General features: G+C 33.4%; 5 protein-coding genes across 6 annotated transcripts; 1 reads left to right on the top strand and 4 right to left on the bottom strand.

Moving 5' to 3' along the window:
• Window positions 1-22232: 22232 nt before the first annotated feature.
• LOC145616744 (B3 domain-containing transcription factor ABI3-like) lies at window positions 22233-26718 on the bottom strand. 2 transcript variants are annotated; one of them, XM_081671484.1, is made up of 6 exons: window positions 24790-26718; window positions 24441-24533; window positions 24220-24320; window positions 24038-24090; window positions 23867-23943; window positions 22233-22824 (listed from the first exon to the last, which is right to left on the bottom strand). In XM_081671484.1, the coding sequence occupies exons 1-6, from the start codon at window positions 26716-26718 to the stop codon at window positions 22675-22677; spliced, it is 2403 nt and encodes an 800-aa protein (XP_081527610.1). In that variant the 3' UTR covers window positions 22233-22674. The 2 variants fall into 2 exon arrangements, with proteins under 2 accessions (XP_081527610.1, XP_081527613.1); XM_081671487.1 differs by having other exon boundaries at window positions 24038-24084; window positions 24790-26717.
• An 18126-nt stretch (window positions 26719-44844) lies between these two features.
• LOC145625360 (uncharacterized) lies at window positions 44845-48785 on the top strand. The gene is made up of 2 exons (XM_081678421.1): window positions 44845-45417; window positions 48054-48785. Exons 1-2 carry the CDS (start codon window positions 44845-44847, stop codon window positions 48783-48785), a joined length of 1305 nt encoding a protein of 434 aa, XP_081534547.1.
• Window positions 48786-51353: 2568 nt separating this feature from the next.
• LOC145616740 (uncharacterized) lies at window positions 51354-55450 on the bottom strand. The gene is made up of 2 exons (XM_081671483.1): window positions 52486-55450; window positions 51354-52371 (listed from the first exon to the last, which is right to left on the bottom strand). Exons 1-2 carry the CDS (start codon window positions 55448-55450, stop codon window positions 51857-51859), a joined length of 3480 nt encoding a protein of 1159 aa, XP_081527609.1. The 3' UTR covers window positions 51354-51856.
• A 6225-nt stretch (window positions 55451-61675) lies between these two features.
• LOC145616733 (EH domain-containing protein 1-like) lies at window positions 61676-64247 on the bottom strand. Its single transcript, XM_081671479.1, has 10 exons — window positions 64000-64247; window positions 63806-63922; window positions 63608-63710; window positions 63474-63514; window positions 63131-63259; window positions 62793-63035; window positions 62619-62698; window positions 62334-62409; window positions 62084-62224; window positions 61676-61986 (listed from the first exon to the last, which is right to left on the bottom strand). The coding sequence occupies exons 1-10, from the start codon at window positions 64000-64002 to the stop codon at window positions 61813-61815; spliced, it is 1107 nt and encodes a 368-aa protein (XP_081527605.1). The 5' UTR covers window positions 64003-64247; the 3' UTR covers window positions 61676-61812.
• A 1804-nt stretch (window positions 64248-66051) lies between these two features.
• On the bottom strand, window positions 66052-66618 carry LOC145625359 (uncharacterized). The gene has a single exon (XM_081678420.1). The coding sequence runs from the start codon at window positions 66616-66618 to the stop codon at window positions 66052-66054; it is 567 nt and encodes a 188-aa protein (XP_081534546.1).
• Between the last annotated feature and the right edge of the window lie 5471 nt (window positions 66619-72089).

Genomic DNA, 72089 nt, shown 5'->3' with positions numbered 1-72089 from the left:
TCCCCAAGGGTAACACAGCTACCTTCCAACTCCGTACCCGGCCGATTGGAAGGTTGGAATTACTTCAAGAACTGCTCAGATCTCTTTAGGGATGGCTTTGTGTTTATTGTGTTTTGGGTTTCACAATACTTTTTGTTTTTCTGTCTCTATAAAAAATAATAGCTCAAGGGTATTTATAGGTTATGAAAAGGAATCAAGAATAAGGAAACAAAACCCGGTTCCCGAAGCTTTGCAAGGTCTGCCCGGTCTGCCAGGGCGAGTCCGCCCTACCGGGTGCGACAAGCACAACTCAAAACTCCGATTTTAGGCTTTGCCCGGTCTGCCCGGGCAAGTCAGCCCTACCGGGCGCGCGGGGTAAAAATTGATACGGAGAAGTTCGAAGCTTTGCCCTGGCTGCCAGGGCAATGTCGCCCTGGCAGGGCAAGTGGGATACGAAAACTAAGGAGTTCACTATCTTGATGAGAAGCTTACTTCTAACCGCCCTACCCCCTAGGGCAAATCCGCCCTGCCAGGGCAAGAAGGATAAGAAGCTTATCACAAAACATAGCTTAATACAATCGACCAATTGAATCGTTCGACTTGAATTACTCCCAACAATCCCCCACAAATGCAATCGAACATGAGACCTAGAAATCTGAGCAGTAAATGAAAGAATAAGTGCATAAGTGAAATAACCCATAAGGATTGAACTAACACATTAGTGGAGTGGGGTGTATGTTCAACATTCTATAGAGTATAAATTGAACTCCTAAGACAATTGAAAGAACCCGACACCACACACTTTACCTTTAGAAGCTTGAAATAATTCCGCGTCCGCATGAAATGTCATACGAGGCCAACTTTCCCTTAGATTTCTAGTGAGTGTTGTTAGGAACTGTAGACACCCAAATGTGTCTCCCCAAAACCAAACCCAGTGATGAGTACCTTTCACGTCGAATCATAATCGAATGAAGCGAAAGTGTAGAAAATCTAGTGTTGCGGATAGTTTTAATTTCTTTTCTCTTCTCTCTGTTTTTGAAAACTAATTTTAAGAAAACAGCCAATCCAATTTGGTTGGTCCATGATATGGGTCCAATAGTAGTGTAGTTGGATGGGGCTTGACAAGTCCTTCCCAACGATATATTATAAGCCCAATTCCGATGAATATTGAGGAAGTTATGGCCAATTTACTGAACTGGGCCCGGTTTGAGCTTTATATGCGGCCCAATGATCTAGGGGAGGGCCTAATATGATTTATCATTCCTAATGCAATTAGGAATGATTTTAGTCTTCTAGATTCTTCTAGAAGGTTCTTTTCATTCCTAATTCAATTAGCATTGATAAATTGACTTTTGTTGACTTTTCAGAGTTTTAATTAAAATCAAAAAGCATTTTCGAGGAAAAGATGCGATTTTATCCTCCAGTACGGCAAACTTATCTGATTTTCAAAAACGCGTCAAAAACAGGTCTGGCGCCTGACTCCAGGCATTGGCGCCTGGAACCAGGGCTGGTGCCTGGCGCCAGCTCTGTTTTGCGTGCGCTAGCTCTGTTTTACGTGCGCCAAGTGCTCTGTTTTGATATTTTATCTTTTTGGCTGATTTTCTCTATAAATAACGTATTAAAAACTCCGTTTTGATTCACCAATTCTCACGAATTCTCACCTACAATCAGTTTTCATTCGCAATCATTAATTCTCTAATTCTCTCTTAATCATTCATCAATTCTTATTCTTTCTAATTCTCATCAACTCTCATCAAGAATTTCTTGATTTTCTCTCTCTGTCTAGCCTAGCTTTTTACAAACACTATTCCTCATACATTAGCACTAGAAACACCTAGCCATATTCGAAGTTGCCTTCGCCCTAGACGTGAAAGGTTTAATTTATGAGGGTTTGGTCCCAAATCTCTCTTTCAATTATTTTATTTAATTTTTGTTTTGTTTATTATTTTCCTTGAAGTTACTAACGTGTGTATTTTGTTATTAGAAAGAGGTACGAGGCATCAAAGTAAGTGCTTTAATGGTTTTAATTGATATTATGATGTAGAGATCATGTTTATATTGTTATTATGATATTCCTAGTATCATGTTTAGGGAAAAGGTTATAATATCAAATATGCTTAATATGATTGTTACGATGCTTCCTATATTCTTCCTAATATTAATGATTCCTAGTATCATGTTAGGGTTAAAGCTTTGATTTTTATTGTTTAGTGACATGCTAGGGTTTGTTATTAATCTTGTTAGTATCATGCCTAGGATCTTGCTATTATTATTATGCTTTAATATTAACATGAACATGATTATGATTATAATTTTTATGATTTATGATGATTATGAATATTATTATTATTATTATTATTTTGATGATGATTATTTTATTTATGATGATATTATTATTATTATTATTATTTTTATTATCATGATATTTATTTATTATTATGTTGCTTGATGTTATTTATTATTTATTGCTTGATCGCGCCTTTATGCATGTTTAAAGGGAATTGGTACTTGTAATCACGCTTAATAAGATAATTAATAATCTTGTTAGGGTTAATTTGATTATAATTTCAAGTGATCGCCAATAATAGATTTGTTTGTGCATTAATATTCAACCAACATAGATAAACAGGTTTAGGGTAATCCTATTGATTGCATGTTAATAAAAAAGCGCACATGAATACGATCAGAATAAAGTAGAGGCCTATTATTAGGGCAGGTTCAATCTCTTTTAGGTTGGATTTGTACCTTCATCCCCGAACCCTTATTTGGTTCTAGACCTTATGGAGTTGACGATCTCTTGGATCGTTAAGGGGTGTAACCTTCACCCTGTGAATGGTTTACAAGTTCCTAAAACTTGTTGGCGACTCTTTTTCTCTATCTTCTTCCCTTTTGGACGCCACCGTACTTTAGTGTATGATTACAGTGGGGTTCAAGCTAGGGGTTAACGCTTGAATTTATTCCCTACAGGAACCTACACAGATTCCATAGGAGGATGCCAACCCTGCTCACTCACATAGGTGCCCCATCTAGTCTATATGCCCCATAGACCACCCAAAAGGGATATGAAACATTAAGGACAACGTCCAACCTATCCATTGGTGTATCCATCAAGTCCGATTATTTGGACCACTTATAGAAGCTATAGATACATCAAAACACTGATGTTTGATCTCACAATCAAACATATAAGCAGATCTATCTAGGCTTCCTATAGTTCAACCCCTTCTCGGATGACTATAAGGCTAGATGCATTCAACATGAAGCTCAACTTCACAACGATGGCGAATCTATCAAGTTCTCTCATAGAACCACCCAATACGGGCTATAGATTCATCATGAACAATAACGTTCATCTCATAGATAAATATTGGCGGTACGTCTATCAAGTCCTTCACAATAGGACCACCCAATTCGGGCTATAGACATATTAAGAGCATAAGCTCATCCTCACAACTAATTGCCATGGGAATGACATACCACGAGGATTTTTAGTTCATTCCCTTCGACAAACTCTTACCAAGTCATACTTTATTCCTTATTTAAGGAATTGTATGGTTCTTCTCTAGCTTTACATACTCCAACCAGAGTACCATTTCCACAAGCCATGTCTTACTTTGTCACTAACTCCATAGTTCCTGACAACACACACAATGACACTTGTGAAAAATAATGTAGAGAACATGAGGATCAACTTACCCCCACAATGGTCCAACTTCCAGAGTTCATTTTGCAATAACTCATATTCTTGACACTTATCATCCCTAGCAATGATCCTTGCTTCCAACTGGATAGTGCATCACACTTTTGCTTTGCAAATAACTCAAAATAAACAACCCATAAACATGTAAAAATATACACTGATAGGGCAATCATATTTTTTGTTGTTTTACTTAACCTTTATCCCCTGCATTGCCCCAACTTTAACAACGATTGGACGATGTTGTCTACATAAATTAAGTGAACCAACAAATTTCTTTTTGCAAAGCTACATCATGTCAAGAATAATATGTTACATCAATGAACTTGCAAATCATTAGCATATTTAAATAAACATCAAGGCTAATCTATACCCAACAACTCTGGTTTCAATATGACCAATATATTAACCAAATCAAATTCTCTACATAGTGAGAATAAGCTCAACACATAACTTGTCCGATTTAATGATCTTACCATCTAGAATCACACCATTCAGCTCATCATCTCGTACTTTCATCTTGGCATAGATAAAAAAAAAAAAAAAAAAAAAAAATTAAGACCTTAAATCTCAATCAACCAGTACATGTGTAATCAACAACATATGATTAGACTAGCATCTGACTAACATCAATGCTCATCATAATAAACACACATGTAGTACATCTTTACATTCGCATGCCAAGAGTGAAATGCATTTGACATAGTTTGGGTACTTACATTTGACCCCCACATGACTTGTCTAGTCCACTCACCACATTAACCGCAAAAGTTAATTTAATATATGAAGGTTATACCTCATACCTTGAGTTGTCTCATATAATTGCATCACTAACAAACACCATGATTTCTAACCAATCATGTTAGGAAGCATACGCAACCTGACTGCAAAAATGACAAGCTCATAATACAAGTGAGTAATAAAATTGGGACAATACCAAACTTACATGTATATCGTGAAAACACAATATCTTACCCTCAATCCCTTCCAAGGTATACCAAAACCTTACAAGTTTCCTCGAAAGGCACTTACAACCGAAGGACATTCTATGGTAAGGTAAGAAATATAAATCTCAAGCATAAGACTCCACAAGAGCTTGATTTTATGTTCACATATTTCTTCTCTTCAAACTAGTTCAAGTAACATTTATCATGGTATGTTCATATGGTTTCGGATTCCTATCCACCATTACTGGAATACCAAGAAACAATCCATCTAAACCTTTCAAACATGAAAGTAGACACAAGGCGGAACTCAATTAGTTCATGCTTTAGCAATAATACTTACCTTAGTTGATCCACTCATCAACTACATTGTTCAGACCAAAGCTTAAGAAACAAAGGAAACACCCACATGATCAACAAGGTTAATACATGATATAAATCGTACTTGAGAAACTTCACATACATGATTCGTCATATCAAAGTCATCTAGACTTAAACAACTAACTCATAGTTCAACATACATTAAACTTGTGAACTAGAATAAGTAAAGCAGCAGAGATCTCATTACTTCCATAATTTCCAGTATGTTCTGCTTTAATTGATTTTCATATATCATTAGCATAACTCAATATAGACCACACATTAGGTCCTTTAAATCAATAACATAAAGGTTTATGCTAAAGAAACACACATTCCACATGAATGAATTAAGAAAAGATCACTCACATGAGTGAATAAATAAACAATATTAGATTCAGCATGTTTAGTAATCACAGCATCGCAGAGTCTCAAATATAAACTGCGAAGCACAATAAGGAACATCTCACTTTCCATAAACACCCCTACACAACAAGCATTTAGGTTATCCCATATATAACCAATCTGTTAATCAAGAAGGGGGCTAAAACACATTTTGTGAGACAAACCATTAGCCAACAAAGAGAGCTGAAAACAATAAAATTGCTACCTCCATATAAATTTCAATAACCAATCATTGAAACACTAGCAATTTAAATGGCCTCTCCAAACAATAGGATCATACCTTCAATTATTTCATTGTGGATTTCTTCTCTGAAAAACAACCTTGACCAACCTAACTATTTTAGGCTTTGGTCGAGGTAACACTTTTACTTCTACTGTATATAAACTTAGGAGATATAAACAATTGTCTCACTTAGACCACAAAAGAAGTTATGCTTCACGCAAACATCAACAAGTAGAATAGCAACGCATTTACAATTCTACTCAACCTCCAAGTCTAACAAATTAACTAAGTACTCAAGAATTAACTCATATAATTCAACTACCCTTTAAGTCACATACTTGTAGGGTTCACTCAAAATACTTAGTTAAATTAAACATCATAATATCCATTTGTCACTGGATTAGGAATAAGAATAACACTTAAAAATAATCAAGGGTCACACAAACAAGTCCTAATCAATCAATGCATCCAATCAATGGATAATATACAACATAATGAGCATAATAATTAATTAAGCACTCACAACAAAATCAAATATGGTGAGTCACACACATGAATAAGATATATACTTCCTCAACATACTCACTATGGTGAGTCATACTAAATTACTAACATACTCGTTAGTTTCAATTCTAACTTTATTCCCCACAAAGCACAACAAAGCATCACAAAGTACATGTTAAGCATAAGGGGCACATAAGAAAATACATATGTGAAGTTAGAATTTCATAACAACAAATTAAAGGGGAACTTCCCTGGCATGAGTGGCACGTTCGATTTTGTGAGCGTCCAAGCAAGGTTGCTTGTACCACCTTTGAAAGAAGGGTCTAAGGCTCGTTTTGCTATGCGATTGCACGATTCGATTCGCTGCCCTTCGATCAACGTTGCCGGCTAACATTCATATCAACCATAAACGACTCTCATAGCCGTCTCTAATTATTAAAACATTAACCACCAAGGTTAAATAGCAACTTTATCAACGCCAACAGCCACATGACGGTGCTTCACTTGGTATGATATACCACTCCCACTAAAATCTATTGATTCCACTATAAGAATCCCAATTCAAATTCCGATCATGGGATAAGTTAGGGCCTGTTCATATTTACTGAACTGAACTGATTGGAGCTGAAATGAACTTAACTGAATTGAACTGAAATGAGCTAAAATTAATATTTTATGAGAGAGGGACATTAGGAACTGAACTGAACTGAACTGATTGGAGCTGAATTGAACTGAACTGAACTAAACTGATTAGAGCTAAACTGAACTGAAATTAAGTAAATATGAACAGACCCTTAGTGCCTTGGAGTTGACTTTCCTAGAGAATTAATGGATTAGGACCCTTATTCCACTCAATTTGTTGCAGACTTCGTCGGCAAACAATAATATCACAAATCAAGGAGCATAATTACATGCAATATGCAAACCACATATTAAGAACAAATTCCATTTCTTAATTTAATCAATTATCGGCAAAAGACACTTCGTAGAATTGAAGTTTTGGGCTCTCCATCAACTCAACGAATTTAATACTCTAAATTCGACGCAAAACAAGAGTCATCTATTATACCCCGAACATTAATAACGCAAGTAGATTCAAGGCTACGACACAAATACGCTTCTAGATTGTTAGGAAATTATATGTTGTAAACATGAAAATAATAAAGAAATTAGGGCAAAAATACAATACTCCATTGTAGATCTCACAAAAGTTGTGACGCGTTTTACGGCTGCCCTAGAAGCGTATTTCGCCACCATCGGTACGAGGCTCTCAGTGAGGAATGCTCCCCAAGGGTAACACCGCTTCCTTCCAACTCCGTACCCCGATTGGAAGGTTGAAATTACTTCAAGAACTGCTCAGATCTCTTTAGGAATGGCTTTGTGTTTATTGTGTTTTGGGTTTCACAATACTTTTTGTTTTTCTGTCTCTATAAAAAATAATAGCTCAAGGGTATTTATAGGTTATGAAAAGGAATCAAGAATAAGGTAACAAAACCCGGTTCCCGAAGCTTTGCAAGGTCCACCCGGTCTGCCAGGGCGAGTCCGCCCTACCGGGTGCGACAAGCACAGCTCAAAACTCCGATTTTAGGCTTTGCCCGGTCTGCCCGGGCAAGTCAGCCCTACCGGGCGCGCGGGGTAAAAATTGATACGGAGAAGTTCGAAGCTTTGCCCTGGCTGCCAGGGCAATGTCGCCCTGGCAGGGCAAGTGGGATACGAAAACTAAGGAGTTCACTATCTTGATGAGAAGCTTACTTCTCACCGCCCTACCCCCCAGGGCAAATCCGCCCTGCCAGGGCAAGAAGGATAAGAAGCTTAATCACCAAACATAGCTTAATACAATCGACCGATTGAATCATTCGACTTGCATTACTCCTAACATTTTAGTCTATTGTGTATTTGCTTGATTATCGATCAACTATTGGTTAAATTTCCGTGTGTCATTATATATAATACTACATATAACATATTTATGATAAAATATTAGTGTAATCATTAATACCCCGTAATAAGTTTAAATCAGCTGGCACAAAAATGTTTCAACATTCAATAGTTTCTCGAAAAAATCTTGATTTAAAAATTATCTAAAAAAAACTAGCTAGTAAAAAAAAAAAAAAAAAAATCTTATTTTCATATTAAAAAGACGTACTATCAATCATTTATAAAAATGTAATTTTAGTAATTTCAATTGACACATTTCTTTTATCATATATATTTATAATGTATAAATTAATACAATTTTAGTATTATTTAGTTTGTACAGAATATGACCATAATAATTGTTATGTATAGTCTTCAATTTGTGAGTTATAGAGAGGAAATATTCTCCCACATGGAAAGATTGAGATTTGTTAGATGTCTTTATTACTTGACTGTGCTATGCATATTTGTTTTGGGCCCATTTGATTGGGCTTTGGTTATGGCTTTGTTGGTTGATGATTAGTAGTATATTTATCAAAATATTTACTAATTATAGACTAGCACTTAGGCACGTGCACGTTAAGTTAAAAGTTTTAATCTTATAGACTAGCACTTAGGCACGTGCACGTTAAGTTAAAAGTTTTAATCTTCTTCTTTTCTTTTTACGTTTCCACATAGAAAATCCTGGGGTAAATTGGCTTAATTGTTCCCAACAACATCATATAGGAGGGCTAATATTATCCTAAGGACGGAGTATAATTGTCCTATTATTATTTCCTAGGTGGGATTTGATTTAATTTATCATTTGATAGTTAGGGCCTATTCACTTCAACTAAATTTCAATTCAGTTTAGTTCAGTTCAACTCTAATAAATTCACTTTAACTCCTAATTTCCTTCTCTCATAAAATATTCATTTCAGCTCAATTCAGTTCAGTTCAATTCAGTAAATATGAACAGACCCTTAGTGTAATTGATGGACAATTGGATGTAACTCGTTGAAACTGTTTTTTTAATTAATCTTAATTTTAGTGAACTAAAATAGACATATTTTTCTGATTAAAAAAAAATATGACGTAGTTTAATTTTAAAATCTTGAGAGACGGATGGAGTGTGACACGATTTTCATTTTAAAGTTAGTGTAATTAACGGATGCACAATTGGATTTAACTTAACTAAAATGGATTTTTGATGTATATATACTTTGAATAACTATCTTAATTTTAAGGTTCTTGAGAGCTAGGTGGGATATGGCAAGATTTTTCGTTTTAAAAAATAACAGTTAGTGTAACTGATGGGCAATTGCCAATTGGATGTAACTTAACTAAAATGGGATCTTGATGTATCTTAATTACATATAAAAACAATTTAATTAGTATAAGATTTTGAAAACTAGCAAGGTGGGATGTGACAAGATATCTTTTTTTTTTTTTTTTTTTTTTTTTTTTTTACAATAATAGTTGGTGTTATTGGTGGATTTTTAAGGTATCTTAATTTTAATAAACTAAATATAATGTAGCTTGATTCTAAGGTGATTATCTCTACATTATTTTTAAATTAATGTAAGGCTTGTTCACATTTACTGAACTGAACTGAATTGATTGGAGCTGAACTGAACTGAAATTAAGTAAATGTGAACATGCCCGTAAAGCATTTACTTGTGTTCTTTTAAAATTTATACTCTACACTCCCTTTCATACATGAGAAACCTTTTAAATGCACTCACATGCAGGGGTGAGCATGGGACGGATACCCGTACCGTTAGTACTAACGGTTCGGATATTCGATAACCAAAATCCCTAAAAGTGATATCCATAACCCGAACCGATAAGTTTGGGTACCCGAATTTTCGGATCGGTTATCGGTTACCCAATAAGATTTCCAATAATGATAATTAAACTTAATTATGTAGTTATTATGATATAATTTACCACTAATTAACAACAATATCATATGATTTTGACCAAATTATTAATAATATTACTAATTATTGATATTATAAAGTAATTATAAAATAATTATAAAGTAAAGAGTTTAGATTTAAAAAATTAGATTTAAGTAGGAAAAAAAAAGCAAAAAAATGCTTATCGGAACGGATCGGTAACCGTTAATTTTAAAATGATACCCAATAACCATACCCGATAACAAATTATCGGAACGGGTACCGAACGGTTATGGTTATCGGATCGGGAACCCTAATTTTCGGAACGGTTACGGATCGATTTTTCGGATTTTCGGGTAGTTTTGCTCTGCCTTACTCACATGAAGTATTTCATGGGCTTAAGTGCACTTTCAACACTTACCTTCACATAGATCCATTCAATCAGGCCTAAAGTATACTAAATACATCATGAACTAGATTTTGATACCATGATAAGCTTCATTTGATTGTATTAAACATGATTTCAAAAGCAAACAATCCATCATCAACATCCACTTAGGGAGAGCCCAATGACTAGAGAATGCAATGCACTATAATGGAAATTGTTTGAATGATTATGTAAAGTGACTAACCTAAGAAAATTGTGATTGCCTCAAGTAGGGACTTGTTGACATTACATAAGAAGCTTAGAGAGCAAACAAGAAAGTTTGCGACCTATTCATATTCTAAGACACTTCAGTGTAAAGAAAACTATCCATGTGTGAGTTAAAATTACTTATTCCAAATACATAAATTGAGGAAAAGGGACCAACATGATATAAGATTGGTGGATTATATCAATAATACGAAGTTTAATTTTACACTTGAACTCTATTGACCTTATATGTAATCATTTTTTTTTTTTTTTAAATATGGGCTTCTGCTCGGCCCAATGAAAAAGAAATAAAATTAATTCTTAAAAACATATTTCCATATATACGTAAAACAAATAAAAAAAAAATGAAAAATGTTGTACATAACCCTTAGGGTTACATATAAGCATTTAATAGAGAGTGATGGATAGCTCAAGTGGTTAGAGCTTCCCTCCGATCGATTCTCACCCCTGCCCTTGTGGCTCTCTAAACACCAAAAAAACATATAAGCATTTAATACAAGTGTATTTAATGCTTATATAGAATTATCCAAAAAATAAATAAATAAATAAAATTACTTAATATTCGATATTTTTTCCTTGAAATATCTAAATACTACGAGTATATAAGAGTAACCTCAATCATGCATTATATTGATATTTGAACATACAAACTCTTAACTCTCAACTCTTAACTTTAAAGAAGCCCTCCTCAAAAAGTTGGTCATGGCTCAAAGTTCTACACTATTCGTTACGTTCTTTCTCGTTGCTTTATTCATCACCACAGGTAACGCATTTACTTCATTTTAGCTTAGACTATTTCTACTTCAAATTACTAATGGTTTTGTTATTTGATTTAGGTTGCTTTTAATATATACTCCAATATTTGCTTTCTAGTTTCAATATTTGCTTTGAATTGGCTGTCCAAAATGTTCAAGGGACTACTATGTTAAAATGAGCTTTAAGCTAATCCATGAAGCCATGAGTGTTCATTTATTTATATTAAAAAAATTACATTTAGATAAATTAAGGTTATTTCAGTTCAACTCGCTATTACAATGACTTGGCTGGATAAAGAGGATACACTTACAAAAATTGATTATTGTATTGTGCATTACGTGTTTTTTTTTCCTTTCCGAGTTGATATTAATAATAGATCTTTTATTGAAAGGGTTGCCATTGACTAGAGGGGGCGTCATAAAATCTTCGTATGTGTGCAACAACAAATGTTCCGGATGTACAGAAGAACGTCAAATGTGTTCAGCAAGTTGCGTTAAAGATGGTTATAAATTGGGAGGAAGATGTTTTGGTTATGAAATAGGTACGAAGGCAGATTGTTGCTGCAAAAAAAATGAATTATTCTAGTGTTTAACACAAGATGATATAATAATAATAACATCAGTTTTTTCAATCAGATGCATACTTATTGTAACAAGACACTTATCAAGATCAAAGTTATTGTGATTATCGTGTTAATGATGCGTTTTATCCTTAATATAACATTGACGGACTTATATATATACGTGCTCGGTTAGTAATGAACTCGTCTATTTTAAATATTAAGCGGTAAGTCATTTGTCTTTTACACACTTCGTACACATGGCCTTGGATTTGATTTGTCTCACACCCCACCTTTTCAACGGGCAACCTTGTATTCTTCTTCTAACCCAAACTCTTTTAAAATAGGACTGTCTCAAACGCTATAATTTTAGGTAAATCATACTCAAATGAGTTATTTTAATTTTCTCAAACACTAATTTCCTAAAAATTATAGCATTTGAGCAGATGAAAATGAATAAATTGAGTATGGTTTACCAAATTCAAACATTTACCAAATAAATCATTTACTATTTTGAAGATTAAAATTCTAATATGCTATCATAAAAATAAAGAAAATCGATTACGAAGTACTAAAAAATCTCATTTATTTTCTTTAAGGAAATCGGAGAAAAAAAGGTTTAACACTCCATCCCTACATTACGCAGTCGGGCCAAGCTTTGCTACAATTTTTACACTAGTCCCCTGTGTAGCTTCCTCTACCTGCACCCCCCCTCCCCACGGCGTCGTTTTGCTGCGTTTTTGACTTTGATGATTCTTTTTTTTTTTTTTTTTTTTTTCCTTTTTTTTCCTGCCATTTTTGGCTAGTTTTTAAATTTTCTTTTTTTTTTTTATTTCTTTTCTTTTTACTCAAGCTATGTATATATATATCATTTTAAACATTTATTTTCTCTCTCTTCAATTGATTTTGTTCTTATTTTTTCTCTCTCTTCAATTTTATTTCATCTAATTTCTGCGTTTTTCGTGATGGATGATTCTTCTACTGTTGATTTTGATCGAGATTGTGAAGTTGTTCTTCCATCTGGTGTTCCATTGGTTGATTCATTTGTTCATCAATGTGAGTAATTATGATCCTAATTTTATTTTTTTTATTTTTTTTTGTGTTTATGTTATGCTCTGTTTTATTACTTTATTTTTTATAATTTCTGGATTTGTTTGTATTTTGATGCTCTTTTATTCTGTAATTTATGAATGTTTCCTGTAATTTTGATTTTGTAATTGATTTCGATTTTGTAATTGATTTTGATATTGTAATTTATAATTTCTGCATGTTCATTGTGATTTTGATTATTCATCAACGAATTCTGATTTGTTTGTATTTTGATATTCAGTATTTCGCTAATAATTTTGATTTGTTTATCGATTTGATTTTTTGCATGTTAATAATCGGAGTATATTTTAGTACATTTTGTTTTGCTAGATCTTAATTTAATTTGTTTTTATGTTATAATGTGTTTTAATTTGTTCAATTTGTTAAACATTTTATAGGTTTTTTTATCAAATGTATTATTCTAAATAATCATTTTTATATTATCATTTGTTACTGAGTTACTGATATATTTTCATATTGTTCATTTTAAATTGATAAATGATCATTTGTGTACATTATCATTTTTAATTATATTAGATTTTAAATTTATTTATAGTTGATCATTTGTTGTTTTGTTATTGTACATTTTATTTTTTGATATTGATCATAATTTTATTTCTCATATTTATGTAGTGGGAAAAAAGATGGTATTGTATATCAAGAGGCAGAGAAGTCTGAATTATTGTATAAAGAATTTAAATCTGAAGACGAAGCTTATGAAATGTATAATGAGTACGCTTTTAGGAAGGGTTTTGGAGTTCGAGTTGGGAAGTGTAAGTGGAGAAGAGATGGCTCATTATTGAAGAAACGATTTCTTTGTGCTAATGAGGGTTATAAGGATGATAAGTGTAGGAATCGTAGGGCTTATGAGAAGCTTGATTGTCGAACTGGTTGTAATGCTTTTATACAGTTTTTTGTTGATCATGATGGTGTTTGGACATGTTCAAGACATGAAATGGTTCATAATCATGATATGATTCCTGTTGAAAAGAGGCATTTAATAAGGTCTCAAAGGAGTGTTAATGATGAACAACTTCGATTTATTTCTACATTGAAAATGAGTGGAGTAAAAGTTGCTGATTCTTTGAGGGCTTTAAAAAAGGAGGTTGGTGGGTCTCCTAACCTTACTTTTACGGCTTCGGATGTGTATAATGCATTATCATGTGATAAAGCTGCCAAACTTGATGGATGTGATAGCAATCAGTTGATTAAGTATTTTGCAAAGAGACTGATTTCAGCTTCTTCAACAATTCTAGGAAGTATCTTCCCTTTACCAAGTCCCAATTCCAATTCATTTTTGATTCTTTCAACAACCATCTCCCGTTTCCAAACAGAAATAATTGGAATTGTTCTTGGTGGCTTTTTCCCCAATCTCTGGACTCTATCAAAATAGAACAGCTACAAAAAAAATAAAATTATTAACTATCAGATTATATATGATCAAAATTATATATTATCAATTATAAAACATATTTGATCAATTACCAATAAATAAATGAATATTTTATTTGATCAATTATCAACATATATATTTGAACAATTATTATAACAAATTTGAACAATAATTAAAAAATGAACATTATTATTCATACCATTAGAAATTGTAGGGGTCCTTTGTAGAATCCCTTGCTTGACTGTTTTCTCCAATCAACATGGTTCTTCATCAGTGAATCAAAAACATATTGACACCAATTCAAGTTTTTAATATTTTCCTTGTGCATTGTTGAATAGACAAAACTTGTAATGGCATCGATTTTTTTGTATGCACTTTATCAATGCATTCACTGCCACCACCAAAAAGTTTGTAATGAAATCTTCATTGTCAGGTCTGTCTTTCTCAAACTTTTTGTCAATGTATTTTGCCACAATTTGGCTTACGGAAGGAATTTTTCCATTCCATTTTCCTCTCCACTTCTTCATAAAACCTTCAAACTCATCACTTGCTTTTTCTGATTTTGCTTCAACAATGGGTATTTCTCCCATTGGTAGACCATAAACTACTCTAACATCCTCCACTTCCACTTCAATCGAATGATTTTTTGGAAGTTCAAAAGTTTGACTGTTTTCTTCAAAACTGTTCAAAATCCAATAACAGAAACTTTGATCCAATTGAGGTAACTGGATTTCAAGCAGGGCTCCTAATCCAATCTCCTGTATCTCTAATTTCTGTTCTTTACTCATTTTCTTTATCCATTGCATCAACTTCACATGGCCCCCTCTTGTTGATGCTTTCTCTTCTTGAAACTGTTCTTCATCAATTTCTTCAACTTCATCTGCCTCAATTATTTCAGTTTTTGCTTTCTTTTTTTTCTTATCTTCACCTTCTGACTTATACACAACCAACTCTTGCACCTTCTTTTCAGCCTTTGGCTTCACCACCTTCTCCTCCTTCTTTGCTTTTTTCTTCTTTGGCTTAATTTCAACCTCCTCCTCCTCATCCTCCAATTCATCATCTTCCTCACTAACAGGTTCTTTTTCAGCTTTATAGACAGATTCTTCACTGTCATCACCACCGTCAGAAGGATCTTAAGATGGTTCATCATATGGCACTTCTTGAAATTTTTTTCTTTTTCCAACATTTTTTTTGGCAGCTGAAAATTGACATGAATATAAAAGTCATTATATATGATTAGCCATGTATTTAAATGAAATTTAATCAAATGACAAAATGAACAATATAGTTTTTATATATGATCATTCTATACATTGAAATTGAACTTTTACCACAAATCATTGTATACCTGCTTTTCTTTTGCCAGCAACCTTAGAAGTTTTCTGCAATTGTCCTGCAGGTCTCTTTTTTCCTCCTATATAATTTTAAAGTTTTATATATTACATACAAATATTAAATTAATTAAAACATAACAAACTTTTAATCAATTGAACATTTACCCTTTTTTCCTTGTTGTTCCACAACTTTCTCAGCAGGAGCACCAGCCATTTTTCTAATAGGTGGTTGAATATATTCAGCAGGAGCACCTGCCATTTTTCTAATAGGTGGTTGAACATATTCAGCAGGGGCACCTGCCATTTTTCTAATAGGTGGTTGAACATATTCAGCAGGGGCACCTGCCATTTGTTTTATTGGAGTAGGTGCTGGAGATTTCCTCGGAAAAATTCTTCTTTGCACACCTTCTTTTGTGGATACTTCAGCAGGTTCAGCAGTTTCTTCCTTTTGGCCTTCATTAGCAGATTCATCTAACAAAACATCTATTGTGTTTTTAAACTTTTTGTTAGTAAAGATAAATATTTTCTATTTAACATTAAATACAAAAGTATAATGTTAACCTTGGCTTCTTGTAACTCTTGTACTTGGCACTATAGGGGTTTTATTTTTGTTTTTTCTTGCTACTGTTTTGTATCTTGTTTTCCTTTGGCTTGATTGTTCACTCTTTTGAGATGATGGAGCTTGATCATCATTTACACGTGCACTATCCAAATCCTCAGATATTAGATAAGTCTCATCCTCAATTTCATAATAATCATCTGCCATTTCTGCTGCATGTTAAATGATCAAATGATAAATTTTAAATGATCATTTATGGAAAAGAATGTAAAATGTTTATTATTTACAATATAAATGAACATTTTACCTTTAGTTTCTTTTTGGGTTGCCTTTGGCATATCTTCCTTTTGCCCTGCTATACATATTTTATCATTGAAATAAATTAACTTTTTTTAACATTATATATTATGCAGATCAAAAATGAACTTTGTATGTAATAAATATGTACATTTTAAAATTTTACCTTTCAGATCTGTTGTCTTTTGAGAAGAATCTTTCACAGGTTTCTCTATAGGCATTTTCTCATTTTCTGGCCCTTTATTTCTTTCTCCTAGTATAAGAATTATATTAGGGAAATTTTAAATTTATGCAGATGAAAATGAACATTTTATTTAATAAATATGTACATTTTACATTTTTTACCTTTTTGCTCATCTGACTTTTGAAAAACATTTTCCACAGTATTCTTTTCAGTGTTTTTGTTTATTTCTTGCCTCTTTTCCTCTTGTGCTTCTAAGAGAATTATTTCAGTCAAAATTGAAATTGATTAATCTTGTTGAACATTACAATAATTTATCATATATATCAAAAATGAACATTTTATGAAATAAATATGTACATTTTAACCTTTTACCTTTCAACTCTTTCTTTTCAGGGCTTTTTTCTTTTTCAGGAATATTCTTCTTTACATAATCTTTTTTCTTCTGTTTTTCTTTACCTGCAAAATGAATATGGTTATTATAACTGATATATATATAAACATTAAACAAAATGTTCAATATATGTGAACATTTACCTTTGTTAAATTTCTTGTACAACTCTTCCCTTCTTTTGAGATTTTTCATGATTCTCAGTGTTGATTCATTGTACTTCCTGTAATTGTGAGATAGTGTTATGAAATTTTTTTATATAACATTATTTATTTTAATTTATTTAGTTATTCAAATTTGAACATACTTTGGGTTTTCTTCTATGTCTATATGTACTTGTTGCATCTTCTCCTTTAAAGTTGTTATTTTTGGCTTCTTTTGATCATCATTTTTGGTTTTTCTGATAATTTATTAAAAACATACATGAATATTTAATTTTGACTAATTAATTATAAAATGAACATTTAGTCTATAAAAAATGAACATAAAGTCTATATAAAATGAACATTTAATATGTCTTACTTTGGACCAGTATTTATCTTCTCTTTATTGCTTTTCCCCTCTGATTCAACTCCTTTTACCTTGCTGAAATCAATATTATGTAATACTTTTAATTAAAAAGTACATAAATGGTACACAAAATGGACATTTATCTATAATAAAATGAACATTTTTTAATTAATACCTTTGATCAACATTATCTTTGTCCTTTTCAGATGGAATTGTATCCTGTTTTTGCTCCACATTTTTGTCACTGAATATTGAATATATTTATTAGTTCTAATTTGTAGAAAAAAAAAATGAACAAGTATCATATGTAAAATGAACAATTTTTTATTAATACCTTTGATCAACATTATCTTTGTCCTTTTCAGATGGAATTGTATCCTGTTTTTGCTCCACATTTTTGTCACTGAATATTGAATATATTTATTAGTTCTAATTTGTAGAAAAAAAAATGAACAAGTATCATATGTAAAATGAACATTTTTTAATACAAAAGTTAGCATTAGCATACCATTGATTTCTACTCTCTTGTGCAGATTGATTTCCAATCTCATTTTGAGTAGGAGAGACATTCTCACTTTGTTCACTAAAAAAATTAGGATTATTTTATATAATATGACATTGAAGTATAAATAATTTATATTATGAAGTAGAGCACTAGTTATTTTGGTATAAAGTTTTTATACCTCATTTGTTGATTTGTCTCTGGTGGTCTTGATTTTGACATAATAAATTTCACTCGAACCTTTTTTTTTTCACTAAAATTTTAAGAATTCCCTAATAAGTTTGATATATATACACAATGTAGAATTATTGCATATAAAAATAACTATTTAATACATATAAACTTACTTGTTTAGAGTGTATCTTTGATAACTACTACCATATTCATTTTGTTCAATAACTTTCTTTAGAGTTAATGGTTCAGATTTTCCATCTCTGAATTGAAGCAAGTGTATCACTCTAAACGGTACATCACTACATTATAAATTAATTACATCGTATTAGTTTGAAGGCATACAACTGAAATGATTATTATCATATTTCTATATGTTCATGGAGTTTCAATTAAATGTGCATTTAAGCCCCAATGAATATTCAAAGAACAAATATAAATCAAACTATATCTATAAATGAACATTATGAGTATCAAATATGATCATATACGATTATATGATTATATAACTAAGATCATGATAACATTATTAATAATCAAATCCAAATAACATATTAAACAATTATAAAACCATATGATCAGATACAAATAGTATATTCAAAATGAACATAATATATTATGTAAATGATTATATACCTTGGCATTGGAGACATTTTTAGATCTGTACCACTTGACTTTTCAATATCTTTTAAAAGTTCAGGATCTACAATTGGACTTTTTTCGCGCTTTTTTTTCAATTTATCTACTCTTGACTGAAGAGGTATTTCATCATCATCTCTGTTTTGTTTAATTAATTGTTAAAATCGCACTATAATTGCAAGGAATTTAACAAAAATTATTGTTTACACATTAAATCGCAAGAAATTGAACTAAATTAGGGTTCATACGTTTCTTCGGTATTTTTCTCCGAATTACTCCCTTCTGAAGTGTTCTTCTGCAAAGTGTTCTTCTCTGAAATGTTCTTCTGCAAACTCACACTACAATCGCAATAAATTGAACATAAATTAGGTTTCATATTTAAAATCGTACTACAATTGCAAAAATAAATGAACAAGATTAACAACATTACTTACTCTTGTTCCGATTTTGCAGTTTCAACTTCAATAATCTTCTTTGAAGTCTCCTTTTGTGAAATTACACTTCAATCGCAAGAAATTGAACCAAAATTTAGGTTTATATCCAAAATCGTACTATAATTGCAAAAAAAATGAACAAAATTAACAAAATTACTTACTCTTTTGGTAAATCTTGTTCCGATTCTGTTTTATCACCTTGAATTTCAGACATTTGTACTAAATTTCAAGTAATTTTGAACAATTTTTTTGCTGTAAATGCTTCGTATTTTTTAGATTTTATGAGAGAGAAAATGGAAGAATGTTTGAGAGGAATGTTTTAGAGAGAGAAAATGCTGGGTTTCTTTTTTTTTTTAATATATATATAACGTGGGGTAGGGGCGGTTATTGGCGGTTAGTTTTTTACTGCGGTTATTGTGGGGTTAGTGGGGTTCCTGGGTTATGTTAAACGCAGCGTATAAGGGGGGGTGTAGGTAGTGGAAGCTACACTAGGGAGTAGGTGTTAAGGATACAAGCTTTGCCCCTAAGAATCGGCCCAATTTGATCCAAATCAAATTTTGAATCATCATGAGTGGTTTGAGTCAAATATTCAACAGTGACTATTGAATATTTGAATCAAAACCACTTATGACATGACCTAACTATTTATTTATTTATTTTAGTTTAGAAAATTTATCAATTACAACTGGTGAAAGCTCTCATTTTGTGACTTAAGAGTACAATTAGGTACTCAATTCTTCTAATTTTCACCTTTTAGGTACTCAATTTTTTTTGCTTTGCTTTTGGGTACTCAAAGTGATTTTCAGGTGAACTAACTCATCACTAACCATACCTAATTAAAAAATTAATATTTAAAAAAAAAAATTCTTAACTTTGACTCAGAAACTAGCCATTATTACTCTATTTTAAGGGGCATGAACTTGGCCAAAAAATGCCATGAAAACACCTGCAAAACACTAGCATCACTGTAGGGCAGATTCACCATGTTTTCTTAACCAAAATTCATCCAAAATGATTTTCCCTGATTCAATTTCAATAATAATAAAAAAAAAACAGCAACACAGAAGCTGTAGCAGTATACCAGCAACAAATATCATCAAAATAGGCTCATTCACCATGTCTATTTAGGCACAAATTCTTCAACAAGGTTTTCCCAATTTTTAAAAAAAAAAATCAAAACACTGCTAGGTTCTTCCCCTGCTACTGCTTCTTCAGTATACCAACCACAAAATCAGCCTCCTGCAAATTGGAAAAACAGAAACAGTAAGCTTCAAATCATGGACTGCTGCCACTGTAACAGAAGGGCTATGCAAAGGATATCAAGGTGTACCAAAACCTCCCCTGTTTTAGTGCGTAAAACTGATCAACAAATCAAACCTTAGAGCATAAATAATCAACATGCAATCAACATCCACCAACAACACAAGCTTAATACAACAACAAACAACAACACAACAACAAATTTAACACAAAAACACAAGAAATCGACATTTTGATTTCGATTAAAAAAAACCCAAAAAACGTAAAATCCTAAGTCGCAATTACCATCATCAATTGGGCAAAAAATTCAAAATTTATGTCAAATTAACAACAAAAACCATGAGTAAGTAAGCATACCTCAAAAAAATGGCGGCTTTCGCTGTCGTTTTCCCCATATTCGAATGTAGCTGCTCGTGTTCTTCGACTTATGCACAACGAATATTTCCAGAAATGGAAAGAATTAAGGGGCAAAAAGGGGGAATAAAGAATAAGAAAGGGGAAAAAGTAAAGGGTTGACCCGCGCATTTTTTTAATCGGGTGGGGCCCACTTTCATTTAACCAAGGTACTGAATTCATTAACCAAAGGTACTGAATTCTTAGGCTGAATTATTTTTTTGGCTGGAAATCTTAACTCAGTACCCAAAAGCAAAGCAAAAAAAATCTAGTACCTAAACAGTGAAAAAAAAGTAGAATTGAGTACCTGAATTTGTGCTTAACTCTCATTTTATATGTTACAACCATCAAAGTTTACTTTTGCAAATTTCAACAAAAAAAAGTCACCCATTGTATTTAAAACTACAACCGAAATTCGATTTTCGGCCACTTTCATCGAAACATGACATCGTTATTTCAATAAATAATTCTAGGGGTTATTTTAGCATCAATAAATGATTAGTGACGTTATATCCTAGCTAGTAAAAGTGACTAAAAATCAGACTTTGGTACTTTCAACAGTAGTAACTGACCGAGTAACAACTTTAAAAACCAGAGTAAGTAATACGAAGAATATCGTGAACTGGCGGAGTAGTAAAATGCAATATAAAAAAATTTGTCAATTACTACTTACTACCGTTAAAGTACCCATTTTGCTACCGTTAAAAATGAAACAACTTTAAAAATCAGAGCGAGTAATACGAAGTACTCCATATATATATCATTAACTAACCACATTCTTTACATACAAAGGAAAACTATGGATCATGAATTACCTCCGGCCATGCTCTAGTGAAAAGTAAGCAATCACCAAAATAAGATCAGAAGATAACCTTTACTTTCGTACCATGAAGATTATGAGCTCAAATCCTAACTTTCCATTCATCTTCCCCTATTAAATTAAGTTTTACAAATTACTGCAACCTTATATGATTAAATTCACTAATGCAACGATTACATGATCAACCCTATAGTTCTTCTCCTTGGTACAATGATCAATGGCACAAATGCGCAATTGTCGTCAACAGTTTAGAAAAATTCTTCAATTGAGGAAAAAAAAATGATATGGGAAGTCCCTTGGTATGATGGACTTGTAATTTGTAAACATAATATGCACAATCAACAGAAGTAATTCAACCAAATGTTCACAAAAAAATACGGAGTATCAAATTAGATTCACTTTATAACCGCATCTACATGTTTATTATCACACAAATACTACACAAATTACATTCAGTTTTTCATGCAACAGCAGCACAAAATCTACAATAGTAAACACATCACAATTCGAAGGCGGACATATTACAAAATATTACAAACTGCAACATACAAACGCCTCCAAAAACTGCCTAAAACCGTTGATTCTTACCTATAATCTCCTCCACATCAACGAGCACCAAACTAATTAAAGAGCGCGAAAACAGTTATGATTGCGATCATATTCCTTGACCCTTCTTATTTGGATGTGACATACCTATATGTAAGGTTTTTGCAACCACCACTCCACGAGTTTTTTATTGCCTTAATCACCACTCTCATAGGGGTAGAAATTGCAATGTTATGCTACTGAAAAAGAGTTTTATGAACAATAAATCGAACTAGGAAGTTAACTTTGAGTAACGGTTGGAGATGAGGACGGCCCATTTCCAGCTGGGGAGGAGGTTGGTTCAGTTTTCTGGGTCTTGTTTGACTTCTTGTTGGTTAGTTCAGGCTTCGCGCTTTGCTGTTGTGGTCGTACTTTCACTCCTCTGATCATCTGTAAATCACAATAGAAGATGTCAAGTACATACCCATTGCCCTAATGCCAATTAGCACTAAAGCATACCACAATTAGAGAATGGATCGGAATGTATAATTCAAGTGAAAAGAACATAAGACGACATTACATTTTTGTCAAAAATCTAATTCAAATTCTTGTATTAGACTGTGATGATGTGCAATTGTTTCACCAACATATATACTTTGAAGATTGCGACACACTCCTTTTACCAAACATACAAGGAAAAAATTATCTCAAATAAGTTCTAGAGGTCTTTTAGAAAATATTCTACACAACAAAAAATCATACTATCTTATAACTAAGGATTGCAAATAAAACTACAGCCAACAATCTATGATCAAATTAACTTGTGTGAGTAAACTAGAAATTAATAAACAGCATCCAATGACCAAAAAAATCAACTCATGACATGATTGATTAGATTAATGCATATTAAAGAGGGTAATCAAACAAATTAGAGTGGAAGATGAACTAGTTTCTCATCAAGGTCCAAGGCAAAAGGAGGTTCAAAACTAAGAATTAATAACACCAAGTTTTATCTAGTAAAAGCTATTTTTCTATATCGTAAGTGATATCAGAAATACGAGAACATTTTGATAATGCAATCAACTTTCACATTTATAAAAATTAAAGCAAAAAAATATGTACAAAAGTTTAGTTTTTCATTCTATAGGTAATTTTTGATGTACAATTAATTTGTGGAAATCAAAATCGAACCCAAGACATAAATTACTTGTTTACAAATAATAACCGGAAAATTTAATGTACTACCTATAATACAAGTATATGCAACTATTGAAGATATCAATAGAAGCTGTTCAGTTTTCTACTTTTAAGGTTGCAAGTGGTAAAGTTAAATCATATGGTGCAAGTTGCAGGAAGAAAGATAGACAATAATGAGAGATAAAGAGAAACACAAACAAAGATTTGCCACATTAAACATCTGAATAGATTACATAGTACTCCGTACTACGTATATACAAGTTGGTAGGAAGGACAAAGGAAAAGAGATACATACATATTTGCCACATTTTACATCTGAATAGATAACAATGAAGTCCCCTTCTTGTAGTCCATTCGATCTCACAAAATCCCCTGAAATATCCGATGAAATAAACACCGATCATTATTTTAAAAATTTCCAACAAGTAATATTGCTAACCATTATTGATCATATGTTGATACGTACCTGTGTTCTCAAGGAGATACATCCTGCTTTTGTTATTAGGCCAGAACCTGACGCTCCAAAAAGAAACACGAAAGACCAATTTTTTGTCAGATTTAACCATTCATCGAAGATAAGGATTACTTGAACAATGCTTTTATATTAACAAGACATATTTTAATTTGTTAAACATTATGTAATTATACCTGTAACGCATGTTCCACACACGCGAGGTACCAATATCTTCCATGGCGATAGGGATTCCATCCCTTGCCTCCAGTTCTGGCAAATGAGTCTCTGCTTCCTTCTGATTTAATTAAGAACAAACCAAATTATATTATGTAATTAATAAGATTATCGCTAATAAGTAAGAACAAAATTAAACACATATAATCAAGCGATATCATCACAAAATTATAACTAGTACCTTAGGCAAGACGATCCTCCCTAGATTACCAACATCACTTTGCTTCAATACTTTTTGTAGAAGAAATCTCAAATTCTTCTCTGTTTTCCATCCCTATTGTTAAAAATTAACTCATTAATAAAAATAATACGAGTATAAATTAAATTAAATTAAATTAAATCAATGTTCATTTCCCATGAAAATAACGTTAATTACAGCCCTAGGGAAAACAATAATCAACAATAATAAAACAACAATACTTGTAATATTCCATACAACCCAAATTGCACCGCAAGAAATTTAATCAATCCAATCACAATTCTAAAAATAAAACAAGAATAAATAAAAAATAAAACCTAAATTCACTCACCTGTTTTTTCTCAATCCCAACTTGCTTCTGATAGCCGTTGGCAGCCCTCTCCATGGGGGGCTGCGGCGGCATCATCTGCCCAACCATAGGACCGGGGTGGTTCACTTGTTGCGGTGCCACGACTTGTGGAGGAGGTGGAGGTGGCCAGTACACCCAATTCCCATGTGGTGCAACAACACCACAATTTCCATTCCCTACAACAGCTGCTGCATGCTGCTGTTCAGCCATTTGACTCATCATCATTTGTTGATTAACAACATTTCCATTATTATTACCATTATTCTGATGTTGATGATGATTATTATGATGAGAATTCCTATGGTGATGAGTAAAGAACCTCCTCTGCCTCGCCATCCTCTTCTTCCGAGCCTCCTTCGTGGCCGAGGACCCGAGCCTCACTAGCCCCTCGGTTGGACCGGGGTGATAGTAGAACCCCGGGTAAGGAGGAGGGTTTGCATACCCTCCAAACGGGGCTGTTGCATCGGGGTAAACCCCGTAATGGGGACTCATCCCGTATTGCATCGGGTTGGGTCCCCATGTGTGGTAATCCGCTGGCGGCATAGGTGGGTATGCCGCCATCGGATTACCACCCCCATACGGATCCACACCCATGTACCCAATCGTGGGTGGGAACCCCGGAGGAGGTGGTGGGGCCGTCATAGGGACCATCACGGGGGACTCACTAACATACGATTGAGGCGGTGGTGGAGCCGGAAGCCACGTAGTTGGGCTAAAACACTGCGACTCGGGTGCACAACTAGGGTTTGCTGCACTAGTATCACTAGTAGTAGCATTCTCATTCTTGTGATCTTGAATTGAATAACTTTGGTTATTATGATTATTATTGTTAATCATAATACTACCACTACCAGTATTAACAACATGAAACTCATTATCTTCACCACTCATCATCATTTTCTTATTTTGTAAATGATGATTTTGCACCCATTGAAGTATCAACTTAAGCAATTGCTTCATCCCTTCTTTCCCACCACCTAATCTCTTAGCAGCGTTCTCAATCGTAGACTTCTTGATCTTAATATTCCTCAAATCCTCAGCCGATATCGCCTCCTTGTTACTCTTCAACCACTCAAAGAACACCAAAGCAAGATCATCCGGCGACGAACCCAGTTCACCACTATTCTGACCACCCATACCACCACTAACAACCCCACTAGTAGAATTATTATTATTATTTTCAATAGTAGTATTACTATTCTCACCACCCTTTTGTTGTTGTTGCATCAACTGCTCAAACACTCTTTCTTCTTCATCTTCATCAACTATTTGACGATTCACTAACACCTCCTCCGGCTGTAGAAACTGATACTGACTACTCTCATGCTCATCGCCGTTGTTATCCTCGAACAACGGCGACGGGTCCCAGCATATATCAGTATTCTCAAGCATATCTATGCACCCAAAATTCTGCATCATATCCATGCAATGATCAACATCATCCATCAAAATCTCCCTCTCCTCCACCCGCTGAACCAAATCATGATCCGTAACCGGTTCCGGGTCTTGATCCGCATCGGACTTCAACACCGCCCACGACGCCGCTCCGGACGACGCCGTGGAAGCGGAGGAAGACGTAGTGGCGGTGGAACACACCCCAAAAGGCTTCGGCGCCGCCGTAGCGACGGGAGTCGATGATGAGGAGGAGGATGAGGACATGCAAGGAAATTCCGGAAGTGGTGGAAAATCAGCATAGAACAAAGATGATGGATCGCTAACATCCACATCTAAAAAATCATTCTCATTGCTCATATTAGCATTTTTGTTTTCATCATTATTGTTACTCTCAAAAGGGTGTGAGGCGGTTTCAAACCAGATCTCTTCCTCACTATCCTTGATTCCTTCCCCCGCAACGACGTCAAAATTTTGCAGATCTTCACCATGCATTACCATTCCCTTCTTCAACCCCATCAAATCCTTTCAAAAAGAAAAAAAAAAAAAAAAAACCCTTTTAGGTGGGTAAGTTGGTGAGGGAGAGAGAAAAAGAGTGAATTTGTACAGTACGGATAATGAAAATGATGGAGAAAATATTTTTGGTAGTGAATTAAGGAAGCAAAAAAAAGGAGAATTTTTCTTTTTTTAGGAGAGAGAAAATGCAACATAAACCATCTGGATATGGATAATAACAACTTGCTAATTATTTCATGAAAGTGACCTTATAGTATAAATTAAAATGTTGTGTTTCTTTTTTTACCACTTGCAATTCTAACAACAAAATTTATAGAGAATCTAGGAAGAGAAGTAAGGATTATATATATTCCTTATCTTTAAAAAAACAGAATCAAATCTAATTGTTTGATTAAACTATGATTAAAGGTACAACTTTTGGTGATTATTAAATTAATCACATGATTAGTGTTTGGTTAATTAAGATTAGTGAAGGTGACGATGATAACAAAGGAAGATGAAGATGGAAGAAAAGAAGAAATTAAAAGATAGTGGGAAAATGAAGAGAGAAAACCACTCACCGAAACTTAAAAAACCGTTCGGAATTTGAAATGTTTCATAATACTTTCATTTTTGTTTTTGGGTCTATTTATTTTTCTGAATTTTATTTTTTTTTTTTTCAATTTTGTTATTTCTTTTTCAATTTTATTTTTTCCTTCTTTTGGAGTTTTGTGAAATTTGTTGGGACTTGAGTGTGAAAGCTAGTGCAATTTTTTTTACTCCATTCTAAAATTCTTACAACTTTTTTTTAATGGTCTTTGTGTTAAAATTATTCCTCTTAATGGAGTGAATCTAAACCTACAAAATAGACATTAAAATGAATCTAATTCCGTCCACATTATAATGTGTAAAACTCTGTTTTTTCTTTTTATAAGTTTGATTTATCATTTACATTATGTGGCTTTTATGGTATCTATCAATTGTGCATCAATGTTTATAGGCGGATTTTACAAAGTTGGTAGTAACGCTAACTAGAATTCATAGTTGAAAAAAAAAAAAAAATCTATCTAGAGTGGAGATAGAGTAACACACTTAGAGTAACACACTTTTGGGGTAAGTTTGACTTACCTTATATAGTTGTCTAAAAATTTACAATAAAATGAATCCGATTCATGAACTTTGGCAAAAGCTAATAGGTAAAACAAAAAAAAAAAAAAAAAAAAAAAATGCAAAGTTCGATTTACTTTACCTTGAATGTGTGATATCTATGAAATCCGCAATAGCCTTTTTCTGTCGGCTTTTACGAAGTTGGTGGTAATGTCTAACTAGAACTTTAATTTACTAGAGCGAAGATAGAATTAACTTTTGGGGATGGAAAATTGTTTTATATATTTATTTGTGACAAAAGGAACAACAAAATGCTTTTACCTAACATTGGAATGGAATAGTATAGCAACCCTATAAAATAAAAATTATACATCTAAAAATTTACATTGAAATGAACTAAATTTATAGAGCTTGACAACAGCCAATTGTTGAAAATTTTTAAAAACAACCTCAGAAACATGTGAAGTTTGACTTATTGTTTACCGTATTTGGTTGTTGTGGTTTTCATAAAATCCGCAGCAGTGAATTCTGGCGTATTTAACGGGGTTGTCGGTAACGTCTAAGTAGAACTTTAATAATTAATAATAATAAAAATAAAAAGAAAAACCAATTAGATAGAGCAAAAAAAAAGTTAACTTTTGGGGTAAAATTCATGTTATTTATTTACTTATTTATAACCAATGCAACAATAAAATACTTATCAAAAATTGGAATATATATTCTAACTCAGCAATCAAAATAAATCTATACTATATATTAAAAGGTGTTTATAATTAAAATTGTGTATGTGCCACGTGTACTCCTTCTTACACCCATATTAGGTCACATCATCATTCAACAACCTCTACCATCATGCAACATCATCATTCAATTAAATTAAAAATACATGCAAAGAGATTCGAACCTAAACTTTATTGAATAAAAACCACATGCAATGTCATCTTAGCTAGAATTAAATTATAATCTATGTTTCCACATTTATGTATAAATACATGTAGTACAAATATTATAATGTAATATAAAACAAAAAAAAGTACGTCTTTTAAAGCGTCTAATATAAAAACGAAATTATTCAAAGTATCACCCGGGGCAAAGCCCGGGCCACACACTAGTTACATGTTAAAATGAAGCTGTTTTATGAACTATTACAAAAGCCAGTAGCTGGAAAGAAAAACCTCAAAAACATGTGAAGTTTTGACTTATAGTTTACCTTATATGGTTGTTGTGGTATCCATAAAATGCGCAACAGTGATTTCTGGCGGATTTAACGGGGTTGTTGGTATCATTTAAGTAAAAAGATATCAATTAAAAAAATTTAAAATTCTAATTAAAGAGAGCAAAGATAGTTAACTTTTGGGGTAGAAATTGTTTTATTTACTACTATTTATATGAAACAAATTAAATAATGCAACAACAAAATACTTTCACTAGAGATTGGAATATATATTCTAAGGGCATGTTCTCATTGACTGAACTCAGCTGAATTGAACTGAACTGAACTGAATTGAGCTGAGCTGAACTGAACTGAACAGAACTTAACTGAACTGAACTGAGCTGAACTGAACTAAACTGAGCTGACACTAGTAGAATAAACATAATGAGAAGCGGTTCAAATCCCCCAATGGCAAGCGGATTTGAACCGCTCGCGTTTGGGGGGCTTGCCATTGTCAATTTAAATGGCAAGCGGTTCAAACCGCTTGCCATTTGAAGAAAAAGGGCAGCGGTTTTGGCGCCAAACCGCTGCCCATTAGGGCTATAAAAAATTAAAAAAAAAAAATTTTTTTTGGTTTTTTCCAACTGAAATTGATACAGAAACAAAACAAATATAAAAACAACAATATTTTTATTAATTAATTGATGTAAGTATTACATTTTCTTAAAAAAATATACATAAATATATTTAAAAAAATTAATACAACTAATTAAATTATTACAACAAGTTATCTAAAAAAAAAAAAAAGCTTGTTCCACCACCAGCACCACCACCGTCCACAAGCAACACCACCACTATCAACGCGTACCACCACCACCACCACCCACTCGCACCACGCACCAGCACCAGACCACGCACCAGCACGACCACCATCCACCAAATCCCAGCCTACTTCGCCCACCACGACCCCCACCAACACCAAATCGGCGGCCTAAAAAAAACAATTCAACCACCAAATCACCATAAAATTTAAAAAAAAAAAAACTTTAAAAAAACAAAAAAAAATTTTAAAACAAAAGAACACACCATGAATTCCACCAAAACCTTGAAAATTGGCTTGAAATTTGGGTTTTAAGGGTCAAATTCGACCATGAAAACTCTAGATCTAGAGTTTTTATGGTCGAATTTGACCTAAAAAACTCGAAAAACCACACGCATACCACCGGACTTCAAGGGTCGTCGTGGTCCGTCGTGCACCACCACCGGACGACTTCAAAGAGAAAGAATACAGAGAGGAGAGGAGAGGAGAGTGAGCGTGAGAAAAATTGAGGTAAGGGGAGGAGAGAGAGAGCGCCGTGAGAGTAAGGGGAGGAGAGAGAGCGTGAAACTTAAGGGGTAAGGGGAGGAGAGAGAATATATAGCTGGGCTTTTTTTTAGGGTTTCTCTAACAAATGGCAAGCGGTTCACGGTTTAAACCGCTTGTCATTTACATTTTGGCAAGCGGTTCACCCCAAACCGCTTGCCATTTGTTTATTTCAGGTTTTTATTATAAAATCAGGTAAATGGCAAGCGGATTTATCAAACCGCTTGCCATTTGGGGCTTCCAATTACGTTTATTCTACTAGTGTGAAATGAATATTTTATAAGAGAAGGAAATTAGGAGCTAAGCTGAACTGAACTGAACTGAGCTGAGCTGAACTGAACTGAACTGAATTTCAACGTAAGAGAACAGACCTTAACTATGCAAAATAAATTACATCTAAAATTTTATTTAAATGAATCTGATTTATGAACTTTGACAAAAGCCAATGGTGATAGAACAACATCAATTTGAATCATGGTTGGTGAGGTATCTAAAAATTGCACAATAGTGATTATTTCATGCAGATTTTACAAAGTTCTCACTACAAGAAAATAACTTTTTCGTAGCAATTATTTTAACCTTTAGTATCGATTGTAATTGCAACAAAAAGTTTTCCCAACAAATGGCCATTCGATACAATATCCCCCGTTGCCTTAGCCTTTAGTAGTGGTTTTCAATATCGCTGGGGTTGGCCTCAATAATTGATACGAAAAACTACATCCAATCGTGGTGATTATTGTAGCGATTACAATCGCTATAAATGTTTAACTCATTTTCTTTAAAAAAAAAAAAATGTGTATGATCTTTACAAGACTCGAACATGCAACCTCAAACTCTTATATTAAATGTTTCCGTATCGATTTTTAGGATTTAGTGGCAATTGTAAATGATACGATTTCTCAAAATTATTTAAATGTGTAAAAAATAGTGTGGACATGTATTATTATGTTTTCCGTATCGATTTTATAGGGGAAAACCATGGCGATTGTAAAAATGATACAACATCCTTAATTATTTCACAAACATATTTGCATATTGTAGCGAATGTACAATCGCTACGAAATAATCGCTACGAAAAGAGATTTTTCTTGTAGTGTCTTGGTGATGTCTAGCTAGAGATAGAGATTGATTTAAGATCAGTTGGGAACCTAATACTAAAATGAGAACAAGAACCAATATCAACCCTAGCTAATATCATCAATAATTTGACTACCAATGCAATGTATATAAACTCATTAATGGCGCGCAATTTTGTAATATTATAACTTTTCACAATGATATCCGACGTCCTTACTTTAATAATCAATTTAATTTACCTTTATTACTAATTTCATCAACACTTTATGAATCAAATGAAAGAAAATCATAGCAATCCATGTTGAGGGTTATTTCTGTTTGGCCTTATATTACAAATTTAGTTGTAAACTTCATTGATGGAATATATTCAAGGGTATAAATGTTAGAATACAATTTTGTAAGATTTAAAAAAAAAACTATTAATTAACATTAATTAGTTAAAATAAGCTATAAACTAATAAACATTTTAGAGGGCATAATTGTCCAAACACTTCATGAGAATTATTTCAAACGTTTTAAAAAGAAGGGATGCTACTACGCACTAGCTAAATATTCTTAACGAGTTATATTCATATATACTTAAATAAAACATTTATAACAAATTGTAAATATGTGTCTACTTTAAAAATAAAATAAAAAAATTACTTTGTACAATTTACTTCAGCGTATATTTGCTTTTATTTTACGTAACACAATGGAATCCAGATTTTTATTTCAACATACATAATCCAACAGATGAAATTGGTTCTTCGCTTTCATTTATTCACGGTCAGATTATGAATAGATTTCATTTATAAAGATTGACACAAACTAGACACAACACAATTATTTCTTAACCTATTTTAAGCATGATCCGTTTGAGCACGGAATACATCGTGTGGCCTATATGGCTACACGACACTGCCTACCTATAACTATTGGGAGTAAATTAAAAAGAAACTACCAAGCTAATTTAAGTTTGGTCTAGTGGGAAAGGGTTTTACCTTATGTGGTTCAATCTCCACTGGAGGCACATTGGAGTACGGATTCCCTTACCCTTTTCTCTCACTTTCAAAGAATCTAACCTGCTAACCCGGGGCGGGAGGACTTGTGAGAGGTTTCGATCCGATAAAACCCTTATCCTTAAAAAAAAAAAAAAAAAAAAAAAAAAAAAAAAAAAAAAAAAAAAAGTGAAACTTAGCGGTATGGATTGAAAAGTAAGGAAATCCTCGTATCCTTGTGCAATTATTTACCTTATTGGATAGGTAAGGATCTTATAGATAAGTTTAAAAGTGGCAACAATGTAAAATAATACAATAATATTACATTATTTTAATAGACTTGTAAGGATGTTTATCATAAATTAAATGTTCATGGCTTTGATTTTGATTTGTTTCTGCAAAGAGACATAATAGAGATTGAATGAAACAACCAACCAGTGACGATTGTATAAAGAATTAGACACATACATACATACATTGAGGGTATGGGACAAACTAAATTAAAAATAATTAAAAATATAAATATTATATAAAAAATATTAAATAAATAAAAAATAAAATAAATAAAAAGAAGGCCTCGTGCTAAAAATTTCTCTCTCCTATGCACCATCTTCCATTCGCTTTCACCTAAGTGGTGCCTCCAAACGGTGGCTTCTCAACCCCATTTTTATTTCTCTATATTAGCAACAATTAATATTTTATTTAATCTCTTAAACTACTAAAAGCCAAAAAAGAAATTAATTTTATATTTGTTTATGTTCCAATAACCAATAGTCAAATTTTGATCAGTTAAGTTTTGATTGTCTATGACTAAATGAGCTTTAATTTTGAGTCTTTTGAACAAGTATCATTTGTAATTATGTCTTGGTAATGCCTTTGTTTCGGTGGCAATGGCGCTATTCGCGCAAGTATTTTCATACATCTTGGTCTACGTAAAGGAAGGTATATTAATATGTATTCTAGGGACGGTGTATGACATTTAATATCTCCAAATAATTGAATCAATAATTTTTATTTGATTAATAAGAAAAATGACCATATTGAATAAGCATCTCTCACAAATTAGTTGACCTATTTGTACAAGTCGACGTCTGAAAAAAAAAAAAAAATGCAAAAGAAATCCTTTCTTCCGAGTCTCAAGTAAATATCAGTAGTTAGACACGAACTTGTAATCTTAATTTCACAAGGTTATATTAATTGTCCACCATCTTTATCAACTAAAGTTGATTGAGAATCTAGGAGATGGAGGGATGGTTATGAACTGTTTTCTTCAGCTTAATTTCAGTTCAATTCAGTTTCTAATTCCCTTCTCTCATAAACAATTAAGTTCAGTTCAATTCAATTCAGCTCCAATCAGTTCAGTCCAGTTCAGTATATCAGAACAGGCCCTTAGTCCCTCTATCTCCTTCCCGTGTGACGAGGGTTCAAACCTCATTCTCCAACCTATGATATATAGGAGGGGGTTCTCCGTGCACCTTATCTATAAAAAAAAAATAAAAATAAAAACCAACTAAAGTTGATTATATATCAAGTACTCCATATATTTTTCACACTTGGAATCTACTTTAATACATTAACTTAAATTATACGAGTACTTAAATTGTACTATATGTGTGGTGTTAAGCATAAGATGATGGAACCAAAATTGTCAGGATTCGTAGGAAAAACTGCGGGGAGTTGGAGAAGAGGAAAAGAGTGATAGTTTTATTTAATTTTGGCACTTTGGAAAAATACTCGTATAGTAGTTGCTTTGGCGTGTCAATGCAATTCTGACGTAAACTCTTGCTAAAATCCAACCCACCTTTTTTTTTGTTGTCTTCATCCATTTTACGAGTAGTACATTACGGAGTACTATACCTCCTATGGCCACAATTTCATTTTTGCCATTTTTTTTTGTTTCTACTCCGTATATACTGTTAGATTTCGGGAAAACTCCTTGCCTGGAGTGTGTACCATTGATAAAATATATAGGGTTTACAACGCTAGGCCTAAACATGATAGGAATCCTAGATAAGATAAACATACAAAATATACAATAAATATATCCTAATCTGTGACAAATATTATCCTAAATATAATATCTATCACACCCCCGCAGTCGTAGCGGGAGGAGGTCGTACGCTAAGACTGGATCGAAACTCCAGAAATAATTCTCGCGGGAGGCCTTTAGTGAAAATGTCTGCGAACTGATATCTAGTAGGAACATGGAGAACCCGAACCTGCCCCAATGCTACCTTTTCTCGAACAAAATGTATATCCATCTCCACATGTTTGGTGCGTTGGTGCTGTACTGGGTTGCCAGAAAGGTAGATAGCACTGACATTATCACAATAAACGATGGTAGCCTGCCGTAGTGGACAATGTAGCTCTAGTAAAAGATTACGGAGCCAACACGCCTCAGAGACAACATTTGCGACGCCTCGATATTCTGCTTCTGCACTCGACTTAGATAATGTATGTTGACGCTTAGATGACCAAGAAACGAGGTTGTCCCCAAGAAAACAACAATACCCCGATGTGGATCGTCTGGTATCGGGACAACCTCCCCAGTCAGCGTCAGTGTAAGTAATCAGTCGATGTGACACAGTAGGATATAAATGTATACCGTGATCAATGGTACCCTGAACATAACGCAGAATGCGTTTCAACACCTCATAATGAGGTTCCCGAGGATCATGCATAAATAGACACACCTGTTGTACCGCATAGGAAATATCAGGTCTGGTGAAAGTGAGGTACTGAAGAGCACCTGTTAAACTGCGATACAAAGTAGGATCCCGAAAAGGTGGCCCTGCATCTGCACTAAGTTTGGACTTAGTGTCAACAGGAGTGGCGAAGCGCTGGGTATGAGGAGGACCCATGTTGCATCCACACTTCTAGCCCAAACGGGCTCTCGTGTGAGGGGGAGTGATAGAGTATAAAACATATTCCTGAGTCTCAACCATCAGTTTAAGCTTTTGGTTGAGATGGTCCACTAACATGGTATCGGAGCCAACGTGACATAGAGGTCACGGGTTCGAATCTCATCCACCCCTCATTTAAAGAAGAATTAATTCGCGCCGGGTATAAGAGAGGGCCTGTGCTGCATCCACATTTCAAGCCCAAAGGGCCTTTCATGTGAGGGGGAGTGATAGAGTATATAACATATTCCTGAGCCTCAACCATTAGTTTAAGCTTTTGGTTGAGTTGGTCCTCTAACATATACTATAAGCCAAGCCACAATTACATACAATGATACAAAGAATAAATCTTTTATTAAAATTATACATATATAAATTTCTTTATATGATGAATTGATAGATGATGATACTTGGTGAGTTGGTGACACTTTTGACTAATGTAAAATTGATATAAGACTATGGCCGTGTTTGGTAAATACATAGTACGGAGTAATAAATACACATAGAGTATGTGTTATAGTTGATTAGTTGTAGAATTTTGACTTGAAATCTTTATTTAAAATTTCCTCCAAAATATGTTTTATGTTTGACTTATGACTTAGTCATATTTTCATGTCCTATTTTACCATAAATTATCTTTTTTCTAATAAAAGAAAACCGTAATTATCTTTATGTTGCAATAAAAACAAATATCATATGTATGCTCCTTACAAAGACATTAGTATAAACCAAATCATCAAACGGATCATATTTGTCGTCCATTGTTGCTAATAGTTTTTATCAGCTGGTCTTCATTTATTTTAAGGTACGATAAGACCTTGACTATACCAGATTTGATCCAGTATCTGTAGCTTAGACACGATAGGGTAAGGGAATCCCTACCACCAAATACCTTATTTAATAGGATTCTAACCTCATACCTCTAAAATCCAAGGTAAAAACCTCACCAAGTGAATAAATAACATTTTATAGATAGATTTTCATTACATTAATAATATAATGAGTGTGTCATACATAGAAAATAATTAAGATTTCGATGAATCTTAGTCAACAAACTTGACTTTTTGTATGATTGAGGGTGATTAAATTAAGGTATAATATAAATACACTTTTAATACACCCCTCATGTATACATGATCTATAATGTTCCATCTTTATTCCTTGCACAAGGAAGGCAAAGGGAGGGATCAATAAGCCACATGCATAATGAATGACATTGATTTTAGAAACCACTCATTCAAAGCCACGTATTTCAAATATATATGATTCATCAATTTGTGGCGATGTACATACGTATTTCTAGACTTTTAGTGTATGTATGTACAAGTATATACAATTATTTTAAAAATAAATTATATTATATGGTTTGAATATTACTCAATTAGAAAGCAACTTTAGAACAATTTTGAAAAATAAATAAAAAGCATTAAGTTTGTAACAACTTCTGTTGCATTAGTTGTATGATAATTGGTCCATTTGGGAGGCCATTCACGTGTAGCCCTCATTCTATTTTGGAGTTGTTTAATTTGTTTTTGGGATTGATTGCTAGGCTAAGGATAGATGAACGAGTTATTCCTTCCAATGACCAAGTAATAACATACTATTGGCTCTTATTTTTAAACCAAAACTTTTTTTTTTTTTTCGTTTGTCACTCTCTTGTTTTGTGTTCATACTTCTTTTCTCCTTTTTAATGGTGCTAGTTTTATACTTATCTCATCAATAGAATCATGTAAACCTATTCCATTCGTTACAAATTACTCACAAAATTTTATTTATCTAGAACAATTGTTAGTTCTAGAGCATATATTGTTAACTGAGATTTATTATATTTGTTTTAATTTTAATGTGTATCTTTTTTTAATATTCTATTTTTATGATATTTATTGATACATAAATAAATATATTTATTTAGAAATACACAAAATTATAAAGTTTTTTGACCGAAACATGTAACACATTTACACATCTATAAGATAAAGAACAAGACATTTCTTATGAAACTTATCTCACTAAGAAATCTCTAACTAAGTTAAGAAGAATATTGCTCAAGTTCGGTTCACTACTGAAGATATTGTAGTAACAACTAACAAGGTTCTCCATGAGATTTAGATTCTTACAAATTTTTAAATGGACCTGATTCACACTAATTTATTGTGGACCACTATCATTAGAGAAATTATAGTTGTTTTATTAATATAAAAAAGGTTTCTATAATAATAAAAAAGTTCACTATGTTGAAATAAAAGTCATTTTGGTAATATATAGGCTATAAGAGGTTGATATTTTTGATGAAATATTCAATATGAATAATAAAGGTCACTATGTTAAAATTAGGGATCATAGCGTCGTATTTTAAATTCACAATAACATTAAACGTTATACAAGTTTTAATAAAGGTTACTATGTTAAAAAAAAAGTTACTATGTTCAAAATAAGGGTCACTATGTCCAAAATAATGTCAGTTGCGTGTGTATAAACATCAGGTCCACAATAATATTATTGTGAACTAGGTCCACGCAAGTCTATCTGTTAGATTCTAGTAGTCTACTCTGAAATAGGGGAATTGTAATAGTGTGTACATTTCTATTTTTTTTTTTTTTAAAAAAAAAAGCTCACAAGGGTTACTACTTATGGTTAGAGAATTTAATACTTCCTCAATCTATAAAAATTTAGGAAAATTGCCCGGAATAATTCCACCTTTGGCCCGTCCGCCCAAAATAGTCCCACCTTTGAATTATTTTTAAATAATCCGACCTTTATAGCAACTTCGCTCCTAATGGTCCCTAGTGACTTGTAACCGGTTGAGTAGGTAATTTTTTAAAAAAATTAAGTTCAATTTACACGTGCCATCACGTGATTGGTCAAAAAATAATTTTCTATTTTAATTTTGTTTTAAGAAATGATTATTAATATTAAAATTAATTAATTATTTAAATTTTTTTTTTTATAAAAAAAAAACTAAAATTAACCCCAAACCCTAGCCCCACCGCGACCTCAGCCAACTCACCGCTCCTGCCACCAGCCAGACGAGGCCCAGAGCAGCCAGCCTCGCCGCGCTGCGCTGTTCTCCTACTCGGAGCTGCTCTCCAACCCTCCCCTACCCTTTTACCCACCATAACCATTAACGAAATCAAGATGTGCAAAGAGGAGAAGGGCCAAAATCGAGAAGTTGGAAGGGGATAAGGGTCGAAATCGAAGCGTGGGGAAGGGGAGGTAGCCGGAAAAGGGATTGGGGAAGGGGAAGGGGGCTGGGATCGGGACAAAGAAAGGATTTCGAGGGTTGGGGATAGTTTTTACTGGGTTTCGTGGCGATGGGGATGGAGGTTCGTGGGAGGGGAAAGGGGAGGGAGGGCGTCAGCGAGAGAGCGTCTGGGTGGTCGGCGTTGCAGGAGAGCTTCTTGGCGGTCGTCAGTGCTGTGGGACAATGGAATCCGGCAGCTCGGCCGGCGGGAACGGCGGCGGGAGGGTGGTTTTGGCTAGTGGGGATTTTTGAAATAATTAATTAATTTTTTCTGGTTTTTTTTTTTTTTAAAAAAAAAACTTTTGTTAATTTTTTATTTTAATTTTTTTGACCAATCGTAGGCTGACACGTGTCAGGGCAACTTGTTATAACATGTTAGTTGACCGGTTGGGACCATTGGGAGCGAAGAGGATATAAAGGTCGGATTATTTAAAAATAATCCAAAGGTGGGATTATTTTGGGCGGACAGGCCAAAGGTGGGATTATTCCGGGCAATTTTTCCAAATTTATAACTTTTTGACTTTTATTTTTGACAAAAATATTTTAATATGTTGAATATATAATGGAATTAACCAAATATACATACACTAATACTTCTAATATTATGTAGTCAAAGTCAATACTTGTTAGATAACACATTAACAACTACAAAATTCAAAATGTAGTATATAACGAGGACAAAGGAAGTATATTATGGCCTTTCGGAAAAAAAAAAAAAAAAAAAAGTATATTATGGTATGGACTATTATTATTGATATTTTGAAGAGATATTTTCATTATTTTTAGACAATCGTTAAGCTGAGGTCAAGCCCAACTATACGTATTTATGAAGTTGCTATGGAAATAATAATTTACTATAGCAAAAATGAATATTTATTTTACAATAATTCTGTATTTCTTAGTAATCAAATATTTATTGACATGAAGTATGATGCTCATTTTTATAAATTAAATGTTCATTTTCATGGAGTATGATGCTCATTTTTATTAAATAAATGTCTATTTTCATGCCGTATGATGTTCATTTTATAACATAAATGTTTTTTTTTTAATTAATACAATTTTTTGTGTTTGTTCAGTTGTATACAATGTACATTTTTATAATAAAGTATGTTCAATTAACATTAGCATTAATAATATTAGTTATTAGAATTTTGTTCATTATTAAAAAAATATATTGTTGATTTAATTAAGTGGTACTAAATCATATATTTCAGCAAATGGCAAGATATCCATTCAAGAGAATTGAACAAATCAAGGTTCTTCACTTGAAGCTTTAAAAAAATGTTGATGAATGAACAATGATTTTATATGTTCATTTTTCTTTCAAAAAATATTATATATGTTCATTTTTAGTTACAATTAAAATGTTCAGTTATATAATATGTTTAACTTTATATATTTCAATGTTCAGAAATAAATATTCATTTTTTTTCCATGAATGTTCATTTATATTGCGCGACTCCGGCCAGAACTAGTTGGATACGACCCTATCTGAAAAATTAATACGTGAGGTAGGGCCGTAGCCCGTAGGGGTGAGGCATTACGGCCCAAATGGGGCCTGATAGTCCAGTCTTTCGGGCAAATTCTGGTGGGCCCAAAAGAAACAGGAAAGAATTTGGCATTTTTTTTTACTTTAAAGCACCCACCATGACATTATGAAAAAAATATTTAATAAAAATGTAAGAAAATATGTCAATGTAGACATAGTGTTATAATTTATTTAAGAGGATTGTCGTGTTAATTTCGTGTAGTAAAATCTCATTATGAATAAGAACTATCTAATTAAATAGGTCATGTCACGTTAACTTGGTTAATTAAATAGATTGTAAACTCTTAACACCAGCTAACTCAATTTTTGTATCCAACTTGTTAGTTGAGACGATTAATATAAGAGGGGGGGGTGAATTGTATAGAGTTCCTAATGACTACTTTTTGCGGATAAATAAACAATGCGTATAGGAACTTAAGCAAACACACAGATTTTACGAGGAAACCTTCCAGGGCCCAACTGGAAGTAAAACCTCGACCCTACCTTAGGAATTTCAAACACAAAACACTTCACTATAATAGGGCAAACACCAAGTTACAACCTATTAGACACAGACCTTTATTTCACAAGTTCCTCACTGAACTTGTTACTTGATAGGACCCTATCCTACCCAATCTAAGCACCACACTTAGATTCACTCGTACCACCAAAGTACTACAAGTACTACCAAAGTACAAAACACTCGTACCACCCCAGTACAAAAACTCTCAGCCTCACCAAGAAGCTTACACAAAACTGTATATAACTCAAGCTATAAAATCACCCAAATAACCCAACCAATATAAATACAAGACGCCTATTATGATAGGTAAGCAATGCACGAAATCCGAAACTAATATGATAAGTTAAAGCTTGGTAAACTTACTCGTTTAAAGCACTGTGATTTCTCCACGCATAAACTCACAAAAAACCTAAATCATTTTTGCTCTCTACTATTTATACAAGTAACACTTGTATAGAAAGTAGGTTTTCTAAAAAGATAAATATGTTAACTTGACTTATCTTTATTAAACACGGTTTTAGTGAATCAAGTAGAATAAAATATTTTCCGAAAATAAATACAAAAGATATTTATTAAGAAAACTTATCTTTCTTAATAAACCGTTTTTAGAGAAAAATAATCTTTTTGTTAGAGAATCTTTTCCAAAAATCTATCTTTTATTATTTTCCATATTTATTATATTTACCAAGCAAACTTATCACGTTTCTAATAAATCTCGTGCACTAACCTACTTACCATATTAACAATAATTTCTAAGAATAAACTTTAACAATTATTGCTGCGCCGCACTCTGATCAGATGAATTACTTGGGCTCCAAGCATATCAAGTTCCTCCAAAGAACTTAACTGCTAGTCTTAGTTCTTGTTAGAGAACTCTTCCTCTGATTTGTTTAACTTCTTCAACAAAGATCTTCTTCATGTCTTCTTAGATTTAGATGGTTCTTCAATCACCAAGATTATTCTGCATCTTGACTAATCACACACTAAAGAATCTTTATTTATTCGCAAAAAGTAGTCATTAGGAACTCTATACAATTCACCCCCCCTCTTGTATTAATCGGCTCAACTAACATAGATGCTGCGGCAACGTTGACGGTGGTGGTTAGATGCGGCGGTGATAGCGACGTTGAGAGTTGAGAATGAGGTGTTGGGTGTTCTGACAATTTTGTGGGAGTTACCCACTTGAAATCTTGAATGAATCTTTGGAATGGAATTGTTTTAATTTATGTTAGAAGTTAGATTATGAGTTTAATGAAATCTGATTTAAGTAGTTAATAGTGTTTATGAGTTTTTTAGTAAGGGTATTTTTGTACATTCATTTGAAAAAACTTACTAAAATAGGAAAAAAATGGAAAGTTGCAACTAATGTGTAGCACCCCGTTTTGGCAAAAGTTGCAACTAATATGTAACGGAGGTAATATAAGGTAATTTCTTACAACATCAGTCATTTGGTTGGATCGGATCATCTGAAATGAGTTGGAATGGACTTAGAATCTATTTTATCTAGCTTTTTGTTTGGTTGAGGTTTTTGGTAATGGAATCTCATTCCCAAGGGTTCTAACTCCCCTCCATACCCATGGAATCTCATACCCCCCCTAAGATTCACATTCTATTCTTTTAATGAAGGATAGAATTCATTCCAATTATTAAACCAAACAACTTTGGACTAGTTTGAGTTTTATAGTTCATATCTTTATAGTATGAGATTTCATTCCAACTTGATGAACCAAACACCCTATAATAATATACAATATTAAAAAAAATTAAAGATATAACTTTTTTTTAGGAATTTTAAAGATATAATTTAATATAATAATAATATTCCTTACAATATCAACTCAAAGTGCATCCATGTATAATTAGAGCTTAAAATTTCGAAATATAAAAAATATTATTATAGCTTTTGGTGCAGTAATTACTAAATACGTACCATCCAATTATAAGTAGCATTGACACTTCATTCTCATCTATTTAACCCTTATACAAACAACGAAACACCTTAAACCTTGAATTATAATAAAGATAATATAACACTTATATTAATATTGGTCTCCATACATCAATGCATGTATCGCATGCATAAATTACTAGTTACGGAGTACATAACATACATTCATATTACTGCACCAATTTTGCCAAAATTATCAATTAAGTTCTTTTTAAAAACCTACCACAAAACAAAAAACACAAGAAGTTTGAGTAAAAACTAACACTCTTGATTTCTCATTAATTAAGAATCTCCAGTTGGTGGAGTCTATAATTCTAAATTTCTAATCTACAATGGTTGTAAATGGATAAAACAAAGCCATTGGGATTTGGGAAAGGAAATAGCAAAGCGGTAAAAAACACAAGTAGAGTAATTTTAAAATTATCCATGCACTTGTACCGTTACCAACAACCAACCCATGTTACTTTTGGACTTGCTAGTTGCTACTATACAGCTGTCTTCTTTCTCCGTTTTTCCTACAAGAGATAGAAATGAAGAAAGAGAAACAAAAATAAAATAGAAAAATAAAAAATTACTGAGTAATAAATAAATACGAATATACAAAAAAAAAATAGGAAAATGTTATATATAAGCCTTAGGGCTACATATAAATATTACATTTACACTTGAAAATCGTAAAAAGTGAAGAAATCATTAAAAATATAAACACTAATTACACTGATTTACGCGTGTTTTTGTCATGAATTCCTAATTTTATACAATTTTTAAGAGTGTATTTAATGTTTATATATAGCCCTTAGGGTTACATATAACATTACCCAAAAAAATAATACGGAGTAATAAATAAATAAGCAAACAAAAAAATATGGAGTAATAAATAAATAGAATCATACAAAAAAAAAAGGAAAAATACGAAGTAATAAATAAACAAGCAAACAAAAAAATAATACGGAGTAATAAATAAATACAAGCATCCCCCAAGGTCCTCAACTACGCTTACTCCAATACTCCGTATTAAAATGTTAAGCTAAGCTTGGTCTGATGGAAAAGGTTGCACCTTTTAATTTTGAAGTTGGGGGTTCAATTCCCACAAGATACACTTTGAGGGTGAGAATCCCTTACCTTTCTCCCCCTCACTCTCAAAGTATATGACCCATAAATACTGAACCAAAAACCCATGAGGGGTTAAGGTTTGGTCAGGGTTCTTAGCTTCTCCTTACTGAGAAAAAAAATATATACTCTGTATTAAAATTAAAACCTTCCTCAATTTACCATTTTCTTACTTATCCATTTGACTATTTTAATATTATCTCACGAGCTGTACTACCTCCGTTAACTATTATTTAATTATTAGATCAGAAATTATTTGATATTACCATCCCTAATCGTGTTCGTCTACCTGCCCAGTATACCTTAGCCATTAAGGCCCCGATCGTGGGTCTGGCTCTGATACCATGTTAATTATTAGATCAGAAATTATTTGATATTACCATCCCTAATCGTGTCCGTCTATAATTTGATTAATGTGACCTGCCCAGTATACCTTAGCCATTAAGGCCCCGATCGTGGGTCTGGCTCTGATACCATGTTAATTATTAGATCAGAAATTATTTGATATTACCATCCCTAATCGTGTCCGTCTATAATTTGATTAATGTGACCTGCCCAGTATACCTTAGCCATTAAGGCCCCGATCGTGGGTCTGGCTCTGATACTATGTTAAATACGGGTCTAGGCCGCACCCGTCATGGGAGAGTGCAAGTCCACCACTTTTACAAGACCAAGGAGGTTCCACCTCAAAACCATATGGCAATGAGGGGAGTAGCCCCTTAGCCTTATATAGTGGTGGTAACTCTTGAATTCTTTCAATGTGGGATTTCATTACCACTACACCCTCGTTTTTAAATACTAAGCTCCATTTTTCCTGAGCATGTACGTAGGCTGATGTAAATATTTGATCAATTACATCTTTAAGTATTAATAATTATAAATTCTAACAATTGAAAATTAATAATCCATTTATTTAGACGATTTCAACAAATATCCACAACACTATATTTTTTCTTATGTATAAATCACAACCATTGAAGCAAGAATTTAAAAACGGATGGAGTAATAATTTAGTTTTTTTTCCTAAGTTTGTGTGACAAAAGCTGTCAGTAGCAGTCAAGTTAAGATAAGTAAAATTAGTTTTATTAAACACACCTTAAGATACGTACGGATGTACCGTTGACCAATCTAGCTACTAAAGTATATGTACATATAAAGAGTACGTCCGTTATTAGTGTACATCAAAAAACCTTGCAACACTAAAGAGAGTAATAATAATGGAGAGAAGGTTGTTTGATGCAGCAAGAGAAGGGAGTGTAACATCCCTTCTAAATTTACTTAAAGAAGATCCAATAATTCTAGATAGAATTTCAACTTTAGGAACATATTCAGAAACACCCCTTCACATAGCTGTTATTTTAGGTAACTTTGACTTTGTTAAGGAACTCCTACAAAGAAAGCCAACCCTTGCCACTGAAATTGATTTACACAAATCCACACCACTTCACCTTGCCTCTGCTACCAACAATGTTGAGTTGGTAACACTTCTTCTCAGCGTTAGCCCCGGGATCGTGTGCCGAGCTCGGGATGCGTATGGAAGATGTCCTGTTCATGTTGCAGCTATTAAGGGTCGGGTCGAGGTGTTGAAAGAGTTGATGCGAGTTGATTCTGGTGCCGCTCTCCTGCGGACGGACCAGGATGATAGCATTTTACATTTGTGTGTTAAGTTTAATCAATTTGAAGCATTGAAGGTGTTAATTGAAAGAATAAATGATAATGTGCTCCTTAATTGTGGGGATTGTGATGGCAATACCATCCTACATCTTTCGGTTCTTAACCAACAATCCGAGGTATGCTTGTTTTTTGTTACAAGTATTTAAAAAATTGCTTTGTTCAAGTTGATCATTTTATCTTATAAGAACTCGTTCTCTTCAACTTAGTTCAAATATCGCTACTTATTCTTGTCTAAACATGTTAAATTAAAAGTGATCAAAATTTTTAATTCTAGTTACTTATTAGTACTAATTATCTTTAATTGTGTGGTTTAAAAGTACACAATAAGATTTACCTATATAACAAGATTCATTTTAACAAGGTTTTTATTTTTATTTTTATTTTTTAGTGTAAAAAACGTAGTTAGCGTTTAATCAGATTAGTGGCTACCAAAATCTTAACTTTTAAAATATGTCGGTGGTAAAAAATAAAATAAAAAATGGATAGGTACCAAAAAAATAAAATAGGGTCTTTTAATGGTACCAAAAGTAAAAATTTCTTAATTTTAATACATAGTATTTAACTAAACATTCAGCTTTATATACTAATTTTAAAATAAAAATTTTCAAATATAGTGTACTTTTTAAAATGAAATTTTAAAATAAAAATTTATTTCCAAGCTTAATCTCAATTTATTTTATTCTATGTGATATTATTTTCGCAAAAGAAATAGAAAAATAAGTTTAGATCACATTATTTTTTTTATGTGCAGTTATTTATAGCTAAATATCTTTAACTTCGTAATAAAAAAATATGAAAATTACATATTATTAAAATACACATTATTATGATTTTTATTTAACAAAATCCCACTTGAAATATGTTTCTTTATAGATAATCGTACACTTATTTTGGTCAAATTAGACAATCAGATTAGATAAGAAAAAACAAGGTGAACTAAGCAAGCCCTAAATTAATTGAAACGTACAAATCATTGGAGTTGTATTTCTTTTAATAACATTATGTTTTCCTTATTTCTTTTCATATGATCTAACCTAAACTGATTTTAATCTAGCTAGTATAATTTGGTTTGAACTTATATCTTTTTACGGAGTAATTTGGTTTGATTTTTTTTTGTTTATATGTTATAAATTCTTTATTTAAATCTAATCATGATGACCTACACTAATATTATTAGATCTAATTAGATTTGATTTTCATAGATTGAAAAAGATAAATACAAAAGTTGAAAAGTGACTTTTAGTTTTTATATATACAAGATTACAAGCAAGTAGTAGAAATAATACCTCGATAATCAAATCATAAATACATACTCGTATGTAATCTATTACATATTACTAAAGGTGAAATTAATAGGGACACTTGGTAGCATACTATTAAATTTTTTCCTCCAATAATAGTTGCTAAAAATAAATCATCTTCCACAATAATCCTTGCTTTAAAAAATTATAACTTCTAAAAAAGGATTGCATCCAATATATTACATTTGCTTTATATAAAGTATAAACCAAAACTTTCTAAAATATTAAATTGTTTAATATAATTTTATGTGTAGCCTAAAAAAATATTGTTTTTAATAATCGTTGAATAACCGTGCAATATCACGGGGTTTAACTTAGTTTAGTAAATTAAAAAAGATTCAACATTAACCAAGAATATAAAAAAAAAAGGCTTTGTTTAAAGTACAAAAAAATACGAGAGTGAGGGATAGCTCAAGTGGTTAGAGCTCCGGAGATATTGTATGATCCCCTCTCGATTCCAAGAGATCTTGTGATCGATTCTCATTATCCGCCCTTGTGGCTCTCTAAACACCAAAAAAAAGTACAAAAAAAAAAAATACTAATTACTTAACACTTGTTATTCTCTTTATATTTCAACCTAGAAAATATAATATATTTTGATCAATTACATACTAAAAATAATATCATTTCATTATAATAGTTATTTATGAAAAAAAATAAAGGAATATATTTTTAAAAGGCTAATTACTAAATTAAATGATAGTACAATTTATAATCTAATTTATTAAGTTCTTTAAGTTTAATCATGTAACCCTAATATATATATATATATATATATATATATATATATATATATATATATATATATATATATATATGAAAAGTGTAACCCTAATATATTTATTAAAAACGAAATAATGAAATTTCAACAAATCATTAGATTTTTTAAAGGATCAACAAATTATTAGATTTTTAAAATTAAAACAACAAAGTTTTTTCTTGATAAAAACAAGAGTAAAACAACATAACTAATTTAAAGGAATTGTAGTTAATGTATGTAATATCCAATTGGTAAAAAATATTCACCTCTTACAATTGTAATCTTTTTATCATGGCAAATTGGCAACAAATTAAATTAGGATTCAATTAACAATAATAGTCCTACTAATGATCATATAATTATACAGGGTAAAGTAGTTAGGCTATATATTGTGTAATTTCTTTGAAAATGGTATTATTAGACGCAAAGGTGATTTTTATACAATTCTATGTATTTCTACCTTGAAAATAATTAACAACCTTGAGATATTATTGTATGATGAATCTAATGGTGCATAACACCCATAAGCTATATTTAATTAATGTATAATTTGTTTTGGACTTATCGTACATGACACGGGTTCTAAATTAGTAAATGAGCTAGAGTACATAAGGGATATGTCAAGTGCGTGGTTACATCAATTACTAAAAACATATTCTGTATTTTGTAATGTATACAATAATGTTAGCAGGCAGTCAACTATCTACTTCAAATCCAAACCATAGAAGTGAATGCAAAGAATGGTGCAGGGCAAACAGCAATGGACATCTTATTCAAGGGCGTAGGAGGTATGATTGGACGCACCCTTCGTAATGCTGGAGCCGTAATTACAAATTCTAACAGCCTTCCATCACCTTCGCTTCCTGAAAACAACGGCGGTATGAGGAAGAATTTTTTGCTCAAGTACTTGCAGGACAAACAAGAAGCTGTAATGGTTGCAGCATCATTGATAGCAGCCGCCGCCTTTCAAGCCGGTGTCAATCCTCCTGGAGGCATTTACCAAGAGACTATAAATGATGATAAGCAGCAAGTAATGGACAAGCATAAAGCAGGCACTTCCATCATGGCATACAGTGCCCCGGGGCTTTACACGGTGTTCATTGTTGAAAACACGGTCGGGTTCATAGCTGCTTTATCTGTGTTCCTGTTGCTTCTAACAGGGTTGCCTCAGAAGTTCAAGTTCTTTAAAGGGATGTTTATGGTGTCGATTTGGATGGCTATTGTTGCGATTGCAGCGAGTTACGTGTCTTCTATAATAACGCTTGCTCCACCTGATGAACAAGTTAAGGTCGTTGCATTTTCTATTGCAGTGTTAGTCATTGCTGTATTGTTGTGGATTTTGATTGTTTTGTGGTATGCTGGTTTTGGTCCTCGCATAGTTGGGATTATTCACCAGCGCGTGCCTCGAAAAATGGACCGATGACCCGAGCGGGTAGTCTCCTTGGGGGTGCAACAACTGGTGGTACTGGCAGTGTGTAATCATCCTGCTTTGTTGAAGTTCATTTGTGATTTGAATGTTATGCAGAGTGGAAAACTTTACTACAGTTTACTCTGAATATGTGAGAGTGTTGTGTATAGGGGTGTCAATTCGGTTAAACAGTTCGGGTTTGGGTTTATCAGTTTCGGGTTATAACGGGTCGGTTTATAACGGATTGAAATAATAAGCGGGTCGGTTTTGGTCGGTTTTGAAAATTATCGGGTCAGTTCGGTTTGGTTTTTTTAATTGCAGTTTCTATTCGGATCGGGTCCTTATCGGGTCGGGTTCTAGTCGGTTCGGGTCATAATCAATTTGGGTTGAACTGGGTCGGTTTGAAAACGGGTTTAGCCCATTTAATGTGGGTTTCGGTTAAAAACAGTTCGGGTCTTAATCAGGACGGGTCGTAATTGGTTCGGGTCATAATCAGTTTGGGTTTAACTGGGTCGGTTCGAAAATGGGTTTCGGTTCAAAATAGATCGGGTGAAATCGGGTCCAACCATTATTGTTTCGGTTATAATCGGTTTAGATTGAACTTGGTTGGTTTGAAAACGAGTTTACCCAATTTGAAACGGGTTTCTAATCAAAATCATATCGGGTTAAAATTGATGAGTCGGATGATTATCGAGTCGAATTAGTCAGATAATGGGTAGGAACGAGTCATGTTATAATCAAGTCAAGTCATAAATAAGTTGGGTTTATCGAGTAGTGGGTTGAAACAGATTAGATCATAAACATATTGGGTAACAGGTTGTAAATGACTCAGTCATAACGGGTTACGTGTTTTAAACGGTTTGGTCATAACGGGCTACGGGTCGTAAACGGTTCGGTCACAACGGGTTACGGATTATAACCGGTTCGGTCACAACGGGTTACGGGTTGGAACGATTTAGGTTTATCGGATTTTTATCGGGTTTTAACGGTTTTCGGTTTAAAACGGGTCGGGTTACTATCGGGTTTAAACGTAATCGGTTTGGGTTGCTTTCAGTTTCGGGTTGTAACGGTTTGGCTTGATAACGGGTCGGGTTAGTAACGGTTTGCACAAATTCGGTTTAGTTCAGTTTCGGTTTGGAAAAAATTGGGTCGGATCAATTTTCGGTTTCCAAAAAATGGGTTTTAAACAGTTCAGTTCCTTTTCGGATCGGTTCGAAACAGTCGGGTTTAACGGTTCGGGTCAGAAACTGACAGCTCTAGTTGTGTATTTTGTTCTTGAAATGTTGTTTTCCAAAATTGTAGTGTAATAGTGTAGTAGTGTGCTTATAAAAATTGTGACTTGGTTGGGGAAGTTGGCCCATCACTACTAAGTTTAATTTCTATGTTTACTAATGATTTGAATTTAAGCAATTTAATCATTCTATTGACTTTTGGGCATGTACAACGGTTTCTTTTTTGCTCCGTTCAATTCTTACTCTCTTCATAGACTTTGGTTCATTCTAGAATTGCATCGACTAGAATTGAATTGCATTGAAATTTTGTGGCGACTTCGTTAGACTAATCTCATTCATTGGCAAAAAAAAAAAAAAAAAAAAATCATAACATTCTCTCTCTACCCATTTTCTCACTCTTCTTTACCACTTTTTCTCATACGCTTTTTTTTTTTTTTTTGTTGAAATCATACACATTTTTTTTAACTCTATATACCACTATCTTTCCTACATTTTTCTCTCTACCATTTTCGACAATTGACAATCTCTTCATATGCATTTTATTTTTGCTCATGAATGGGATGTCATTTTAACCATGATATTTTTCTAATGGGCAATTTTTTACCCATAACTCCATGAGTGAGAGTGCTCTTAACCGTTACGTATATAATAAACCAAAACAATATATGAATTTATGATGGTTTTACAATAGTTACAATAATTTTGTAGCCATTTATATAAATGCGAACAGTTAATAGTAGTATTGTATCACTATTGATTTAGGAAAAATTTGCAAGAATAATCTCAACTATAGTAAGTACTACTCCGTACTTCGTATGAGACTATGAGTTATGTACTTCATATAATCTAAACTTTTGGGTAGATCTTCCTTCATTACTCTATGTGACTGGTGAGTTGGTGATTAAATTAAGGCTGACAATCCCTGACTCGACTCGATAATCCGACCCAAAATTACTGAGAAAAGCCCGAACAATCCAATTTGACACAAATTTAATATTTCATAGTAATATTAAGTTTTACATTTTTTTTTTATAGTTTCTAAGCCCAACCCGAAATCTGACCCAAATTGCCACCCTAGATTGGATGTTAAAGAAAAAAAAAAGTGGGTAGGTATTTGATTTTCCCTCCAAAATTATTTACATACGTGGAGTATAAACAAAAAATAAATAACAGTTATATTACTTGTAATTAACCTGTCATCTACCCAGCATACAATGTGAAAAAAATAAATATTCTATTTGCTTCATCCTTCACGCAACATGAAGAACAAAATTCCGATTCTGTGATGTGTGATCTACAATTCTGCCATTCAAATATTTCAAAGGTTAGTTTATGATTTCGATTTACCTTTTTACAATTAGTTGTTGAGTTTGAGTTGTTGGTTGCTTTAGGTTGATTTTTTTTTTTTTTAAAGGTTTGTAGTTGTTGATGATGAATGTTTTTAATTTGTTTGTTGCTAAAATTGCCAAAAAAATTCTTCAAAAAAAAAAAAAATTGCCAAAAAAAAAAAAAAAAAACCGCATAAAATTTGAAATCATTTCTGAGTGCCCATAACCTGTTCGATAAAACGCCTAGCTGAATTTAACATGATAGTTTGTCTATGTTAATGGAGTTTGATAATATAAAATTTGTTCTTGCATTTATACAAAACTATAGATGGTAGCATGTTATTGCTTATAGTATATGATCAGAACCAGAAATGCCTGATTCTATCCAGTTTGTCGAATTCGGCTTGTCTTTTTTTACCCCATGATACACTCTAATGAAGGGAAAGCATAAGATAAAGGGAAGATACAGAACCTAGTAAGAAAAAACAAATTTGATATCCTAGTGAATGGCTGACATTGTAGGCTATTATTTGAATGTAATGTTGCCATTGGAGGAAGAATATAGGAGAGACGAAGCAGAAAAGCTCGTATTATTGCTTCGAGTATATAATTGTTGTTGCATTGCTGTAGATGGTCCTCCTTTGGAGCTGTTGGTATTGCTTGCTTGTTGGTCTTTTGACATTGGTGATCCTTTGAGTACAGTGTCAGCTTTTGTGCAATCTGCTTCTCTGTCTTGTCGTATTTCTTTGAGCATGGCTGCTACGTCTTTCATGGTGGGGCGGTCATTAGGGGAGGGTGTTACACAGAGTAATGCCACTCCTATTGTCTGCATCATTTCCTCGACTTCTAGTTCTGATCTTCCCTTTAACTGTTGGTCTATTACGTCTGCACCTCCTTTTCTTAGCCTCACCCATTCTACAATATGTAGACCATCGGGTATGGTTGGGTCAATTGGTTGCTTCCCTGTTAATACTTCTAACATGACTACTCCAAAACTATACACGTCACTCTTCTCTGTAACCTTCATCATGTAGCCATACTCTGCACATTACACAAAAAAATTTGAGTTTAGTATGGAACATGAATGGTTGGTTATGTTGAAGGCGGAATGGTTGATTATGTAGAAACATGAATGTAAGGAAGAAATATGCTTACCAGGTGCCATGTAGCCATAGGAACCGGCAACAGTGCTGGAAGACCGAGCAAAATCCCCATCATCGACAAGCTTGGCTAGGCCGAAGTCAGCAATGTAGGGCTCAAAATCAAGGCCTATTAGAATGTTGTTGACTTTGATATCCCTATGAACTATAGGAGGAACACAATCATGATGCAAATAAGCTAATCCTTGAGCTGCCCCTAGGATGATCTTGTACCTTAGATCCCAGTCCAAGCAACTTCCACTCCTTTCATGTAGAAGACTCCCTAAGCTTCCATTAGGCATGTAATCATACATAAGCAACCTTGTATTCTTGTTCCAGCAACAGCCCAAGAACCTAACTATGTTTTTGTGACGAATGGAACCAAGAGTCTTTACCTCAGCTGAAAAGGAATCGCGTCCATTGTCCTTAAATCTGTCTTTATGACAATCCTGTTTGGCTCCCATTGTTGCTGGCCATAGCTTCTTTACTGCAATCAGCTCTCCATTTTCCATTTCTGCTCGATAAACTATCCCTGAACATCCTTTTCCAATGATATTACTCTCCACCAGGCTCTTCAGAACATCATCAAGTGCAAAATTTAGCTTTTGGAAAGGAGTGAATTGCCATGGCCAGGCATTCATCCCAATCTCAGACTCACTGTCATCTTTAATCATTTTCCTTGCCCTAGCAACTGCAACGACACCTAGAGCCACCAGTATGACTGTCAGAGCTACCAATAACCCGATTGCCAATTTCAATTTCTTTGACTGCCTACTATGCCCCGTATCTGATCCAATGCCATCACCTACAAAGCATGAATCATGATTTTGTGAGCACAATCCTTGATTTCCTTCCAACTCCTTAGACGATAGCTGTCGAAATAGCTTGTTATCTGGTAGAAAACCTGTGAAATTGTTGTAAGATACATTCAGAGACACCAGATTATCCAACGCAGAGAGCTGCATCAGACTGCCTTCAAGCCTGTTGTGAGACATGTCAAGAATGTTCAGCTTCTTTAGGGAAGAAATCTGCGGGGGTATAACACCTGAAAGATTGTTACAGCTCAAATTTAAGGCTATATCAAGGTCTTGAATTTGGAAAAGCTCCTGTGGGATCCTTCCTGAAAATCCGTTGCTGCTTAAATCTATCAGTTGAAGCTCCAAACAGCTTCCAAGGGATGATGGGATTGATCCAGAGAGAGAATTTCCTCTAAGGATGAGTGAATTGATTGAATCTAGCTGGCCAAAACCATCTGGAATTGGACCTGTAAGTTGGTTATATGACAGATCCAGAGCTTGAAGCTTACTCAGAGATGACAGTGCGTCAGGAATTGATCCCCTGATTGTATTATTGCTCAGATTCAGCATCTGCAACTCTTTGCACTTGCTTATCTCATCTGGAACCGACCCAGAAAGGCGGTTATGAGATAAATCAAGAAAACTAAGACTTCCAAGGAAACCTATTTCTTTTGGAATTTCCCCAGTGATCCTATTGTTAAAAAGGCGGAGGCGAATGAGGGACTTGCAATTCCCAATTTCAGGTGGGATTGAACCTGAAATGTGATTGGAAATCAGCAGCAGCTTCGTGAGGTTTTGAAGCTGAAACAGACCAGAGGGCAAGCTACCGGTGAGTGAGTTGTGTGACAAATCTAAAGCTTGGAGGCTGCTACAATTAGCCAATGCAGAAGGAATGCTCCCCTCAAGCCTATTCTGCCAGGCAAATAGGATTTGCAGCCCACTTAACCTTCCTAGCTCGGCCGGGACAGAGCCTGTTATCTGATTATTATCAACCTGCAATTGTACTAAATTTGCAGCATTGGAAAGAACTGTTGGAATTGAGCCAGATATGTTATTACTACTCAACATTATCTCTAGGAGGTTAGGTAGGTTCCCAAATGATAAAGGTATAGTCCCAGATAGAGTATTCAATGAAAGATCAATAATTACCAAGCTTGAGATATTCCCAATCTCTTCAGGAATTGCACCAGACAAATTATTCTGCCAAAGCAGTAACTTCTCTAGCTTTTCAAGCCTACCTAATTCTTTAGGGATTGACCCAGAAAGACTATTTTGATAGAGATATAAGTTCACAAGCTCAGAGCAGTTACCTAGTTCTGGCGGGATCTCACCTGACAGCATTGTAGTATAAACTGCAATGGTGTCTAGTTTCCTCAGCTGGCCCAGTGACCTTGGAAGCGACCCCGAGATCTTTGTATCTGCCAACCCAAGCACTGTCAAATTCTGGCATTGCCCTAGCTCTTCTGGTATCGGTCCAGAGATATCCTTGTTTCCGCCTGCCCTCAACGCCTGCAGATTTATGAGTCTGCCAAGCTCAACTGGGAGCTCACCATTGAAGTTGTTATCAAAGAGCGAAAGATTTTCTAGGCTTATACAGTCACCTAACTCAGCTGGGATTTTTCCAGTGAGCTGGTTGGAGTTCAGAGTCAAATCTTGCAGGTTCTTAAGCTTCCCGATTGTACGAGGGATGTAGCCGACTAACCCATTCGAGCTGAGATCAAGTAATGTCAGCTGCAGGCTATCCCCTACGCTTTCTGGGATTGAACCAGTGAGATTACAACTAGAAATGGTCAGTTTCTGAAGGTGGCTAAGGGTTGAGATATTTGAAGGGAAAGGTAAAGCTAACTGTATTGACTGAATGTTTATTTCAGAAACGAAGTAGTCAGCAGTGCAAGTAATAAAAGACCATTTACAAGGGTTTTGGTCCAAAGGGTTCCAGTTTGAGAAAGCAGAAGGCGGTGAAGGTTGGGAAGAGCTATGAAGCCATGAATGTAGGAAGAGAACTTCATTGTTTGTGTATGCAAAAGATGTGGGGAAGAAAAATAAAGAGAGAGAAAGAGTTAGGATAAGATGAAGATGGACGTGGCGGCGGATACGGTGTTGTTTGTGGTGGGGCTTGAAGGGTTGCCTTGGCATCGGCGCTGGCATCGGCATTGGCATTGACACTGGCCTCAAACCCCACATTTCTCTTCTAGTTTTTGCATTGGTTTTCACTCTCTTTCTCTAGGGCAACTGCTTACTCATCAGTTTAAGATTACAATGCTTTCAAAACAAGCAAGCAAAAAAGAGTATAAAAAATCTTAGGTGATGAAAAATTATGAGTTTGTTTAGTTAATAGCCCACCAGCTTTCACCTCGGGGTTCTGTGTTTTGTGTCTGTCTTCTAATATTGATTTAGGATTATGGGTAATTTTTTATACTAAGGTTTTAAGTTTTAATTGAATAGCTTTTGTAGCCATGCAACCCCATGTGTTCATGCATTGTTTTCCTCAAAATAAGGTCAGTGTAGTAAATTAGTGATGGGCTGTGGTTTAGCTTGGATAATCGAGCCTCTAATCTATAGTCACTAATGTTAATTATTGGTGCTGTTCTTTATTTTCTTATTGTTAATTACAATTAGCATTGCGCGTCGCGAGACTCCTAATCTTATGCCTCCTAATCTTGTGGTTTTTTTCCTCTTGTCTTTATGAGTTTGTGTATCATATTGTAGGTGACAAACAAGAAGGTGAAAGTAGAAAATTAAAGAATTAACATATGTGTTTGTTTGTGTCCCAGGTTTATGTTCTTCACTATGTCTAAATGTGATGCTTATTTGCTGCTTCATCTGAATAACTCACATTGGAATCCATCCTTGATTAATTATTCTATTTGAAGAAGATAACTTATGTTAATGTATTTTGCCCCGATGTTTAAGGTTTGAACACTTAGACCTTCTAACATCTCGCCCATTCATAGTGGCGGATCCTATATAGGTATATGGGATAGGAATATGATCGTACATTTGTATCCCACTTTTATCAATGTTTGTGTTCCCTTTATGAAAAATCTTAAATTTGCCACTGTCCATACGTTGTTGCTTCATGTATGCACCTCTCCACACGGCCACACCTCACCTAGATGCCCAAGCACATATCGTTGTTATTTCGAACTGTTAATCTTTTCACTGCATCTTGATTAGCTTGTTAGTTGTTCATTTAAGGCTTAGGGTTCAGTAAAAGCACATTACACTGCTCAATGCCACAAGGAGTAAAGCTTAAAGTTCTGATAGTCTATCAAAGTATACTATTATCAGCAAACTTTAGTGGACTAAATTGCTTTAACCTTGCTTCCTCCTCTAAACTCTTACTATTAGTTTAAAGCAAAGGAAAAACAAACATATACTTGTACTTCAGCATATTTGAATAGTTTGTTATTCACATTATGATGATTTGAAATTGTATAGCTCATACTCTTTTTTTACCCTTATTTTCTGGTAAAATGAGCATCATTTGGTTCCTTGATTTCAGCATATTGTTCCACCACAATTAATATAAATCCAAATTATAGAAAAAAATATATCCTTGAAATGCAAAGTTTTCAACAACTCCACCTCATGTTTTGGCCCCTCCTTTTTCTTCAGTTTTTCAACTTGGATATTTCTAAATTCTACAGTAACAAACTTTGTTTTTTTAAGAAAAAATTCCCATTATTTTAGGATGCAAAATGTGTTCAAGAATCTTAGACTCGAGGATCAATAAAAGACCCAAGACTCTTTCTGCGCCTATTATGTCTTTCTTAGCTGTTAGTGCATTGCTGCTTTCCATCTTCATTATCACACCATTACCCACTCATTTATGTCCCTTTTTAAATTTCATATTTTTAAATTTCATAAACCACTTATGTTAAATCTTTTTCTAAGTGTATAATATATTGGTTTATAAGGAGAATACATCATATCAATTCATAATCTTGTGCAGGTCAATCCGATCCTAGTTTGTTAGATAATCCTCATTTCCGAAGTGTTCTTAGATAAATTGTGAGATAAGAATTCTTCGATCATTATCGCTAGACCAAGTAAAAATTGGTGTTATGGTGTATATTTTGTGTAGGGCAATAATATTATGTCATACGACTACATTAGAATTTCCAATATGCTTTAAGGCAATGATATTAGACTAATACGGAATACAAACCAAGACTTGATACCACACCACTAATTTCAAGACTTCATCAACTAAGCTAATTTACGTTTATAATATTGTATTTCACATTACTTATTAGCCAGGCAAAAGTAAGTTTGTGGAGTAACACATACTATTATCTCTCATCACAGTTTTTATTTTATTTTATTTTTATTTATTTATTTTAATGTTTTAGTATACAAATAGTACTAAGAATCAAAATTAGCAGCGAAGTCCCGAAGTAGTATAATTCAATATGTTCAGACCTGTACAGTATCTTTTGTTTTTCAATTAATTAATTATATATTATCAATTAATTTAATTCTATTCAAAAAAAAAAATCAATTAATTTAATTAATTTTTATCATTAGCCATATCTAAGGCACATGTTCGGCTCTATGATAATCACACAAAACGAAGTGTCAAATACTTTCGTTGCTTGCTTTTGTCAAAGTCAACATAGATTAGCATTTGCCATACATTCATATAATAATGGGTTTTAAATTTTACACTATAAATAATATCTTTCAAAAGGCTTATACTCGACCTTGTCCTACATGGCTAAAAAAACAAATAAATATATACTCTTTATTGTGCGTATAATTTATACTCAATAGCTCAAGCTAAAAATGTTCATGTTAATCTAGTTATAATAAGAAAATGAATTTTGGAGGGGCCAAAAAAACTCAAAACACATAAAACAAGCTTAGGTATACACGATTTTTATGTTATACTCCCTACTTTAGTTTGACTACACATGAGAGTTAAATCTGGTTAAAAAACAACTTTTTAAAACCTATTGAAAAAGACAGAGATAATATGTTGTCCATAATACATGAAAAATTGGAGATATATAACTACATTAAAGAAAATTACGACAAACTTTTGACGTTTGAAAACATAATGATGTAAGTTCATGTTAATGATACAAGAGTGAATACATAATCAAATTTTACATGTTCTATCATTTGGACATTTGGTGGAGAAGGTGATGTTTGTTGGGAAGTTTTGAGTAATAAATTTTGGATGCATATTCTCAAATTCCTGAATTTAGGGCATTACATGTGATATAATGACATCATAACATAATAAATAAACAATATATATGAGGTTGGAGCCTAAAATAAGGCAAATATGCATATGTCATAATTAATTTGCATCTCAAAAATTAAGGTTGGCTTCACAAACACTACTCAATGAGTTAGTTTTAGGGGACAAACAAATGAGTGAGTAGTGGGGATGACAATGAGTGTAATTAAACACTAAAGGTAGGTATTAGTACGACTTAGCAGTTTTCTTATGGTATAAATATATAGCCCAAAAATCAAGGTCATAACCTCGGGAATTTCTATGTTAATGGAATCTCACCACGTTTGTTTCTCAAACTTGTACTACTTGTGGCATATTTTCCTCTTCAACTTGTTAAAATTGTGGAAAGTGGTCCAAGTAAAAGTTACAATGGGCCAAATTCCAATTCTTAAGTCATTTATGGTTTTATTTTTGGGTAGAGATTTGGGCCTAATCTGATCCACGTATTAAAAGAAAAAATTTGCAATAAGTTTTATATAAGGCGGATTTCCGTTAATTTTATTAAAAGAGGATTAATGTGAGGATAACTTTAACACTCTTTTTGGATAGGAAGAAATAGAAGGAAAAAAAGAGAAGAGAAATGGAGGGAGACAAAATCTCTTGTTCGGGTAAAACCTTAGGGGAAGGAAGGGGAAGGAGAGGGAGGGATCCATTTTCCCTCTCTCTTTAATAACCATAATCTCTCCAAAATTGGAGAGATTTGGAGGGAAAATGGAGCTCACCTCCCCCTCCCTTTCTTTCCCCTTCCCTTCCTCCATTTTCCCTCCCCTTCTTTTCCTTCCTTCTTTGCTATCCAAACAAAGCGTAATAGATCTTATGATAATCTTGATTCCTTTATGTTATGTTTGGATAACAAATTAGAAGAGAAATGGAAGGAAGGGAAATAGGAGGAAGGGGAAGGAAGGGAAAGTGGAGGAAATGATGAGCTCCATTTTCCCTCCAAATCTCTCCAATTTTGAAGGGATGATCTTTATTAAAGGAGAAGGGAAAATGGATCCCTCCCCCCCCCCCCTCCCCTTCCCTCCCCCAACATATTATCCAAACAAGGAACTTTGTCTCCCTCCCTTTCCCTTCCTTTCCTTTCCTTCCATTTTTTGTTATCCAAACATAACCTTAATGATAACTTTTAAATTATAATGAGTTTAATTGTATTTTAATATATATACTAGATGAAACCCGTGCGATGAACAGTTTGTTAGTGTTTTTTACAAAAATATTTTTCATATTTATGTGATTAAAATTGTTATTATATTAGTTTTAAAATATTAGATAAAATTCCTAATCTCAAAAGATAATATTTTGTATTTAATTAATTTAAACATTAAAATGTCATTCGTCAATTTTGCTTACGTGGCATTTGAATTATTTAATTGTAAAAGAAATTAATAATCTCTTATTTAATTGGCTACAATTTAAATTTATAATCCTACGTGGCGTGCTAAGAAAATTAAATGCTACGTAGCTCTCTAAAAAATCGGGAAAAAACTCCCCTTTAAATATATATATTAGATTTTTTTTTTATGTATACATGTATGATGTTATAAATGTTAATGTGATTAATCTAATTATACTCATAATTTTTTTTATGGTAAAATTAGTATTAAGAAAATGATAATTATATAGTATAAGGATAGCTTTAACATTTAAGGCCAATTTGATTAGAAATTGATCAAAATTTGATTAAATGTTCTCTTAATCACAATTATATGGCACATCAACACATGTGAATATGTGATTTCATTAATACCATAGCTCAATCTTCTAGAAATTTGTATAGGCTCCTATCCATCCTTCCTTGTCAAAGTTATTGTCCTATAAAATGGCCTCCTTTTGGAGTGGTATTTTTGATATTTTTATTGAAGGCAATAACCTAACTGTTATTAATATTTTGTAAGGTCATTTCAGTTGTCCATAGAAACTTCAGCTTCTTATGGCGGATGTCAATGCTATTTTAGGGTCTGTTCTCATTGACTGAATTGAACTGAACTGAACTGAATTGAGCTGAACTGAACTGAACTGAGCTGAGCTGAACTGAACTGAACTGAACTGAAGTGAACTAAATATTTTATAAGAGAAGGAAATTAGGAGCTGAACTGAACTGAACTGAGCTGAACTGAACTGAACTGAACTGAGCTGAACTGAAATGAACTGAATTTCAACGTAAGAGAACATGCCCTTAGATTCTTTTTCGAGCTTTCTAGCAAGACACATCTATCAGAAAGGAAATTAGGCGGCAGACTATGTTGCCTCTCTCAGCTACTCGACTCCGACTTATCAAGATATAAACCCTTTCTTAGGTAGCAAATTTTCTTATTTTTTACTCTGGATATTTAAGTGAGAAGACTTAACTAAACTCCTCATTGTATCTTACTCCTAAAAAAAAAAAAGTATTACACATATATCTGTTATGGAGTTATGGTTCTTCTACACCATAAAATATTTTACAAATGAGTATCTCATTTCTAATGTGTGGATATTTCAAATTTAATACGAGATTCATCCTGAAAATACAAACAAGACTTACTCTGACTCGTACATTCTCAAATATTAGGTTGAGAATCTTGAGAAGGCATCAATCTGCTCATAAATACTCTTCAAGATTTTGATTAAATAATCAATATTACAATATTATTTGAAATTTAAGTTATTTAGGAACTCATCTTGTATGAATTATGTCATATTGGCATGCTATTAGAATATTATACTATACATTTGCAATCAATTCCCAATGCAGTTTTATACTTCGGTTTTTTTTTTTTTTTTTTTTTTTTTTGTTCCCACCCAATTCACCCTTTGGCCTAATTCGGATGAGACTCGATTCTGAATGATTATGTTTCAATCCCCTTCCAATGCCATTTGATTGTATATACTCATTACCCTTTTTTATACTCGTCAAAAAACCCTTCTTTCTGTCATGCTGTGTTATGACTTACCTTAGTATTATATGTTTATGTTGTGAGGCAAGTCTAGGCTCTTTGGACTCTTGAACTTTACATATTGGTTGTGGCCAATTCATGAATCTGGTTATCTTGTAAACTACAAGCATAGCAACGACTTTCATTGTTGCTAAAAATAGGAGTAATAAAAAATGCCATCAGTTCAACACACGACACTAAAAAATGCTATCTGAGGTTTAAAAAACTGCAACATCGTCTGTTTATGTGATCAAGATAAGACCATCAAAGTTAACTCATTAACATGATATGGAGATTAGAACTAAACAAAATATGAATCATGTTGTAGACCTTTTGCTCAAAACCATTTTATTTATTTGTGCAGGAAAAACCGCCATCAACTATTAGCAAATGAGCAAGGGAATATCATAGGCAAGCATATCCTCAACTGTTTTAAGCAGCTCCAGCTTGGGCTTCAATTTCTTCAATTTGTTAAAATCATATTCGTGATTGAGAACTTCTTTATACCTATCCACAAGAGGAAAATCTTCCAATGGTATTCCATACTTCTTTGAGACCTGTTTCGCAAAGTTGATGATATGTGAGGAGGTAGCATTGAAGAGAAATCAAAAGAACAAAGTTAAGGATTTTGACTTGGAAATTAAAAGCATTAACCTTCTCAAAGTCATCTTCAAGATTATCACATATTTGAAACTGATCTGTAATCCCCCAGCTGAAAGGCATCTTTTTCTTCAAATGACTCATAATACAAGCATGGATCTTCGCATCTTTGGCACGTTTTGCAAAGTCCATGATCTGTATAATTTGATAGGATAATTTCTACCGTATATATAGTCTCAAGATGAAAAAAGAAATTGCAACAACAAAAGAGGGAACAAGCAAGATTTTACAAAATTAGACTTACTATTCTTTCACGAATATCAGGTTTTCTGTAATTCTTCAGTTCATTCAGAAAGTCATTCTTTACTTTCTCCGAGAAGCTGCAGAGAAGCAGAATTGTACAATGATGTTGATTAGTAGCAATACATTCACCAATACTACGTAAATATTAAGCAGATTATATCCAAGCCACAAAAAGAATGTAAATTAACCGAAATCAGCCTGATGATAAGACGTATAATATAGATATTAGATGTACAGACTACGATCTAGACAGTTGAGACCAATCATAAATTAAAGCAAGACCTACCCAATATAAGCACGGCAAGCAATAGGTCTATTTATAACCTTCCCAAGCGACCACATCAGTGAACCATATGCTTTGGTCAACTGCAATTTGTACATTGCTCCATTAGTTACACCTACATTTTATATGCAAGCAACTCTCTTTGTACAACCCTATAATTTCAAATCAAGATCTTACCTTCTCAGGATTAATGCCATCAACCCTATATATAACAATACGGAACTTGTGCTCATGACCACGTAGTGATGAAAGTAACCACTTGAATTCAGCACAAATCTCAGGCTTGTGAAGATCGAAAAAGAGAAGAATCATGTCACACTTTTGCGCACACCATAATATAATCTTTCTATGTTGAGTGGTTATCTTATGATGTCGAGTACGAATCGAAGGTGTGTCCACAAAAGAAGCATACCCCAGCACCTGATGTCAAGCAATGCAAACTCTAAAATTAGCAAGACGAAAATTGACAGTGAATATATTTAATGGCACTGTATTATATATATACAGTTACTTACATTGTTTTTCAGCATTACACCCTCCATACATGATAAGACATCCGACCCACACATTTCAAGGGAATCCAAACTATAATCTGGATGTCTAATCAACCCAGATCCCGTCACGGTCTTATTACAAAGTCCTTGCTGTGAAATGAAAATGACCCAAGTTACTAACAACAAAAAAGTAACAAAAAACACACATTGTTTCACTTCTTTTTATACAAGTAAAAACCAATTGTGCCACAACAATTCCTTACACAACCGAAAATTCCAAGTAAATTAGTAGAAGAGAAAGGGCCAAACAATGATAGCATCTAGATCTTGGACTCAACTAAAAAAATGCTTGCAACAATAATACCTTGATAAAATAAAACCTGTCTGTATACCCAGATTCGGAACCTGTTGGATGTATAGCACAAAAATAACATTTAGTGAAGTCAAAATCGAAGTATTTTAATGCACAATCATGAAAGCAAATACTTTGTTGAAGACCTGGATAATCACCGTCGAACAGTTGTTTTATTAATGAAGTTTTCCCAGTTAAAGACTCTCCCAACACCATAAAAAGCGGGTCAAAGGCAAATGCAAGTCCATCCTAGCAAAAGAAAATAAATCAAAAGAATTATGATGATAACACCAACTAAACAAAGCATATGTGCTTATAATTAACTACAAGGTATTAGACTTTACCAACATAGGAGGTAGCGCAAAGTCACAAAAGTGATACTCAGTCTCCAATGGCTTCAGCTTTTCCTTGTATAGTTTCTCCATAACTTCGGAAAAGGAAATTTCTGATAAGTAAGATTCCTGCCCACAAACACATTTCATCAAACATTTAGGAGACGTTTGGTATGAATATTGAAAATATTTTTTAGGAAGTTTACCATGTTGAGGAGGACTTCGAAACAGACTGCTTCAATAGGCGATTCTGGAGCATTAACAAAATGGATTTATTTGTTGTAATGGCAAATATGAGCAGAGATTTTATAAAACGTTATGTAATAATTTGAAAAGGAGAATAATTCTGCAATCTTAAACATGACAACAATCTTTGTAATTCCCATAATCATGCAATCCCATGATCTTCTCCTAGAACTAAGTTGTGTAATTAGCTAGCATGATTTTAGCTGTATTTATAGAGTACTCAAACTAAACCAACTAACTAACAAAAGTACTCAATTTGATGCACATTAAGTATTATGTTGAGTTAATAAAAATTGATTGTGTTTTCAAAAGAAAAAAAAAAAAATGATTGCAAAAATTTCACCAATAAACAAGCAATATTCACTAATCACTATAACTCATTAGCATAACATACTAATTTTCTATTGTAAATAATTAAATATAATTACAACTTTTTTTTTTTTTTTTTGAACGGATATTCACTATAAACAAGCAATATTCAAGAACATCATTTTTTTTTTTTTTGAACGGATATTCACTATAACTCATTAGCATATCATTCCAATTTTCTACGGTAAATAATTAAATATAATTATAACATACAATAGCTAAATCAAGAATCAATTGATATAAGACATCATTAATCCTAATTGAACCAACACATAGGTGGTTAATCCGAATTACATTCCAACCAAAATTCAGATTAAAACTACTATTATTATGGAATTTAAACTAACCCAAACCACATAATTAGCATTCAATTATACTCCAAACATAATAAGATAACAAATTAAGCTTGAAATATAATCATAAAATTGATTAAACAATGTAATTTTAATATTAAACCAAATTTGAATTTAGATAATCAATCAAAAATCATACGACAGAGGACTCAAATCAACCAAACTACAAGTTCATCAAATTGAAAATAATACTATGAAATTAAGAAGAATAATATTTAACTTATGCAACTCGTCGTCGTCGATCCGATGCCGCTACTACCACTCTCAATCTCCCTTGTAATTGACTACCATAATTCAAGGGAGGCAAATTAAATAATTCCCAAAATTGGGTGATAATTAAACGGTAATCAATTGTATAATTATCCATAAAAAAGTTATTGATTTCTATTCAAAAAAAAAAAAAAAAAAAAAAAAAATTATTGATTTCTTGAGGTAATCTTATGAGTAGCAAAATAAGGAAAGAGGTCTTTAATTTGTGCGTTTACAGAGAAAGGAATTGGAGGGAAAGGTGGGTGAATTTTTTGGCATTATAAGTGAGTTGAGATTAGGGAAGTAATAAGTAATTATTTACTTCCTTTTTCTCATCTTACACTTTCCTTATGAGTAATTAACGACTAATATTTTCATCTATACTAATTTTGGAGTATTATTTATTAATAATAATAGTTAATTGATATAGAGTTAATTAACTTAAATAACCTATGTAACATTTTTTTGTAAAAATTTAAATTTATTACTCCCTCCGTTTCATAACGTTAGTCCATATACTATTTTGGGCGTTTCAAAAAGTTCTACTCATATTGAATATATTTCATTTATGACTTGATTTTTTTTGGAATTAATTTATTGTGGATTGATGACATGACTCTAATTAAGAAAATTTTTACCTTAAATTATGCAATTATGACTTGTGCTTTCCTAATAAAAAATAAAAAAAGTTAATTAAGGTAAATTAATTATGAAATATGTTGTACTTTAATGTTAGATTCCAAATATATTTGTTTTCTTATTTTATGTGATTGATTCCATATGAGACTAACATTATGAATCGGAGGGAGTAATGTTTATCCTTTAAATTCTTATGTGTTACAAATATACAAGTATAAAAATAAAATTTATTAAAAAAATTTAATTTTTTTAATAGAATTTTTTTTTTTAAAAAAAAAAAGCATTTTGGAGGGAAAATCAATAATAATATATACTAAAAAAAAACACACCAGCAATGACACGTGTCATCTCTTGGTGTGTCCTTTTTTTTTTTTTACAAAAGCCGCAACTTAGCACATATTATTAATTCACCAAAAGTTCAATATCGTTACATAAGACCCCCTGAATTTCAGGAGGGTACTCTTCAAGCCAAACACGATACTCATTGAAACTAAAACTTAATTTTGCTAAGCTATGAGCAGCCTCATTACCCGACCTTTTAACAAAAGAAAAATCACAGCTAATACACTTCTCAGCAAGCAACAAAATATCCTTTACCAAAATACCAAAACAGCAGGGAGGAGTATAGCCCTTCTTCATGTGGTGGAAGAGCTTTAAATTGTCAGTCTCAAGGATCAATCTTCTAAAGCTTGCATCTAACGCTATCTTGAGACTTGCTCTCATTGCCATAGCTTCCTCAATATCTACCTCCACCTTCCCAAAATCAGATGAGCAAAAGACAACCACAGCATCCCCATACTCATCCCTCAAAACCCCTCCCATTCCCAACTTGCAATCCTGAAATGCTGCGTCTGTATTCAGCTTGTACAGACCAACAACAGGGGCCTTCCAGCAGGAGCTCAAGTGCGTCTGTTGCTGCATCACGACAGCCTTGGTGTTAGCTTCTTCAAATTCTCCTACCAAAGCCATTGACTTATGTATAATATCAAACTCTTTTTTCTCTTTTCTCTCAAACACCCAAGCATTCCTTTTCAACCAAATTCCCCACGCCAAACACCAAAAAAATCCTACCATTTAGCTTCTTTCATTTTTCCATACATCGTGTTGCACCAAGATCGAAAGCCATCAGAGTGCCCTGCACTTGTGTCCAGTCTAAGGGCCGAGTGTCTCCATATAGATAAGGCTGTAGGGCAGGTGAGAAGCATATGAGCAGTAGTTGTAGGAGTTTATAGGTACTACGCAGCGGAAAAACATGAATCATATTCAATCAAGTACCAATCCCAAGAATCACATGCATAACACACAAGACACATAATCATACCTTTGACGCGTGAATTCCACAGAGCTATTCGACAGGCAAATTATGGAGAGAATAGATCCCCAAGTGTTGCTCCTCTACTTAGTCCACGAGATTCGAACAATCCGTCCACCAGTACTAGATTGGTCGAGTGATTGAGGAAAACCGCGATCACCACCTTTATGGACAACCGACCACCGCATGAACCACCACCACCACGACACACCACCAGCGCCTAGGAGGAGGAGAGAGCCGTGTGATAGAGAAGTATGAGAGGGGTTGGGTTTCGTGTTTGCTAATTAGGGTTTGATCACACTGATCTGTTAATTCCTTACCTGCAAACCTAGGCACCTAGTCTATTTATAATCTCATTATAATTAGACTAGGGCACGAAGCCCAAAAACCTCTTAATTCCCTTACATGGCCGGCCACCTAGAGTGAGCATGAAGCCCAAAAACCTCTTAATTCCCTTACATGGCCGGCCACCTAGAGTGATGAGGCCTATTATGGGCCTCGTCCTCTAATGCTCGATCTAGCCCCTTTGTGTGACCTTATAGGATCCGTCCAATTAGGCTTTGGGCTATTTTACTAGTCCAAAGACCGTTAGTACCTCTAGCTATGGCAAAACGATGACCCAAATGTACGAACTTAATTATATCCATAATTTGATCCATTTATATATCTAGTAATTGCACATGACGAAGACATAACTCCTTCAATCTCCCACTTGTCTGAGACAAGGGTGAAATATTCAAATTCCTTAAGTCAATATATGTGTCGATTTGATAATATGATTGCATCACATGTCGAGATCATATTAATCTACAAATCGTTCCTTGAAATCTGAGTTAGAATTACAAAACCAAATGATTACAATGTAATGCATTTGAACGCGGCCACGTATTTTCTGAATTCTCCCTCTTCAAGCGGCCATGACACATTTCTTAATTTAATAGGTAGACTCTATCCAATCTTGTGGTAACATGACTCCCACTCAACTTCTGAAATAACCGGGAAACACCCTTTATAATCTCCAATTACGGCTAGACATTTGAGTGTACCACAGTCACAACATCCATTAAATGAAATCAATGTTCCACTCATGTCAAAGGAATCCACATATATATACGGAAGCTCTATACTTGAACTTCAAAGTAGGTCAATAGTTCGATCATGCATCATTCATGCATATCTAAGTGATTGACCGAGCATCACTATGCCCCTATAGCCCATGAAACTGCGCTATCCAATCAATCTTACATGCTAGTTCATTTATTGAAATCATTTATGTCCACATTAATGATCTCGAACTAGGAACTTAAATAATATATGAATTTTGTTCACCTGTGGGGTTTCAATTCACCAGGTCATCAACCTGATGACCCCATCAATTCATAATTATTTTGGACATTTTATTTAATTTCCAAAATCATAATTAAATAAGATGAATGATAATTTCTATTTCAAACATAATTCTGTAAATTGATGCATTTCTCATGTAATATGTTTTCTCAAAACATATACAACTTAAATTACATAACTTGCTTTAATCCTAAGACTTTAATATGACTCTCATACCTTAGTCCATGGAAGGGGTTTAGTGATTTCTCACTCATAATAAAACTTTGCAGAACACGACCTTCCGCTGGTCAATGATCTCGTAATTGAGGTGATATCTCATATCCTTAAGTTTGGATTTGTGATGTGACTCTGGCTCCTTTATTTTTGGGCAAAGGTGACCTGTTAGTCATATGACATTTTAATCCAAACTTCCTTTGTAACTATCTGACTATAGTTTAATACACATATTCTAACATTGAGTATGCAACAGTGCTCTGCTTTGAACTCTTCAAGTTCACTGTCCTTTTCCATCCAGACACAAATATGCATTTAGATCACCATCTAGAATCATCTTGCCTGTTTGGAAAACTTGCATTCGTGTAACCTTTTGACAACTTGCTTAACTTACCATTTAACACAATAGCTAGAAGAATTCCTTTTAGTGCTTCTCAAGTACTCAAGGATCTGTTCTCGGTAATTCTCCGTATGCTTATTCTGAATTTGCTTGAAACCTGCTACCGTGGGGAATAAATTTCAAGGGTTAAACCCCTTGCTTGAACCCCACTGTGATCATACACTAAAGTACGGTGGCGTCCAAAAGGGAAGAAGATAGAGCAAAAGAGTCGCCAACAAGTTTTAGGAACTTGTAAACCGTTCACAGGGTGAAGGTTACACCCCTTAACGATCCAAGAGATCGTCAACTCCATAAGGTCTAGAACCAAATAAGGGTTCGGGGATGAAGGTACAAATCCAACCTAAAAGAGATTGAACCTGCCCTAATAATAGGCCTCTACTTTATTCAGATCGTATTCATGTGCGCTTTTTAATTAACATGCAATCAATAGGATTAACCCTAAACCTGTTTATCTATGTTGATTGAATATTAATGCACAAATAAATCTATTATTGGCGATCACTTGAATTTATAATCACATTAACCCTAAACAAGATTATTAATTATCTTATTAAGCGTGATTACAAGTACCAATTTCCTTTAAACATGCATAAAAAGGTGTGATCAAGCAATAACAATAAAATTATCAAGCAACATAATAATAATCAATCATGACAATAAAATTATAATCATCACCAAGATAATAATAATCATAAAAATAATAATCATAATAATAATCATCATAATTATAATCATGTTCATGTTAATATTAAAACATAATAACAATAGCAAGATCCTAGGCATGATACTAACAAGATTAATAACAAACCCTAGCATGTCACTAAGCAATAAAAATCAAATCTTTAACCCTAACATGATACTAACAATCATAAATATTAGGAAGAACATAGGAAGCATCGCACTTTTAATCATATTTAATATTAAAATTACCATAGACATGATACTAGGAATATCATAATAACAATATAAACATGATGTCTACATCATAACATCAATAAATCATTAAAAATACTTACTTTGATGCCTCGTACCTCTTTCTAATAACAAAATACACACATTAGTAACTTCAAGGAAAATAATAATCAAAACAATTAAATTAAATAATTGAAAGAGAGATTTGGGACCAAACCCTCATAAATTAAACCTTTCACGTCTAGGGAGAAGGCAACTTCGAATATGGCTAGGTGTTTCTAGATCTTGTGAATGCGGAATTTTGTATGTAAAAAGCAAAGTTTAGAAAAGATAAAGAAAGAATTGAATGAATGAGAAGAGAATGAGAGAATTACAGAATTAATGATTGCGAATGAAAATTGATTGTAGGTGAGAATTCGTGAGAATTGGTGAATGAAAACGGAGTTTTTAATACGTTATTTATAGAGAAAAATCAGCCAAAAAAGATAAATTAACAAAACAGAGTCCGACGCACAAAAAACAGAGCTGGCGCCAACCCTGGCTAATTGGCGCCAGGCGCCAAGCCTGTTTTCAATGCGTTTTCGAAAATCAGATAAGTTTGCCGTACTGGAGGATAAAATCATATATTTTCCTCGAAAATGCTTTTTTATTTTAATTAAAACTCTGAAAAGTCAACAAAGTCAACTTATCAATGCTAATTGAATTAGGAATGAAAAGAACCTTCTAGAAGAATCTAGAAGACTAAAACCATTCCTAATTGCATTAGGAATGATAAATCATATTAGGCCCTCCCCTAGATCATTGGGCCGCACATAAGGCTCAAACCGGGCCCAGTTTAGTAAATTGGCCATAACTTCCTCAATATTCATCGGAATTGGGCTTATAATATATCGTTGGAAAGCTCTTGTCAAGCCCCATCCAACTACACTACTATTGGACCCATATAATGGACCAACCAAACTGGATTGACTGTTTTCTTAAAATAAGTTTTCAAAAACAGAGAGAAGAGAAAAGAAATTAAAACTATCCGCAACACTAGACTTTCCACACTTTCGCTTTATTCGATTATGATTCGACGTGAAAGGTACTCATCACCGGGTTTGGTTTTGGGGAGACACAAATGGGTGTCTACAACTACACATGCACAAGTCATATGCAACATCTTACTTTGTACATTTCATGGCACATGTAATGGATCCTTTTGCAGAAGCATAAGGTACACTATCCTTACAGCTCAACTCTATTAGATTTTGAAGCACTGAGTTTTACTGAGTGTAATACCATGAGACATGGGAAGATATCCTCTCTTAGAGTCTTGCTTCACGAACTTGTCAAGATCCTTATCAACATAAGTCTCTCGATTCATTCCAATCATTCTTCAAGATTCACTTCATGGATCTTAATTCCCAATATGTACTCAACATCTCCTAAGTCTATCATATTGAAACAATCTTTCTAACCACTGCTTGACTTATTCAAGCATTGAGATATCATTTCACATGAACTGTATGTCAACTACATACTAGACTAAAAGGATCAATTGCTCCCACTAAACTTCTTGTCTCTACAAGATTCCCTTTTTGTTCTATTAAGGAAATCAAATTGTTTGATTGCCTAATCAAAACGAATGTTCCAACTCCTTAATGCTTACTTCAATCCATAAATGAAATTCTGAAGTTTGCAAAACATTCTAGGAATTCTGGATTTCAAAATTCTTAGGATATATCATATACATACTATCCATAAAGAACTTTTCATAAAGGTGATTTTGATATCCATAACTAGAATAATCTGAATAGGCTTACCCAACTAGTAGGTTTGACCTTATTTGTAAGACTATTATGGACTAACATATCTTTACAAACATGGAGTCCATACTGGATTTCATGGCTTTAAGCCATTTTCTGAGTTGGCACTTATTCAAAGCTTGCTTGTAGGCCATGGATTCTAACCGTTCTAAGAAAATTTTAGAATCCACCTTTTCTCAGAATTTCAACAAACTGTTTGTTTTGATCCCAAGTAATCTACGATAGGTATAAGCGACAATAGAATTATTTTCTTCAACTCTTTAAAGCCTTTCATTCTAGTGGGACGATAGAAGCCTCGCTAGTGGAATTAGCTTGCTTCGACACATGATTTATCAAATTAGCTGATTTCATATGCCTTCGTCTCTGATGTAGTGTTATCCACATCCATTTGTTGCTCGTCTCGAATCTCATCGAGATCTAATTTTACTCCCACTTGGCTTTGTAGGAA

Source organism: Chenopodium album, chromosome 3 (genome assembly GCF_948465745.1).
Source record: "Chenopodium album chromosome 3, dcCheAlbu1.1, whole genome shotgun sequence".
NCBI classification, from domain to species: domain Eukaryota; kingdom Viridiplantae; phylum Streptophyta; class Magnoliopsida; order Caryophyllales; family Amaranthaceae; genus Chenopodium; species Chenopodium album.
Note: the sequence above shows the minus strand (reverse complement) of the source record. Positions and strands in the feature narration are given on the sequence as shown.

Excerpts from the sequence above, each read along its gene's own strand:
- LOC145616740 (XM_081671483.1), bottom strand. The coding sequence starts at position 55,450 with ATGTGGGGTTTGAGGCCAGTGTCAATGCCAATGCCGATGCCAGCGCCG. Across the intron at positions 52,372-52,485 it reads CTATGGCTACATGGCACCTG|AGTATGGCTACATGATGAAG; the intron begins GTAAGCATATTT and ends TGTAATGTGCAG.
- LOC145625360 (XM_081678421.1), top strand. The coding sequence starts at position 44,845 with ATGGAGAGAAGGTTGTTTGATGCAGCAAGAGAAGGGAGTGTAACATCC. Across the intron at positions 45,418-48,053 it reads TTCTTAACCAACAATCCGAG|GCAGTCAACTATCTACTTCA; the intron begins GTATGCTTGTTT and ends TAATGTTAGCAG.
- LOC145616744 (XM_081671484.1), bottom strand. The coding sequence starts at position 26,718 with ATGGGGTTGAAGAAGGGAATGGTAATGCATGGTGAAGATCTGCAAAAT. Across the intron at positions 24,091-24,219 it reads GTGTGGAACATGCGTTACAG|CGTCAGGTTCTGGCCTAATA; the intron begins GTATAATTACAT and ends TTCTTTTTGGAG. Across the intron at positions 23,944-24,037 it reads GTATCTCCTTGAGAACACAG|GGGATTTTGTGAGATCGAAT; the intron begins GTACGTATCAAC and ends CGGATATTTCAG.
- LOC145625359 (XM_081678420.1), bottom strand. The coding sequence starts at position 66,618 with ATGGCTTTGGTAGGAGAATTTGAAGAAGCTAACACCAAGGCTGTCGTG.
- LOC145616733 (XM_081671479.1), bottom strand. Across the intron at positions 63,515-63,607 it reads GTTCGACGGTGATTATCCAG|GTTCCGAATCTGGGTATACA; the intron begins GTCTTCAACAAA and ends TACATCCAACAG. Across the intron at positions 63,260-63,473 it reads ACAGGTTTTATTTTATCAAG|CAAGGACTTTGTAATAAGAC; the intron begins GTATTATTGTTG and ends TTCATTTCACAG.